The sequence below is a fragment of the Canis lupus genome, chromosome 22 (assembly GCF_003254725.2).
Source record: "Canis lupus dingo isolate Sandy chromosome 22, ASM325472v2, whole genome shotgun sequence".
Classification (NCBI taxonomy): Eukaryota; Metazoa; Chordata; class Mammalia; order Carnivora; family Canidae; genus Canis; species Canis lupus.
This window is the reverse complement of record NC_064264.1, coordinates 1,548,653-1,620,741: the sequence shown is the minus strand read 5'-3', so window position 1 is coordinate 1,620,741 and position 72,089 is coordinate 1,548,653. Positions and strand designations below refer to the sequence as shown.

Below are 72,089 nucleotides of genomic sequence, written 5' to 3'. Positions count from 1 at the left end.
AATCATAGTTAAAACCAGCAGTCTGGTAGGCACCAGAGAGGGTGGAATGAGGCTGAATTTCCTTCAAATCCCCATTCTCAGAGACTTACCATTATGGACCTATCTGGTGGTTCATTGGAAGGCCCCACTTGCAGGGCTGTTTTTATTTGGTCAAAGTTAGAGCTCATTTAATGTGAATAGTTGTTTCATTGGGAATGTTTGTTAAAAACAATGAGAAATGAATATTGAAATCTCAGCTGCCAGTGAAGCCGTGAATAACAGTTGAGTCAAACAATAGGCTAACCAAAATGGTTTAAAAGGAATATCTGAGGAACTAAATGTCCACAGGGGGCTTTGAAAGCCTGTGACATATTTCCAGGAATCTAAAAGATCACATTTACGTATGGGATTGTGTGAGCCCAAGCTGTGCACATACTCAGGAAAGACCTCTGAGCTCTGGCTAATCTTGAGGCTCTGCAAGAACAAAAAGTATAGGCTAAGGTGCAGTTGTAAACTGCCTGGGTGACTGTTGAAAGCATGCTTAAAAATGCATACAGAGTCCCATAGCAAAGACTGGGAAACTTACTGATTCCAAGGGAATCTTTAATTTATTTTTTTATTTTTATTTTTTAAAAATTTTATTTGAATCTTTAATTTATTAGCTGAACACCTAACTGAGCAGAGATTTCAGTGGCTACATGCCATAAAGAATGCAACCTTATGGAATTAGTTCAGAAAAGTCATTAGCCCATAGGCACACCCTCACTATCACCAATAACAACAAACCCTAGGGAAGATTGTACTCTGCAGTTGCCACATTATATTATTTAAAAATCTAGTTTTCAACAGAAAATTATGAGATATGCAAAGAAATAAGAAAGTATAGCTCATACACAGGAAAAAAAGTCAACAGAAACTGTCCCTGAGGAAGCCCTGATGTTGGACTTTCTAGAAAAAGTCTTTAAAATGCTATTTTAAATATGTTCAAGGAGCTAAAGGAACATATGAAAATGATATCCCACCAAATAGAAAATATAAAAAAGAGAAATTGTAAAAAAAAGATCCAAATAGAAGTTGTAAATTGAAATAGTATAGAATGATAAGTTGAAAGTTACAATAAACAAAATAAAAAATTCTTTAGAAGGGCTCAGCAGTAGATGTGAGTAAGTAGAGGAAGAATCAGAGAACTTGAAGGTATCATTCGAAATTATCTAGTCTGAGGAAAAAAGAAAAAAAAATGATGAAAATAAACAGAACCTCAGAAACCATGGGACACTATCAAAGTATCAACATATGTACATAATGGGAGCACCAGAAGAACAAAAGAGAGAGAAAGGGGCAGAAATAATAATATAAGAAATAATGGCTCCAAACTTTCCAATTTGAGGGAAAACAATAATCCACAAGTAATAATAATAATAATAAAAACCCTGAATGAACTCTGAATAAATATCTTTAAAAAAAGTTCTACATCTAGACAGATCATAATCAAACTGTCAAAAGCCAAAGACAAAATGTTAAAAGTTAATAAGTTTCATTGATTTTTCAAAGAACCAATTTTTGGTTTTGTTGATTTTATCATCTTTTTAGTCCCTATTTCCATTATTTCTACTCTAATCTTTAGTATGTCTTTCTTTCTGATTGTTTGGGTTTAGTTTGATAATTTTTTCTGGTTTCTTGAGGAATTTTTCTGGTTTCTTCTAATTAGGTTATTTTTGAGATCTTCTTTTTAAAAATAAGAATTTATAGCTATAAATTTTCCACTAAGCACTGCTTTAGCTGTGTCCATGTTTTGGTATGTTGTATAATCATTTTCATTCATTTCAAAGTATTTTCTAAGTTCCCTTCTGATTTTTGCTTTTACACAGTGGATAATGGTAATGTGTTGTTTAATTTCCACATAATATGTGTGAGTTTCACAATGGAATGCTGCATTCCATTATGGTTGGAGAACATACTTTGTATGATTCCAGTCCTCCTTTTGAATTTATTGAGACTTGTTTTATGGCTTGACCTATGGTCTGTCTTGGAGAATGTTCCATGTTCAATGGGGAAGAATGTGTATTCTGCTATTGTTTGGTAGGATATTCTATAGACGTGTTAGATCTACTTGGTTTATAGTTTTGTTCAAGTCTTCTTTTTCTTTACTGATCTTTTATCTAGTTCTTCCCCCAGTAGGGAGAGTATTGAAGCTTCTAACTATATTATTGGATTATCTAATTCTCCCTTCAATTCTGTCAGGTTTTGCTTTATGTATTTTGAGGCTCTATTATTAGATGCATATGTTTATAATTCTTATCTTTTCTTGATGTACTGAACTTTATATCATTACAAAGTGTTCTTTCTTAATCTTTGGCACATATTTTTGTCTTGAAGCCTATTTTATTTGATGCTAGCAAAGCCACTCTGGTTCTCTTGTTGAGTGTTTGCATGGTATGTCTCTTTCCATCTTTTTATTTGAACCTGTTTTATCTTTGAGTCTAGAGTATGTCTTATAGATGTCATATAGTTAAGTCCTTGTTTTTTATCCATTTGCTAATTTCTGCCTTTTAATTGGAGTGTTTATTTACATTTCATGGCTTACAAAGGTAAGGTTTAGCTATTTTTTTCTATATACAAATGTTATGCCTTCTTTGTTTCTCCATTCTTACGTACTGCCTTCTTTTGTGATGAGTAGATATTTTCTAATGTAGCATTTCCACTTCTTGTCTTTTCCTTTACTGTATTTCTATTTTCTTATTGATTTATCTAAGGATTACAATTAATATCTTAATTTATAGCAATTTTTGTACCTCAGGGAGGCTTATTCACATGTTATTCATGTGATTATTCAGAGATACAATAGGAGATATAGTATAGAACTTTTTATTGACATCAGAATAGTTATTCATATTATATGTAGTTTTGTTAATTGTTGCAAGTTTTACTTGCTACTTACCATATTAAAAAAAGAGAGAGCTAAAAGTATAAAACTCTTAGAAAAAAATAGGTGTAAATTTTTGTGACCTTGGATTAGATAATAGTCTTTTAGACATATCACCCAAAGCATAAGCAAACAAAGAAAACATAGGTAAATTGGATCTCACCAAAATAAAAAACTTTGAACTTCAAAAGACATTATCAAGAAAGTAAAAATAAGCTCTCATAATGGGGAAAAATATTCACAAATCATACATCTGATAAAAGTGTAGCCAGAATATATGAAGAACTATTACAATTTAACAATAAAAAGACAAATAACTCAATGAAAAATGGCAAAATATTTGAATAGACAGCTCTCTTTCCTTTTTTAATTTTATTTAATTTTATTTATTTTAAAAATTTATTTATTTATTTTTAAATTTTCTTAATTGGAGTTCAATTTGCCAACATATAGCATAACACCCAGTGCTCATCCTGCCAAGTGAATAGGCAGCTCTGTAAAGAGGTGTATAAATGGTCCATAAGCACATGAAAAGATGTTTAACATCAATTGACATTAGGAGAATGCCAATCAAAACTGCAGTCTGGTATCACCTAACACCCGATAGAATTTAAAATAAAAAAGGCAGACAACCACAAGTGTTGATGAAGATATGTAGAAGTTGGGAATGTACATGTTACAGCCACTTTGGAAAACAGTTTGGTAGTTCCTCAAAAATTTAAACGTGGAGTTCCTACATACAACCTAGTGATTCTGCTCCAAGGCATATGCCCAAGGGAATTGACATCACGTGTCCACATAAAAACTTGTGTATGGATGTTCATAACAGCATTATTTACAAGCTAAATGTGGACACAGCCCAAATGTCCATCAACTAATTAGCAGAGAAACAATATGTTGTATTTTTATACAATGAAATATTGTGTGGCTACAATCAGGAATTAAGTACTGATATATACTACGTGAATGAACTTTGAATAATTTACACTAAGTGAAAGAAGTCAGGCACCAGAGGCCATGTGTTGTATGTTCCCATTTTATGAAATGCCCAGAATAAGCAAATCCATACAGAAAGTAGATTAGTGGGGGCGCCGGCATGACTCAGTCGGTTAAGTGTCTGCCTTCAGCTCAGGTCATGATCCCGGGTCCTGGGATGAAGTAAATTAGTGGTTGGCAGGGGCTGGGCAGACAGGAACATAGGAAATGACTGCTAATGGATTTCTTTTTAGGGTGACGAAAATGTTCTGGAAATAGATAGTGGTGACAGTTGCACAGCGTTTTGAATGTGCTAAAGACCACTGAATTGTACTCCTTAAAAGGGTGAATTTTATGGTATGTGAATTATATCTCACTTTAAGAAAATGCCAGTTAAGAGAGTATGGAAAAATACCTGTTTAGTAATCCTCAGAGCTGTCAAGGTCACCAAAAACAAGCAAAGTCTGACCAACTATCACAACCCAGAAGAGTCTAAGGACACCTGACGGCTAAATGTAATTTAGTATCCTGGATGGGATTCTGGGTTCGTAAAAGAATTATAGGGAAAATCTGAGGAAATTTGAGGTAAGTATAGACTGTAGTTAATAACAATGTATCATTATTGTCTCATTAATTGAGAAAAATACACCATATAGTAGATGATACTAATGGGGGATACTGGTGTAGGGTATTTGAGAATTCATGGTACTATCTTCACAACAATCTAGAAGTGTTTTAAAATATGAAGTTCATTAAGAAAAAAAGTAACAGGGAAAAATGTAATTAAGAGCCTATTGGATTATTAGGCATGAATTCCCAGAGAGAAACGAATCCCTGAGACTCCTTCTAACTTTAGAAGCGTGATTTCCTGTGCAGTTTGGCCAGTTGAGTTTTGGGCTGTTTCACAGTCCCCTTCCCAGGCAGGCCAGGGTTAGCCCTCTGGCTGTGGGCTCAAGGGCGACAGGAAGCACTGAGTGAAAACTTCTGTCGGCCCAGAACACCCCTGTCGGGTGCATCCTCACCCACACTGTGCACAACTTCGGTTGTTCTTTGGAACTACTATCGTGTCACGTCAAAGCGATGCACTGCGTTTGTGGCAGGCATCGCCGAGGTGCTTATTTCGTCAGACGCCTGGGAGAGGCCAAGGCGAACACAGCGCAAAGCACACATTCGGCTACTAGCTGCACACGTGGTCAGTACAGTTGTGATGTGATGCTAAGCATGATGAAGAGCAGGGTGCTTTGAGAGGATCTCACCTCATTTGGCAACTGGGAAGGTTCTGGAAAGAGTGCACTTTTAAGCAGAGAGGAAGGACCAGTAGGAGTTCTTCAGGTGAAGAAGTGGGAGGGGCATTTGTGGCGGAGGGAGTGGCATTGGGAAGTGTCTGAAGGAATGGAAGGAAGGCCCTCGTGGCTCTGAGGTGCAGGGGCAGATGCTGGCAGGGGGGTGAAGGGGAATACTGGTGTGAGATTGTGCTGGAGAAGTATGAGGGGGTTATTAGAAAGTCATTGAAAGTTTTTAAGCCTGACGTGTTTTGGTCAGATTTGTTTTAAAAATCCAGGGCTCTGAGTGCAGTGTATGGATTTGGGGGGCAATGGCGGAGTAGGGGGGCCAGTCAGGAGAGTAATATTGAAGGCGAAGGTGACAGGGGCTTAGACAGGGTGAGTGTGACGAAGAGAAGTCAGTTGAGTTGACTGAAAGCTAGGAGGTGGAATCAACAGAAAAGTTCACGGAGTGATAACAATTTCTAGACACAGGTAACGTGAGTACACAGGTAGCTTTTACTATAAAAAAAAGAAATCAACACCAAGTACGTCTTAAGAGGCAAAAGACAAAACAACGACTGCACTAATGAACCCAAGGATAAGTTAAAACCAAGGCTCTGGTCTGAAAAATAATAGGTTAGATATCATGATAAAATGCCTGATTTTTGTTTTAAATCATAATTATTTCTGCAAAATAGCTACTATTTATCCCCCTAAAATTTTGGCTTGCTCTTTATCAAATTATATAAGGTCTGTCACCGAAGGTTAGTGCCTGTTTTCCACATTGCCCACGGCGGGACAGCAGCGGCGCGTCTTGGGACGTGAGGCCCAAGAGGGTGCCCAGTTGAGAGGAACTCTCCGAGGCCGGCCGGGCGCCGATGTCAGTGCCCGGTGGGATGGGTTCAGGACGCGGTCCCAGGGAGGGTGTTCAGTGGCCAGGCAGGCCAGGGGCAGGGGCAGCTGCGACTCTGTGGACGGACTCATGCCCTCCGCGTCTACAATCCCCACAGCTGCTGCCTGGCTGCGTTACAAGGGTGTCTCGGCCGAAGCCTTTGCTGTCTGAAATCCGGCCTGCGCACAAGCCTCAGACTATATTTTACAAGTTCATTTTCTAACACGCAGGCCCACTTTTATGGCATCTGGAGCATTTTGCTGAATGGCTTGGTGGTGCACTGCTGACCAGACAGCACATTTCCAGATTTAGATTATAAGAGAAAAACAGCAAGTGGTAAGTTCAGCTGCAGGTCAGTGGCTACTCGCACTGCAGTTCCCTGACTGCGCACGGGGTGCTTTGTCCCATGGGACCGGTACCGTGAAGCATGGAGATGGCCCTAGGTGCTTGCTTTTACAACTGTGGGCCACACTCACATTGGCGGTGTGCTGCTACCAGTGTAAACATTATTCTTAATATCAGAGAGCAAACTGGGGGGAGTGGCGAGAGCTGGCGTGCAAAAACTGGGATAACGTTGCCAGTGGACACTCTTCTTATTTTCTGGACATTCACGCGTGATGGGAGGTAGGTGCAGCTTATAAAAGACAGAGGTGATGAGAGACATTAGCCAATGTTTACTGATTTTACTTCAAACTGTGTGCATCCTACATGTTTTAGGTTCTTGCTGGAGTTGGGGACTTAACTTAGAGGGGACGTAAGGATGTTCATTGACGAACAGTCTTCTGAAAGAGTCAGGAGTTCATACATGATTCCACAAGGATCAGAGACTCCTGGAGCTTTGCAAATTATGATCGTATAACTTTTGTCCGATCTATCCAATCTGTCTAATTTAATTCTAAGAATGAGGGAGGATTAATTAAGATGGTCGTAGTATTAAATATATGAAACCTTGATTTTAAATGATGGCTGTCAGCAAATTTGCCATCACCGAGAATGAAAATTTAAAAACGTTTGTGCTGGAGATAGCAGACATTGCTTGGTCACCCACAGGCCCTTAATAATTATGTTTTACGCTACAGGATCTTACCCTGTCTGTCTGGACCTTGGTGGGCTCTTCCCTTCAGTCAGGGATGTCTCCAGCCTAGGTCGCTGGGGAGTCTCCCGCCTAGACTGACCAGTTACGTTGTCCCACAAAGATGCTATGGGCCCTTGAGAATCAGAAAACGGGAGACCAAAACCAAGGCCAGCCAGCTAAGAAGGTCATGTAATAGACTTAGGAGATGGCCATTTTGATCTGGCGTAGGCTGGAGGGACAAGGAGGCCAGATGGCAAAGAGAAAAGAATGAAACCCGTGGTGGAGGGAAGGATGTGGTTTAAAAGAGAAAGAGGAGAGTAACTGCCTAGGATCCTGATAGTTTCTGAGCCAGGCCTGGTCCCCTTGTCTTTAAATATCGTTTTTCCTTGAGGCAACCTGAACGAGGTTCAATCTTTACTACAAGAGAGGAATTACTCTCACCAGGGACACCTGCCTGTGTGGTTGGTGAGCAGTCAAAACTGGCAACAGGAGGGACAGCTTCAGCGGGGAATGAAGTTTGGCTATGAAATTTGGTTTCAAGTCAGAGGGAGTTTTAAGGATTGCGACGTCCTTGTTCAGTCCTTTCTGCCTTGGAGGCGGTATGGTGACTCCCATTTATCCGAGGCATACTTGCCTGGGTAGCAGTTTTGTCTCACCTTTGGTGAGATCACCTAAAAAGAAAATACTATAACCATGATGGCTTACCTTCGGCTTTCGCCAAACAAAACAACAACTGCACAACACCTACCTGAGTCCTCTGAGGTTGGATTGAGAAAAAGGAGGGGAGCTTGTGAAACCCGGCCAAGGCCCGTGCCCATGTGCCTGATGACTAAGATGGAACCCCATGTAGGAGTTGAGTCAGTAATAACATGCCTCTTGCTGCAGCTCAAGTTGCCTGCAAACCCCCACGCTTTTTAGCAAATATTATTTTGAATGTCAGAGTGCACAGAGCTGTTCTCTAGGGTTGGGCTAAATTTGACTCTGTGGGAGAATAAAACTAGAATTCCAAATGTGGTGATCCCAACAGAGTATGTGATGCAAGACCAATTTTCCACTTGTGTCGGGTGGGTTTGTTCAAATCTCACACAGAAATGAGAGATGCCAGACAGAGTGTTGACTTGCCCAAACATAAGGTAGTAATTTAGGTTTTATTTTAAATAGGCATTGGAGTCTGGGTAATCCAAAATTTTAATTTAGGAAGGAGCCTGGAGAATGGCAGAGGACAGGAGCTAGGTGGCCCTCTGATGTAGGGTGGGAGTGGAGGAGTGAGGCCCCATGGGCTTCGGTTCAGTTCTGGAAGAATTGCTTTGTGATAGACTAAAGGCAAACTCCAAGTCTGTGTCTTTACACGATGCTGAAGATGGATCTAAAGGAGATGCTGGTGTCGTGATTTGGAGCGGTCGTTCTATTCTTTAACGTGCAGATGACCGAGTAAACTCTAATGATTAAAGCTTTGTAAGCTGACCGTGGTGTTTAGACACTGACCCAGTTTCCGCAGTGACCTAATCAGGGTGGCCTGGGAGAAGCGGGGCTTGGAGAGCAGCTCGGAGGAAATAGGTCAAAAGGATTCCTGCCAGCTCTCGTCGGGCGGACACAATGGGCTTTTGCAGTCTTCAGACAAAACCCAGGGGTTGCACGAGGAGTTCTCTCCCAGAATGCCCCTCCAAGTGACTTGTTCTTGGTTCAAGTCCATGCCTGGCATGCTGGGCCATTCCCTTAGTCTGAGGAGGATGCACAGTGTGTTCGCTTAGCAACTGTGTAGTGAGCACAATACTCTATATTCCAGGCACCACGTGGGCGGCTGAGGACACAGCACGAGTGAGCCAGGATCCGGGATCTCTGTGCTCATGGAGCTGCCCTACAATGGAGAAAAATCAGAGTTCAGATTCAGACTCGGTTATTGGCTTGTTGAGTTACTCAACCTTGAATACACTAATCCCTGTGCGTCCCCAGGCTCCATGTCTATAAAGCAGGATGAGTACATCGTACTTGCTCATAAAGTTGTTTTGAGGATTAAATGAGGTAATATGTGTGAAGAGCTTACAGCAGCGGATGCCTTCTAGGGAGGACTCAGCAGTGGTGATTATACGTCAAGCGAACTTGAGCCGTAGTCCAAGGACGGGCAAGAGCAAGAAAACGGTCGAGCTTCTGGTTAGTTCGGAGCAAGTGTTTAGGTGAGGCCTCCTGCCAAATGTAGCTGTTGGGTGTGGAGTTCAACACTTGTGAAGAGCAAAGGGACCCAGAAACCTTTTTTTAAAGCGAACATTAGCCTTTGAAATGGAAGCCTAAGTGGAAATGTGTTAGAGAAATTGACTGTATTCTTTTGCTGTCACATTTATAGCCAGGAGATTCTGCTTGGAATTAGTGGGAAGTATGAATCAGCCCCCTACGGGGAGGAAGCGCCCCCATTTGCCCCAGTTGAAGACTTGCTATGTGAATCTACCCACGGGCGACCAGGCGTTTTGAAACATTGATAACACGCTTTGGCTTGTGCAGAGGAGAGTGATTTGGTGTCTCGATTTTTTGTATGACATCTTGAGAATTCTGTGACTTTTTTTTTTCTTTTCTTTTTTTTTTAAGTTTAGGCTCCATACCCAACGTGGGGCTTGAACTCATGGCCTTGAGATCAAAAGTCGCATGCTCTACTGACTAAGCCAGTCAGGAGCCCCAAGAATTCTAAGATTTTTAATATGCGTGTTAGTGTCGATCAGGCTGGTCTAGCTGATGTGTCACTCCACTACCTCCCAGCTTAATTTCTTTAACTGCTGGCAGAGGAAGCTCAAAGAGTGACCTCTGGTTAAATCAGTAGGACGCTAGGAAACATTTCTGCACAAGCAAATGCCCATTGGCTAGGGTACCTGCAATATTGTGCGGCAGGAGCAAAGCACCTACATCTTCCTTGCTTCAAGGTGATACTAATTCGTACCTGGAGTCGATTCTGATGGGCAATGTTAATTCTGTTACGTTGAGAGACATGACACTCTTTAAATAGCTGTTTGTTCATCTCAGATTCTTCCAGTTGTTGTGGTCTGAGCCTTTGAAATGTCCAAATATGGTTCTAGAGAAAATGGGTACATGTTCTTTCTTTTTGGAGCAAAGGCTTTTTGGAACAAGGGCCGTGTTACTGATGAAAATGTTATATTGGGTCTCATGGCAATTCATTTATTGCTTTCTTGACCCTGTGTCATCCCGGGAGTGTCAAAAACCACATGGTGCTTCTGAGCCCTACAATTTTTGCAGTTGAGTCTCTGATTTAGCTGACAGATGTTAAAACACAGACACGGCCAGATAATTCCCCAGTGACAACACAGATGCAAAAACTGAAAAGTGCAGTTATTCCAGCTTGGGGAGGGATTATATTGATGCTCCAAATTTCCCCTATTCATAGCTCTTACTTTTTTTTTTTTTTTTTTGGTAGTTTACTATGGCTTAGGTTAGAGGAAACTGAGTCTCTTGCCTTCTGCTTCATTCAATCTCCCATCACTACCCCTAAGAAAATGTGCAGACCTGGAGCTCAGGAGACCATGGAAATATTAGCAATAATAATGGGATCAAGTCTCTTTTATGGCCAAGCACAGCTTTAACTGAGCAACTTTTGGCTCCGAAGAGAGAGAGAGAGGGAAAAAAAAAAAGGCCTTAGATCTGGAGGGAACTTTCCTTGGTGCGCACCCAGTCATTTTATGGATTAGGAAATAATGAGGCCCACACTGACTTTGTCTGGGTCAGAGACGGGACTGGCCAAACTAGGACCAGAATCAGGTCTCCTCATCCTCAGTAGAGCCTTTCCCCATTGGGTCCTGACCTCTTAGGTGTCCTCTGCCTGTCTTCATTTCCACCTCAGATTTCTCCTTGGATTGGTGTTGGGGGCCAGGGGTGATGCACAGAGGGGGGTGGTATAGGGCTTCTGGCTCTGCCTTGCCTCGGGTGTGTCTCATCTCAGCCCATTTCCTTTTGGGAAATGCTAACCACAAGCATGGTTAAATTTTTTGACTATAGAGACGATTCATAATTGTGAACTGATAAATAAAGAAACTGAGGCTCAAAGAGGGGATGTAACTTGCTAAAGTTTCCATAGCAAGTCAGGAAATCAATCGATAAATATTTATTGAGCACCGAAGATGGGCCAGGCTGGTGGAACCTACACAGGATTTGACCAAGGTGAAGACGGTTGTGGTTCTGATGCTGGAAGAATTTGCATCCTGTATTAAGACATGCAGAAAACGGCCACAAATGGGAGGAACTTTATGGAAGGGATGTGCAGAGTCCTTTTGGATAACCTAACCTGGTCTTTCAGAACACTGGTGGAGAGTTGAAAGCTAGGGAAAGATGCCTTTGAGGTGACTTTCTTTCTTATCCTATTTGGATGTTTGGATTGACTTTAAAAAAGTCTCTTTCCTGTACAGCTGTCCTGGTGCTACTCAGATCCTTTCTGTCATCACCCTGTTATTTACCACACTGAGGCATCGGTTCAAAGTGTGGCCTCCCACAGGCCACCCTGGGAGACGCAGAGGTAGGGGTAGACTGGTTATTGGGGCTCGCAGGGGAACGGGGCCCGGTGTACCTCCAAGAGAGAACTGCTGCCTGCATGGCTTCTGGTCACCTCTGGAAAAAATACAAAACCCCAATAATAGATTTGTGACATTAACTAGTTGCCTGCGTCTGCCTGGGCTACAGACATGTATCCTGGCAGGATTGTGCCTTTGGACCTACAGACCTTTTTTCTCCATGTTTCATTTCTCAAATTCTGGAACTTTTCTATATGACAGCCATTTTTTCTTGCTGGAAGAGAGTGCACCATGCCTTTCTCTGAGCTGTGCTTCTCCACCCCTTTCTGCTCAAAGCTCTCCTCTTGCAGACCAACCCCACCCCTCCTCCAGTAGCCCCTGACGGCCCTTGCGTACCAGCTGCAACTGGTTTTGCATATGGCTATATATTCAAAACAATTTGTATTCCTGTCTCTTTTCGTTATGTGCATCCTTCCTTCTCCTCTGGATTACAAGTGTCCTGAGAAGAGGGCTTGGGGCTCCTGTTTCCTATAGGGCTTAGATCACCAAGAGTGAAGTTGGCTAAAGGCTGGGAAGATGGGTCCCTGCTACTTCAAAAGCAGATAGGAGAGCAGGAGCGGGGAGGATCCATGCCAGGAGTGCAGTGACAAAGGCAGTTGTCGGAGGCCAGACAGGAGTCTGAGACACTGATTTGCTATGTAATTTCGGACTGGGTTTTAGTTGCTTGTCTGTAAATGTGTGCAAGCGCGCAGTGTCTCCTCACTGCAGGGTCTAGCGGTGCAATGTCTGGGAGGGTGCCCTGGACAATACAAAGCACTAGGACTGTGTCATAACATTCTGCTCTCAGACCCTGCCAAGCATGTGGAGGACCAGGAAATGTCGCTCAGGCTTTCTTGTGTTCGGCCTGGATCCTGAACCAGGAGATTCCAATTCTAGTCCTCATCAGAGGGATGGACGGTGCTGAGCAACCCAGAAGACAGAGTCTATGTCGCTGCAAGAATTGGCAAGAAGGAGGCCCTCAAATGAGAACACAATGTCTTGAAAAAGTTTTAATTATTGATTTATAAATATAATAGTTGATACAGACATATATGAATGTGTGTGTGTACACGTGTGATACATAAAAACATTGATAATGATATATATGACAGGGCAATCCTATCAACTAGTCATTTTATGGATTAGGAAATAATGAGGCCCACAGTGACTTTGTCTGGGTCACAGACAAAGTTGGGCCCTACCCCAAACCCCACTGTGCATCACCCCTGGCCCCCAACACCAATCCAAGGAGGAATCTGAGGTGGAAATGAAGACAGGCAGAGGACACCTAAGAGGTCAGGACCCAATGGGGAAAGGCACTACGGGGATGAGGAGACCTGATTCTAGTCCTAGTTTGGCCAGTCCCATCTCTGACCCAGTAAGATGGGATCTTACTACACTCAGTTTAGGGTCTAAACCTTAAAATTATTTACAATTTTAATTATACTTGGAGAGTGAGCATAATAATCTCTTTAGTGCTCATGGAGTCTGAAGCCCTTAAACCAGTGATGTGGGAATCGAATCCACACCCTCCAGCCCAGAGTGCTGGGGTCATGCCTGCTACCCCTTCTGGTCTATTCCCACCTTCTCCTTGTTTTCTATGTTGGTGGAGATACATAAGTGTCTCAGCTCAAGCCAGTCTCAAGGCAGTCAGGGCAGAGTGAGGCTCTGTACACCGTCCACATCCAAGAAAGGGTGATGGCAGACTCAGAAGCCTTGGAAAGCGAGTGCTTGTCTGTTGGGGTGGAGGGTCCAAATCATACACAATGGTTTGTTTTTTGTTGAAAGCAGAATAAATTATCACCACTTTTTTATGGACATTTAAAAGGCCCAAAGGCAGAAATTCCACTTCTGGGTGTGTACCTCCAAAGAATTGAAAGCAGAGTCTCAAACAGATATTTGCACATCCACGTTCATGGTAGCATTATTCACAATAGCCAAGAGGTAGAAGCCATCCAAGTGCCATAGATGAATGAACGCATAAGCCAAATGTACCAGATTTTACGTATATTACACATATAATGGAATATTATTCAGCCTACAGCACGGATGAGTCTTGGGGACATTATGCCGAGTGAAATAAGTTAGTAACAAAAAGACAAATTCTGTATGATTCTTCTTATATGAGGTACATAGAATAGTCAAAATCAGGGACAGAAAGTAGAATGATGGTTTCCAGGGGCTGTGAGAGGGGAAAATGGGATGTGATTGTTTATTAGGTAGAGGATTTCAGATTTATAAGATGAAAATAATTTTGTAGATTGGTTGCATACAATGTAAATTGACTTAACACTGAACTGTACACATAAAAATACTTAAGATGGTAAATTTTAGGCTGTGTATATTTTACCACAATTAAAAAAAAAACACAACAAACTCTAATGCCTTGGCTGTACCACAGAAGGATTAAATTAGGGTCTCTGTGAGTAAACCTCAGGTATCCGTATTTTAAAAATTTCCCCAGAAATTTGTTTTTAAAGATTTTATTTATTTATTCATGAGAGACCCAGAGAGAGAGGCAGAGACACAGGCAGAGGGAGAAGCAGTCCCGATGTGGGACTCGATCCTGGGACCCTGGGGTCACACACTGAGCCCAAGGCAGACGCCCAACCACTGAGTCACCCAGGTGTCCCTCCCCAGAAATTTTTTTTTTTCCCAGAAATTTTTTTAACCAAAATGGAGAACCACTGGACTCAGGATAGGTAATCTCATCCTGAGGGCACTGCTGCAATCCAGGGGTGCAATGGAAAGGAATGGGGTCACAGCGAATAAGACCACGTGTGTGATGTGAAGGAGGAAATGTGAGTGTTCAGTGATAGATTATGTATGTGAAGAAGACCGAATGGATCAAAGAGGTTCCCAAGGTCTTAGACTACATTGTGGATTTGTGGAAAAACTGAATATTTATGGGGAGGTATCTGGGGATGATGATTTATTTGATGACTTGCTAGTGTACTTGGATAAAAATTTCTTAAGAGGCAGCTGGAAATTTTCATACTCTAAATAATTTGTTCATTTCTTCCATAGAAGCCAGAGTTTCATTTTTACATTAAAAATGAAGTTTTTATTAAAAAGAAGAAAAGACCAAAGGCAGAAACATTTGCTAAGGGATACTCTATTTTCAGGAACCCAAAATATATCTTTACTTAATCATATTACTATTATCTCAGGATGCCTTTTGGCACAACTGTGAAGTTGAAGAGCTTTCTCCGAGGCAGTCTTTCCCTTGCTATTCTGTTCTTTACTTCCAAATATTCCACATGGCTCCTCTTCCTCAGGACCCCGTTCAAGTGTGGGTGCCTGGTTCCTTCTGCCTTTCTGGAAAGCTTAGTGTAATCAAACCCACATTAAGGCAAAAGAGACTTCCCACAGTAGTCTTCCTAAGAGCATTTATATTTTTAAAACAAACTGACCCAAGACAACAATATTTAACAAATAAACAACAACAACAACAAAAAGAATAAAACTTGAACAATAATATTTCAGGAAGGAGAAATTCTGGATGAGACATTTTGATATCCTCAGATCTCTGGAAAGCACCTTAATAAAGAGTCCTGGTTAGCTGTTCAGAACGGGGTGAGTGAGTGGAGGATTCAGTGAATCACAGACACCCGGAGAGGGGGGTAGGGACTGGAGGAGGTTATGCGGTTTGGTCATACAGATCATGGGGAAAAACCAACGGGCATTCACTGTATCATCTTCCCATATCATACAATAGTGTTTTCTAAGCAGAACAGTCTTTGCTTTACCCCATGGTATTCAGTGGGTGGAGGATCCAAGGAAGGTCTCAAAAACTTTCGCCCAAAATGGGCTTTGAGACGCCTTCATCGCGGACTCAGCAATTGCATGCTCTGACGTCAAGCCGTTGCCAGGTTTATTTTTGGACACGTTAAGGTGGGAAGCTGAGGTTCCTTCTGGAAGGGAAGAGACGAAGGAAACAAGAATTAGACAAAGCTGCTGCACAAGCACAAAGAAGTGTTGAGCTTTTTCCTACCTTCCTAGCTCCGTGCCTGGTATACGTAGGTAGTGAAGAGGCACCTGTTGAATGAATAAAGGCAGAGTAGAAATAGTTTCCTTGTGGTTAATTTTATAGTTGTCGTTTTGCTGTGCTACGTGTGGGTGGCACGTTGGAGGAAAACCCAGAAGGCCTGGATTCCAGTTTGGTTTTGTCAGTCACTGGTTCTGTGACATTGGCCCAGATACCTTGACTCCTCTGAGCTTGTTTCCCACTTGTGAAGTGGGGACTGTGAAGCTGTCTTTTCCACTCCCCGTGGCTGTTTTGTTTGCATTCAGTGAAATAACTCTAAGGTGCTCTGCAAGCATAAGAGAACAATCATTTTGAAAGCACTTGGCTTTGTAGAAGGTTCTGTGAATTAATGTATGCCGATCAAAACATGGGTCTCAGTAGGTTAAAGACTGAAAGTAAAACTCATATACCTTAGGATGTGAAAATAAACCCAGCAACGTGTGTGACACTAATTTCCAGAAGTAGCATATTAATTTCAAGTAGGAAATTTGTAGAAAAGTGAAACAAAACTGAGATGTGAGAAAAAAAAAAAAGTTCAACAGTGTTGCCTCCGACTTGCTCCTGAAATCCCTAAATATCTTTATAATTCTGCCTAAGAAATTCATATTAGGGTGGGAACACATCAGTGTCTGGGCAGATACTGAGTTCCTGCCGGGTGCCGGGTTCTCGTGGGTACCAGGTATCAGGGTCGTGTTTCTGTTGCTGTGTTAGAGCAACCACTGGTCTCTTGGGCAGGTGGCTGCTGGTCTTTCAGGACCGTGTGTGTGTGTGTGTGTGTGTGTCTGTGCCTCACATCACGACACGTTACTCAGCTTGACACAGTACCGATCCAAGTAAGTACACTTACTTAGTTGATAAATACCTTTTTGATCTGATAACGACCTTAATGGGTATAAGGTCACCAGAAACTGTGTGTGTCCTTTCCTACATCGAATCCTGATCTCAGTGTGTTTCTGGGTAGTCATTAATGTAAATTTAATAATAGATGGATGAGTAAAGCATTAGTGACTGCATTCTCTTTGAAATAAAACTTGTTGTGGCAGAGAGGGTGAGCCCACCTCTTATTTGACTTTGGCTAAGGTGGATTATGCTTGGACATTTTATAGTGGTTTATAAAGCTTAGCTTCCTTATGCTATATTGGAGGATTTACTTGTTTGTTTATTTATTTATTTATTTATTTATTTAGTATATTTTTTATTGGAGTTCGATTTGCCAACATATAGTATAACACCCAGTGCTCAACCCGCCAAGTGCCCCCCTGACTGGGTGACGGGTGGTGAAGGAATTTTTATTTTATCTTTTTATTTTTTATTTTTTGGTGAAGGAATTTTTAGTATAAATTTGGTGATAGTGACGAAGCATCTTGCACTCTTTGATTGCATTCATTTTTTCCCCCCAAAATACAGCTAACGCTTCACCTACCATACTGAGAGTTAGAAAGGGCAAATGAGCACCTCTCTTTTAGAGATAAAACTGAAATATATTGCAAGAAACAGTGAGTAAATGCACTGTGGATGATACCCGTGTCATATATAGATATATATATATATATATCTGTTGCTTATGTACTTAAAAAAACTAAATAGGAAAATCTTACTCATCTCGGTAGAAAAACAGTGTGAAGACTACAACTTGGGGACGTCGTGATATTTTCTCTGTGTGCAGTTTGTCAAAAGGCAATTTATGTAAAGCTGGAGAAGGATACGGTTTGGCTGACTAAACTGTGGAGAGATACAAGTGATACGTGACGATAAGAATGCTTAGGGGAATTTTCGGGGCGCTCAAGTCAAGTGTATAGGGCTGCGTGGGTGTCAAGAGCAGACTTCTCCTGTATGTCTCTCTCTCTTTTTGCACAGTCTTCGAGACCGTGAAAGTCGCTGACTTTCTACACCCAGGCTGGAGGTGGTTGCTCGGCGGCCTGCCTGGCTGGGGAAGGCACCCTGTCTGCGGACCCGCTCCATCCTGGGCCGCCGCCTCTAGTTCTGATCTGGGAGAGAGGTGGGGACAGACGTCAGGAGGCGCTCCCTCCAGGGGGGTTTGAGGGATCAGAAGCTCGAGCCTCCGGGTCTTCACACAGATGCCCCCTCCTCGAGCAGCCTGTTCGAAGTCCCGACATGCGGGTGTGTGGCCGTGAACACAGGCCTGGAGGCCGCCAGATACGTTCGTGGGGCGAGTGGTTCTGAGGCCACTTCCAGTCTCTTTGGTAAAACGGGGCCACTGATCCTGATAAATGATCCGTAATCAGTAAAATGAATGATCAGTATTATTGAAACGATGCATCCTGATAATTAACCCGGGGCCACTGATACCACGTTGGTGGAAATCAAGCGAGGCAAAGCGAGTGCTTGATACATGCTCATTAGTGATGGTTGTTGCATTTTTTAAAAAGATTTTATTTATTTATTCATGATAGACAGAGAGAGAGAGAGAGAGGCAGAGACACAAGCAGAGGGAGAAGCAGGGTCCCTTCAGGGAGCCCGACGTGGGACTCGATTCTGGCACTCCAGGATGGCGCCCTGTGCCAAAGGCAGGCTAAACCGCTGAGCCACCCAGGGGTCCCCTGGTTGTTGCACTTGTCACTGTGTTTCTTTTTGCGAGGAAGAGGCTGTAACTTACTGTGGGTTTTTTTCTTTTTCTTTTCTCCTTTCCCAGCTGCACCCTGGTTGGTCACAGAGGTGAGGCTGAAGGAAGCCTCTGTCAATCGTTGCCAGAGAGGTCTTCTTGGGGGGCTCCACGAGAGAAACCTTCACCTTTCCGAAGCATGACGTCATCTGTTGATTTGTTTCCATGGTGTACGGGTGCGGGTGGCAGGGTGGGTGTCTTTTCTCCATAGGTGAGGAAACCCACACGCAAACAGGTGCAAGAACTCACAAGCTAGTGGTAGTACCGGGGTGAGAACCCACGTCTCAGCCTCGGAGGGCATCCCCCTTTCTGTTAACTGACATTCTCAGAATCAAATGATCTCCTTCCCAGGTTTGTGTTGGAGCCCAGATGCCTCCTCGTGAGCCTGCTCCTGGCATCCTGGAAACCAGAAGGGATGAGAGATACTTGCAGACTGGTTTCAGCTGGAGGTGGCTGGGGTTACAGCACTGAGACAGGTGAGTCTTCATTTCCTGGCCACTGATGGAGGTTTCTTCCCGAAGCTGAGCCGAGCGGCGTTGCACCCGGGGGCGGCCCGACTCCAGCCAGGAGTCCTCCCTGACACCATCCCCGCCCTGCACTTCAGGGTCAGCCCAGTGCCTGCACAGAAAGGCGTGAAGAGGAGATGCCAGGAATGTCGAGAAATATCAGGAAAGTGTGCTGCTGATGCCTTTCTATCACTTTCGTCTTCCTTCCCTCTTTCTTTTTTCCATTTTAATGATACAAAAATAATTCCAGAATTTCAGAGAGGGGCTCTGTAGATGTTAAGCCTTTCTGTTATGATTTTTAACTGCAAAGCCCTTGGGGGCATTGGATTTCCTAATGTTTTGGGTAGCTGCAAAATTTAATTTTAGGTAGAAAAGGGTTAACTGAGGGTCACTGTAATTCCCAAATCATCAGCTGCAAATCATCTAACCATATGTGAAAAATTCAATGACATTAAAGGTAATTCTCTGGGAAAGCAAAAAATAATATGCCGTTCTTTGGCCAGAAGGAAAGATTTGCAACATTTCTTTATGCATAGAAAATTCTCTAGTAGGTGAACTTGGATTCATGTTAGTCATCATGAGTTAATGTCAAGTATCTAGGATTTATTTATTACTTTAGCTCTTTTTTTTTTTTAAAATAAAGAAGAGTTAACGTCGTTTAGGTAGGACACAGATACACTAAGACCAATGCAGATAAACTCAAGACAAAAACCAGAAAGAAAAAGGAAAAAGGAGAGGTTGATAGAACAGTGAGGCCTCCTGACAGAGGAAAGCCTGATCAAGTGAATGTGGGTTCTGTCTGGTCAGTACTATGGTGCCTATTTCGTTCATTCACTTATTCACTTGTTTATTCATTAATTCACCCATTTCAGTGCAATGAGATGATTTGTCTTGTATGACCATGGCACTGTGTTCACAATAGTGAACAGGATCCAGAAGTTTTTTGTTTGTTTGTTTTGCCCTCATGGAGCTTGCAGTTTGCTTCAGAAGGCACGCAGACGAATTATTACAATATGCTAAGATCTACAGGATGCGCGGCGAGGTCTGGGAACATCCAGGAGTTCACCTTACCTGGATTGGAGGTAAGGCGGTTGTTATTATTGCTCCATAAAACATTTTAAACAACCCCACCTCTCCAGTGACGTGAGTAGCTTGTTATGGGATTTCAGGACTACTTTTCAAAACAAGAGTCTGATTTATTCACATATAACTTTAATTAAGCAAACCCAAATCGCCGAGGCCCTTTCTATGTGCCAAGCACTCCACCAGTCCTTACTTGGAAATCTACGGCGTGAAATAGGGTCTCTATTACTGGACATTTTCCTTAGTATGTGGTTTCCGTCCCGGTTCTGTGTCCCTTTGCTGTCTCTCCAGATGCCTTCGATGAGAGAGCACTGTGATAGAACCTGCAGGTGCGTGAGTTTACCCCCGCCTTGAATGATGTGGTAGGATGAGATAGTTACTTGGGGTATGAATATTGCCAGGCTCTTTGGAGAGCAGACTCAAGTTTTTCATGAGATTTGGAATGTAGAGGGGGGCAATAGTAAGCTGGAAATCTTTGTTTTGGAAAATATCATTGTATGATACATAGGGAGTATTTCTGCTGAACCGTCAAAGGAGTTCTGAATTTTATGACGCAGAGAATTCCTCTAAGGCAGAGGTGGGGGCTAGCGCGGGTGTGAATTGGGAATAAAGCCAAGTTCTCCTGCCACTTGGTGGCCGTATGAACGGGGATAGGTCACGTAATCTGCGGCTTCGTTTCTGCATCCAGAGCCTCAGGATGATCGTGTTTACCTTGTGGAGTCGTGACCAAGTCTGTACGCAGGCACCTGGCGTACTCAGCTCCGAGCCTGGCAGAGAGCACATGCTCAGCACGTCAGCTACTGTTTAAAAAAGATTTATTGACTTATTTTAGAGAGGGAGAGAGAGAGAGAACGGGACGGGGAGAGGGAGAGAACCTCTGGCACACTGCCCGCCCAGCACGGAGCCCGTGGCTGGGGCTCCATCTCCTGACCCCAAGGTCACGACCTGAGCCAGAATCTAGATACGGGATGCTTAACCAGCTGAGCCACCCTAGGCACCTGAACTGTTAGCTGGTTTTAATATCAGGGTAGAAAATGCAGAGTTTTGAGAGTTAAGAGAAAATATTTTAATATTCTATAGTATTTATTTGGAATCTACAAAAAGAGATGTCTTTTAAGAGGAAGGAAGACCAACAAGGACAAATGACCACAGCCTTTTGATTTTATTTATTTTTTATGTATGTATGTATGTATTTTTTTGGCCACAGCTTTTTTAATCTAAAGATTCAGGGGATCCCTGGGTGGCTCAGCAGTTTAGCGTCTGCTTTCAGCCCAAGGCATGATCCTGGGGACCTGGTATTGAGTCCCACATCCAGCTCCCCACATGGAGCCTGCTTTTCCCTCTGACACAGAGCCTGTGTCTCTGCCTCTCTCTGTGTGTCTCTCATGAATAAATAAATCTTAAAAAAAAGATTCCATGAATTCAATATGAATGGAGAATAAAGGTTATACAGCTAACATTTCCCTCATTCTTATAATCCTCATTATGTCAGAGAAGCCTAGGAATCTGCAGAGAAGTGATTTTTGAAAGAGGACTTACCAAAGTGTAGAGAAGCAGCGTACGCGATGGTTAAGGGCACAGACGCTGGAATCAGCTTGAACCCCATCTGCACGTGGTAGCTGTGTGACCTTGGGCAAATTACCTAACCTCTCTGTATTACAATTTTCTTATCAGTAAAAAAGAGGATAATGAGAGTATCTAGCTTATTGAGTTGTGAGATTAAATAAAATAATTGAAGTAACATGTCCTGAATGGTGATGGCCCACAGCTCTCAGTACAATTAGCTGTTTTTATCTTTTTTTTTAAAGATTTTATTTATTCAGAGAGAGAGAGAGAGAGAGAGAGAGAGAGAGAGAGAGGCAGAGACCCAGGCAGAAGGAGAAGCAGGCTCCATGCAGGGAGCCTGACGTGGGACTCGATCCTAGGTCTCCTGGATCATGCCCTGGGCTGAAGGCGGCGCTAAACCGCTGAGCTCCCCGGCTGCCCAGCTGTTATTTATTCTACTTGGATGTAAGCTCATTGACAACAGGTATTCTTTGCCTGTTTTCTTTTGTTGGCTCATGCATCCCTAGTACTTGAAAAGTGCCTGACCTGGCAGTTGCTCAAAACCTTCTTATTGAATGGAAAGATATATGCATACTCTGTTAATCAAGTAAGAGGATGAAAAAGCTGGGCCAAAATGTCGAGAATTATTGAAGCTAGGTGGTGAGCCCAGGGGAGTCTCTTAGATGATTCTCTCTCCTTTTGTGTATGATTGAAAAGTTTTATAATGAAAGTTAATAAGAAGACTAGGCTGATAGATTCACTGGAGATAACCAGACATTAAAAAAAAAAAAAGTTTGTATCCCTTTTTGTTACAGCTTCAAAGCGTAAAAAGACATTTTATATTACTCAACACTACTATTCTGCTCAAACTCCAAAGACACTTGTTTCTCTTTTAAGGACTCTGATGGCAAGCACAAATTTCAGTACAAACCAACAAAGCCGATCTGCCAGCCTGCACTATTTTTCCTTATTGTCAGCCTCTCATAAGCCCAAAGGGCTGTAAGGACCCGGGGTGGGGGGGACACGTTTGTCCATGCACTTCCCTCCGAGGTTACTCAGGTGGCTGTCAGCACTGTCCACTCCCCTCACCTCCCTCCCTCTAGGCCAGAGATCACGATGCCCACATCAGACTTCTCAGTGAATTTCTGAATGCTGACACAGTAGTTCCTCCACACCTTGCCTTGGCCTGGTTCACCTTCTGCCCCCCTTGGTTCTCGTCTTGATTCCCATTCTCATCTTGCACCACTCAGCTGCAGCAAACAGCCTCAGATTGCACACCTTCATCCTGACGTGGCTCCTTATGGGACATACATAGTCTTTGTGTGCTGCCCTGAGCTCCTCCTCACATGACAGCTTGGGCTTGGAGGGCTTCCCTTTGTAGGAATCCCATTCAGGACCCACGGTTGCTGGTCACTATGTTCCTCCTGGCCCCTGGTCCCTTGGGAAACACCATCTGATTAGCAGCTTAAAGAAATCACTTTATTTTATTATTTTTTTAAAAGGATTTTATGCATTTATTCATGAGAGACACAGAGAGAGAGAGGCAGAGACATAGGCAGAGGGAGAAGCAGGCTCCCTATGGGGAGCCCCATGTGGGACTCGATACCAGGACCCCAGGGTCACACCCTGAGCTGAAGGCAGACGCTCAAGCTCTGAGCCACCCAGGGGCCCCAAGAAACCATGTTAATACCACTAAGCTATGCTCTGTGAACCCCAGATTTGTGGATAAATGAACCATTGCTCCTAGGGGAAATATAGGGTTCGGTTCCTGCCAGCTTCTGCTCACAACGTTTTTTTGTCACTGATCGATACCTAACCTTATTTTCTGTGTGTTTCTATTTAGATGCCTTATTTAATATACAGTTGGCTCATTACCATTGAACTCACAGCCAGCAGCACTATAACTCATACCTGAAGGAAGCTCATCTCACACAGTTATGTTCTCTGTAAGGCACGTCACAGTCTCTTTGCATTTAGGGACACTAGGCAGCCCTTCGACACTATGCGTGGGCCCATTTTAAACAGAGAAATTACCAAACAAAAACCACCAAAATTTGGAAAACGTGACATGAAGTAAATGAAAAGGATACTTGTTTATGCTGTAACAGCTGAGACAAGAAGGCAGAGTGTTGCCTTCTTTCGTCCCCACTGGGAATGTGAACATCAGGTGATTCAGAAATTTCACCACTGCTCACGTTTGCCAATGGCTATGAAAAGGCCGTGTGTGTTGCTTTTGGAGTCACAAATAAATTCTACCAGATTGGGAAACTTGCAAATACAGAATGTGTGAATAATGAGGATTGATGACATATCTGTTAATCTTCCACAATACACCATTATGTTTAATAAAACGAAACATGCCATTTACTACCTACATGTTACAGAATATTATATATAGTTATGTAAAATCATGGTTCTTAATTCCATGTCTTTGATCCAGGCGATCTGAAATGAGAAAAAAGAAATAGATGACAAGATGAGCTATAAAATTTTAAAATATATGATCCCTTGAACTCTTAAACCTTTAGGCTATGGGTACTGTTCATATATTTATACACATTGTGTGCATAATGCTACGTCGGGTCATTTTTATCATGTGTATAGCTCATAATTTTAAAGTTTCCTTTATTGGTTTGGAAAAAGTTGAACTGAGGGAATTTTTAGTGATTACCTGAAGTAAGTTTATATCTAAAGAATATACTAAAATCTAAGAGGCATAGATATAACCTAAAGTATTAAAAATCATTTCCAAATTTATGTCTCTAATCATTTCAAAGGGCAAGGAATTTTCACATTTAAATGACGTGAGGGCAAAGTTGCCTTAATTTTAAGTCAAAAATTAGCCCTCCCAAGGGCAATGATCATGTAGAACACTTTATTAGGAGCTTTCACTGAGAAACAAAGGAGAATTTTGTCTTCCTGAAGTAGCAAATTGAGGGATAGGAATTGGATGTTTCAGAATGGAAAGGCATTCTTAGTTCTGTGCAGCAAGAGGTTTCCCAGATATACTTCTGCTTTCCTACTCTTGGGAATCTGCCCCTTGTCTCCCAGTGTCTTAAGGTACTTCTATAATTATCACCCGATCATCATGGGTACAGTAGGATGATGGAATTTGGGAGGCGATTGGATGTTTTCAATGCATGTCAATCACAAGAAGAGCACTTTTTAGGATCCCCTGGTGCTTGATGCAGTGGTAGAAAAAGCTTCCCAGGAAGACATATTAAAATAGCATATTATTTTCTCCCCAGTGATCCCAAACGTTCCCAAACACCACACCAACAAGGGAAATAGGCTGAGTGTCCATCCAGATGACAAGAATAGGGAGAGATGTCATAAAAGATGCCACAACCAGCTCAGACATGCAGTGGGCAGACTCGCCTCAGGCATGTAGCCCTTTAGCCTGTTGACTTTAATCCGGTCTGGGGATGTGTTACAGGAAGTACGGTCTAGCGGGATCAGTTGGAACCCTGTCCCTGACGTGCAACATTCCGCATGAACTTCTATTTCCCGCCAGGGGACGAGGAAGCGATTCATGAAACAGTTAAACTCAAGGTGTGTGGTTCTTAAAACATATATGGAATTGCAGAAACAAGGAATGCTGGGGCGAGGAGAAGGAAAAAAATGGAAATTAGACTGAGATTGGATATGAGAGTCAGATTCACTCCCAGCGGAGTCATTTGGCACATTGAAGATGTGAATCAGAGCACACGATTTCTCAATTGGGTGCCGGGCATGAAAACTGCTGGGAGCTGGACCATGGTTCCCCCAGTGATACATCTCTCAGCCCCCAGTGTGTGGTCAGACTCACCGCTCACAAATTCCACCAAAAATAGTCTTTCTTTTTCACACTTAAAAATTCGTTCCAAACAAGTGTTTCCTTTTAACATTCCCAGAGCAGATTGACTTTTTGAGCTTTGTGTTGCTTCCAACCCTGTCAATGTCAGAGGCCTCAAATTAATTCCAACATCTCATTGCTGTTTTCCCTTAAGAAGTCCTGATGGTATTGCACTCACTTTGGGTTCAATCTGTTTATGCTTATCGGAATGCCCATTGGAGCAGCATTTCTACCATTCTGTCCCATTTGTCTTGGTCCAGGGAATTCTTGTGATTAGCAGAGGTCTTGGTAGTCATCCCTATCACCTTTATGTCAACTCACTGGTTATGAAACAGTTACATCCAGTTAGAATAAGAAAGGAATCATGTAGGGAGAAGGGGGGGCATTGAATATTATTAGAGCCTTGAGGAATGAAGGCCACAGGGTGAAATCCATTGCATATTAAGTAGCTCGGCTTAATAAAAACCAAAGGAAACAGCAGCAAACTCTTACAGAAAGTTCTTTTGACCGGTCCTCAGCCCATTTCTTTCCTACTTCTGTAAGTGATACTTGGACAGACGTGTGCCTTCACACATGCCCAGACCCGATTCTGACCTGGTTTTACCCCTTGGCATCAGGCTCAAGGGCATCTTCATGCCTTCTTGTGTGAAGGCTCATAGCTGGTGCCCGATTCATGTCCTTTTTAGCAGCCAGTAAGAAGGAGACCTGGAGAAGGCCTTCCCTGACCACACAAAATGAGGCGGTGCCCACTCTCCCACATTCTCTTTTGTCACACTTCATTGCATCACTTCATTTTATTTCTCTGTCTAGCAGTTACTACTCTCTCTTGTGTATTCATTACTTGACTTGTTTATTTTTTGTCTCTCCCAATTACAGTGTAATTCTATGAAGGAAGAGACTCTGTCTTGTTCAGCACGATCCCTAGGGCCTAGAAATGTCCTTGGCACATCATGATTCCCCAGGAAGTATTTATTTACTCAGTGACTAAGAAATAATGAGAGAATAACTTTGCATCCTGTATTGTGAGTGTACATATAGCACCGAACAAAGTGCCAGGCATGCAGCAGGTATTCACAGTGATCCTCTTTTGCCCCACACTCACTTTAAAATGGGGTGGGGTCTTTTGGGTTTTCCACATAGGATATCATGTCCTCTGCAAAGAGTGAGAGTTTGACTTCTTCTTTCCTGATTCAGACACCTTTTTATTTCTTTTTGTTGTCTAATTGCTGAGCTATGTTGAGCAACACTGGTGAGTGTGGACCTCCCTGTCGTGTTCCTGACCTTAGCGGCTCAGTTGCACGCTAAGGGGTGATAGGATCACAGTCTCATTGATTCAACTGTTGACTGACTTATTCCTTTTATTTCTGGCTCAGCTTTGGCCTTTGGGCCAGGCCAGGAGGCTGCAGTGCAGCAAACACACCAGACTACTAGACGTGGGGATTTCGGGTTGCAGACTTGCTTTCACCTCTGACTCACTAGGTGAGCTGTGGGCAACTTATTTAACCTCTCTGACTCTGTCTTATTATCCAGAATGAAGAGGTTGGACAGATGATGCTTAAATCTCTTGTGGTTCTTGCACTTTTAAAACGTCGCCTCTTTACCTCTGTTCGAATGTGAGCACAGACCGCTGTCTTCATATGACAGTAAACATACATACAAAGTGTCCTGCAGCCCTTGGAGAAACACTGCTGCACAATTCACAGTGTGGCATCACGATGGACACACACCACTCTCTCCTCACCTCCGAGATTTCATAGAAGTTATCAGAACATTATGTTTTCTTGCCATGTACTTTAGGAGTCTCTGTACTCAAAGTAGATTTAGCAAGTCCCCCTGTATGTAGCATTTTTCAATTGAGGATATCAAGATTTATCTACAACTTGTCTTTAAGAGCTATTTTTTTTTCTCTAGAAATTCTCTATATTCTGCTGATTTATCCCCCTGTATGGGCTTTCTGGATGTAAATTTTTATTTATTTATATTTATTGAGGTATAAGTGATGTAGAATGTTATATTAATTTCAGGTGTACAGCATTGTGATTTGACATTTGTATATGTTGCGAAGTGGTCACCATAATTAGCCTAGTTACCACCCGTCACCTTGCACAGTTAATACAATATTACTGATTATATTCTCCACGCTGTACCTTACATCCCCATGACTTATTTATTTCATAGCAGGAAGCTTGTAGTACTTAACCTCCTTCACTCACTTTGCCCACCTCCAACTCCCCTCCCCTCTGGCAACCACCAAGATGTTCTCTGTACCTAGGACTCTAGGTTTTATTTTATTTGTTTTGTTTTTCAGATTTCACATACAAGGTAAATCACGTGATATTTGTCTTTCTCTGTGTGTCTTTTGCTTAGCATAATGCCCTTAAGGTCCATTCATGTTCCTGCAAATGGCAAGATTTCATTCTTTTTTATGACTGGCTAGTATTCCATTGTATACATATACCATCTCTTCTTTATTCATTCATCCACTGATGGATGCTCAGGTTCTTTCCTTATCTTGGCTGTTGTAAGTAATGCTACAGTGAGCGTAAGGTGCACACATTTCTTCAAATTAGTGTTTTCAGTTTCTTTGGATAAATACCCAGTAGTGGAATAAGTGGATCATATGGTAGCTCTATGTGTAATTTTTTGAGGAACCTCAATGCTGTTTTCCATAATGGCTGCATCAATTTACATTCCCATCAGCCGTATATAAGGTATCTCTTTTCTCATGTCTTTATCAACACTTGTTATTTCTTATCTTTTTGATGATTGCCATTTTGACAGGTGTAAGCTAGTAACTCGTGGTTTTGATTTGTACTTCTCTGATGATGAGTGATGTTGAGCATCTTTTCATGTGCGTGTTGGCCATCTGGATGTCTTCTTTGGAAAAAAATGTCTATTCAGATCTTCTAAGTTTTTAATTGAATTTTTTTGTTATTGAATCATATGATTTTTAAAAATATATTTTGGATATTAACCCTTTGTTGGATATATGATTTGCAAATATCTTATCCCATTCAGTAGGTTGCCTTTTCATTTTGTTGATAGTTTCTTTCACTGTGCAGAAATCTTGTGGTTTGATGTAGTCCAAATAGTTTATTTTTGCTTTTTTGTTTCTCTTGCTTTTGGAGTCAGATCTAAAAAAATCACCAAGACTGATGTCAAAGAGCTTCTTACATATGTTTTTTTTTCTAGGAGTTTTATGGTTACAATTCTTACATTCAGTCTTTAATTCATTTTGTTATTTTTTATATATGGTGTAAGATAGTGGTCTAGACTTATTCTTTGGCATATAGCTGTCCAGTTTTGCCAACACCATCTATTGAAGAGATTGTCCCTTTCCTATTGTATGTTCTTGCCCTTTTAGACATAAATTAATTGACCATATATGCATGCATTTCCTTCTGAGCTCTCAATTCTACCCCATTGATCTATGTGTCTGTTTTTGTGCCAGTACCATACAGTTTTGATGACTACAGCTCCGAAATCAATGACTATAGCCCTCTGAAATCAGGAAGTTGATACTTCTGGCTTTGTTCTTTCTTAAGTTTGTTTTTGGCCTTTTGGAGTCTTTTTGGTTCCAAGTGAATTTTAGAATTATTTGTTCTAGGTCCGTTAAAAATGTCATTAGAATTTTGATAGGGATTGCATTGAATCTGTAGATCGCTTTGGGTAGTATGGACATTTAGCAGTATTAATTCATCCACTCCATAAACATTGAATGTCTTTTCATTTATTTGTGTCTCCATCAATTTCTTTCATCAATATCTTATAATTTTCACAGTGCAGGTCTTTTTACTTCTTTAAACTATCTTATTCCTATATATTTTATTCTTTCTGATGTGATTGTAACTAGGATTGCTTTCTTGATTTCTCTTTCTGATAGCTTATTATTTAGTGTATAAAACCACAACAGATTCTTATATATTAATGCTATACCCTGCAAATTTACTGAACTTATTTGTTTAATCTTAACAGTTTGCCTATATATAGTGTATCATCTGCAAATAGTGACAGTTTTACTCCTTCCTTTCAAATTTGTATGATTTTTGTTTCTTGTTCTTTTCTGATCACTGTGGCTAGGACTTCCAATAGTATGTTGAATGCAAGTGGAAATGATGGGCATCCTTGTCTTGTTTTCTTTTGTCTCTAAGGTAGTTTTTGATTTCTTCTATGACTCGGTAGTTGTTAAGTAACATGTTGTTTAATTTCCATGTTTTTTTTAATTTCCCAGTTTTCTTCCTGTAATTAATTTCTAGTTTCATACCATGTGGTCAGAAAGGATGCTTGATATAATTTCTGTCTTCTTAAATTTATTCAGATTTGTTTTATGGCCAAACAGGCAATTGATCCTGGATAACATTCCATGTACACTTGAGAAAAATGTATTCGACTGGTTTTAGATGGAATAGTCTGTATATATCTGTTAGGTCCGCCTGGTCTAGTGTGTATTTTAGGGGCCAATATTCCCTTATTGATTTTCTGTTTGGATGATCTATCTGTTGATCTAAGTGAGGTATTAAAATTCCCAACTATTACTGAATTGCTGTCAATTTGTATCTTTTGTCTGTTAATATTTGCTTTATATTTTTTGGTGTTCCTATGCTGGGTGCTTATGTATTTATAAATCTGATATCTTCTTGCTGGATTGATCTTTTTATCATTATGTAGTGCTTCTCTTTGTCTTTTATTACAGTCTTTGTTTTAAGATATATTTTGTCTGGGATGCCTGGCTGGCTCAGTGGTTGAGCATCTGCCTTTGGCTCAGGGCATGATCCTGGAGTCCCAGGATCGAGTCCTGTATCAGGCTCCCTGCATGGAGCCTGCTTCTCCCTCTGCCTGTGTCTCTGCCTCTCTCTCTCTCTCTTTCTCTCTTTCTCTCTCTCTGTGTCTCTTATGAATAAGTAAAATATTAAAAAAATCTATTTTGTGTAATATGAATATAGCTATACCAGATTTCTTTTGGTTTCCATTTATATGGAATATCTTTTTCTATCCCTCCTCTATTTGGTCTGTATATGTCCTTGCTACTGAAAGAAGTCTCTTATAGATAGTATATAGATGAGTCTTGCTTTTTTAATCTTTTCAGCCACTATGTATCTTATGATTAGAGAATTTAGTCCTTATACATTTAGAGTCATCATTGCTAAGTTTGGACTTATTGCCATTTTGTTAATTGTTTTCTGGGTGTTTTTTTGTTAATTCTTCTCTGTTCTTTTCCTTTCTTTCCTTTCGTTTGATGATTTTCATTAGCATTGTGTTTAGATTTCTTTCTTATTTTTCTCCTGTGCATTCACTTTAGGTTTTTACTTTGTGGTTACCATGAGGTTCACATATATCATCTTATGCATTAACAGTTTAAGTTGATAGCAACTTAAATTTGAAAATATTCCAAAAGTCTACATTTTTACTTCCACCTCCCCACATTTTATGTTTTTAATGCCACCTTGTACGTATTTTATGTATTTTATCTAATTATTGTAATTTTACTTAATCTTACTACTTTTGTCTTTTACCTTTCTTAGTAGCTTTATAAGTGATTAATCCACTGTCTTCACTAAATATTTACCTTTTCAAGTGAGATTTTCATTTTTGTATGTTTTCTTGTTATTAATTAGTACCATTTCTTTTTAGCTTAAAGAAGTCCTTTTAATATTTCTTGTATGACTGGTTTAGTAGAGATGAACTCCTTTTAGCTTTTGGTTGCCTGAAAAGCTCTTTATTTCTCTCTCAAATCTGAATAATAGTCTTGCCAGGTAGAGTATTCTTGGTTAGAAATTTTATCTTTTCTGAACTCTGAATATGTTATGCCTCCCTTCTGGCTTGCAAAGTTTCTGCTGAGAAATCTACTGATAGCCTTATGGGATTTTCCTTGTATATAACAATTTATTTTTCTCTTGCTGTTTTTAAGATTCTCTTTGTGTTTAATTTTGACATTTTAATTATAGCATGTCCTGTTGTGACTCTCTTTGGGGTTCACTGTGTTTGGAATTCTCTGGGTTTCCTGAACCTGGACCTCTGTTTTCTAGGTTAGGGAAGTTTCCATTCATGATTTTCTCAAATAAGTTTTCTGCCACTTTCTCTCTCTCTTTTACTTTTGAGACCCCTATAATGCAAATATTATTTTGCTTGATCTTGTTTTAGAGATTTGTTATCTTCATTTTTTTAAAATTCATTTTTCTTTTAGCTACTTTGTCTGGGTGAGTTCCATTACTTTTTCTTCCAGCTCACTGAACTGTTCTTATGCTTCACCTAGTGTGCTGCTGAGCCCCTCTAGTGTGTTTTTTCAGTTCAGTCATTATATTTTCAACTCTGTGACTTCTGTTGGGTATTTTCTTATATTTTCTGTTTATTGAAGTTCTCACTGTTTGCTTATGCATTCTTCTCCCAAGTTCAGTGATCATTTTCATGACTGTTACTTTGAATTCTTTATCAGATAGATTACTTATCTTTATATCATTAAGGTATTTTTCTGAGATTTTAAAAATTCTTTTTTTTTTTTTTTTTTGGTTTTTGGAATCTATTTCTCATTTTGCTTGATTCTCTGTGTTTGTTTCTATATATTAGGTTAAACAGCTACTCCTCTTAGTCTTGGAGTGGCCTCTTGTAGGTGATGATCCTCTCATTCAACCTTACCATAGCTCTTGTTTGTCTCTTGAACATTTGTGATTGTCTAGTTATCTAATAACTTGATTCATTCTTGATATGACCCTGTTGTTGAGGGTAGACAAGACCTGTCAGTGATCCAAGGAGAGGAATCTCATTTAGCACCTAGTTTCAGGCCAATTGGACGTCAGACCCTCAGGCAATAACTTTTAAAGTATGCAAATATATATAGTCCAGTGGGGCTGCAATCACAATTCCTGCTGGTCTTCAGACCAGGAGATCTGGACCAGGAGATCTGTACCCTGGGTGACAGTTGCAAGAATCAGGGCTCTAGATGAATGTTTAAGCCTTTTACTTTTCTTTTGGTAAGTCTCATTGAGCTGCAGTGAGGCCAAAGGGGTATGCAAAGATTTTGTCTCCCTGCTTAAGTTCCCTAGGAGTGCCTCCTTAGCCTCTAGATATGTGGGAAACCTGAAGCCTGTCCCTCTGGCTGAAGCTCTAGTCTGAGTCAATAGGCCTTTTTCACAGGAACACTGGGTTGTATTTCAGTCTGCTATTTGTGCAGTGCTCTGGGTGTGATGGCCTGCCAAAAACTGTCTTTCCAATTGTTACAGTCCCTCGGAGCTCTGGAATGCTAGCCCTCTTGGCCACCAGGGCCAGGTGATTCAGGAGTGACCTTTGTGGGAATTGCCCGCACCCACTGGCTTTAGCAAGGCAGCTGGAGAGTGTAGAGGGTGGGACATGCTCACTGGCATTAGAAAGGCAGTAGGAAAATGTCTTGACTATGCATGTGGGCATCAACAGTGCAGTGAGAAAGTGCTTTGTTTGTGTATGTGTGCAGCTTTAGGCTGGGAGTGGGAGATGCCATGACTGTTCACACTCACCAGCCCTGCCAGGGGCTTGGGGAGTGTCACAACTGCCCATGCTTGGAGACTTTAGCTAAGGAGCAAGGGAACACCGTGACTGACTATCCTCCCCCACCTCAGCCAAGAAGTAGGGAAGTGTTGCAAATGCCCACACTCTTCAGCCTCAGTGAGCACTGTGACTGCTTGCAGAGAGTGCAGTAGGTATGACCTTCAGTGCCTCCATCTCTGGGGAGCATCTCAACTGTTCCCACCTGTTCAGCCAATGCTCTCAGATCAGCAAACAAATCTCGCTTACATATAATCTAGGCACTTCTCAAACTGCTGTTTTTCTGCTGGTTCTCTGGGTCAATCCTTTAAGAAGGGAATCTCAGTTTCTTATAGCAATTTGGGACTCCTAGACTTCAGCCCTGTTGGTTTTCCAAGCCAGATGTTCTGGGAGTTCATCTGTTTAGTGCAGATTCTAGTTGTGGGTGCCAGTGTGAGGCCTCAGCCCCTGTGTCTCCGGGAGAAGCACCTGTCTGGTGAGATCCCTCCCTATTGTGTGACACCATGCTGGGGATGGATTTTTTGGCAAGACCATGTCTCTGCCTCTCCTACCTATTTGGAGGTGGTCCTTTTATCTTTTGTTGTGGACAGCAGTTCACCTGGTTTTCAGATCTTTTTCAGAGGGACGTGATCCATATGTAGCTGTAGATGTGATGTGTCTATGGGAGGAGGGAAGGTAGGACATTCCTAGGCTGCCATCTTGGACTGCTTCATCAAATACTATTATTTTTAAAGAAGTGAAAGGATGAATGGGTTGAAATCATAAGAATAACCTACACTTTATATTCCGTCAGTGATATGCATCAGAAGTCCAGAGTTACAAAGTCTCTTGGTATCATTACATGCACTACAGAATGTCCTCATAAGCGCTAACTCATTACATGAATTAAGGTTATCACTTGTCAAAATGTTACCCCATAAATGACTGGGTCTGCTGACTATGGTTCCTGTGAATTCACTCTCCAATTGACTGCAGTTTGAATGTTTTCCTTCAGTTTTCTGAGTCTGCTTTTGCTTTAGAGTTGGTGCTGCCACCTAAACTCTAAATCTATAGTTACTTTAATTTTTATCTTACTTGATGGATCTCTGGAAGGTCTCCCTCTGCCCTATTACTATGTCCAAGCTTGTGTTCTTGTGCTGGATCATACATCTATGCTTTGTACATGCTCTTCTCTGCCTAGAGTGTTCCCAACCTCATTTGCCTACCAAACTCACGCTCGTTTTTGAAGATGTGGCTCATACATCTAATTCCTCTTTGAAACCTTTCCAACCCACTCTCCTGATTCTGGAAAGGACTGACTTCTCTCTTTCTTATACTAACATTATGCCAATATATAACAAGATCAGAGTATTCTTTATTACTTTACTTTGCATGTCTGTATTACTTACTGAGAATTCACTGTAGATAAAGATTTTTGTCATTTTAAGTTTTTATATTCTTAACCATAGTCTAAACATACTTTGGTAAATGTTGAATGAATGAATGAATGGAAAGACAGGATTTAATTTCTGATCCCAACACTAAAGTTTTAAACAGGTTTTGATCTATGTATATGAAATATTCTTTGAAATGGCTTTATGGGTAGTAATGGGATTGGAAGGAAATCCAGAGGATTCCATGAATCCCATGAAGGATGTCTATAGTTAACTATGGTATGAATCAAACTGTGGTTTAGTTTACATTAATTCATCCAATTAAGAGATGTTAATTAGATCAGCCTGCCAGCAAGGGGATTAGAACTAGTATTAAGATGACTGTTTTTTTTCTCCATCATAAAATGTAGCTTTCATAGTCTCTAGACACACTAATGAAGTGAAATTTGTGAAGCAGCCCATGGATTGATTGAATTGGCAAAACTTCAAATACATTTTTAAAAATATGGCTTTCATAACTTTTTACTACTTTATAATCTTTAATTGAAAAAATGCTATAATATAATTAAGGAAGACTTAAGAAAGAAATAAAACCACTGGTAAACCTGTCATGCTAAGTAACAGATTTTTTTTTTAAAGATTTGATTTGATTTTTTAAAATATTTATTTATTTATTTTAGAGAAAGAGAGACAGTGCAAGCAAGCACAGGGCAGGGAGGGGCAGAAGGAGGAGAGAGAAACCCCGAGCAGACTCTGCTGAGTGTAGCACCTGATGTGGGGCTTGATCCTATGACACTGAGATCATGACCTGGACTGAAATCAAGAGTCAGACGCTTAACTGACTAAGCCACCCGAGTGCCCCTTTTAAGATTTTATTTTTAAGTAATCTGTACACCCAACATGGAGTTCGAACTCACAGACCTGAGATCAAGAGTCATAGGCTCAACAGACTGAGCCAGCCAGGTGACCTCTGAGTAATGGATATTTTAATTGTTGCTTATTACCTTCATGTGCATTCATATTTTAATATAGTTGCAATCATGGGATTTTTCATTTTTCTACAGACTTCCCATATATGATCTTTTTTAAAAAAAATTTTTATTTATTCATGAGAGACACACATTGAGAGAGGCAGAGAGAGACACAGGCAGAGGGAGAAGCAGGCTCTATGGAGGAAACCCGATGCAGGTCTTGATCCCGGAACCTGGGATCACGCTCTTAGCTGAAGGCAGGTGCTCAGTTGCTGAGCCAGCCAGGGATCCCCCATATATGATCTTTTAAAATAGGTAGGGTAACTGAGTGATGGCCATTAAGGAGGGCACATGATGAGATGAGCACTTGGTGTTATACCATATATTGGCAAGTTGAATTTAAGTAAAATAAAAAAATTAAAATGGCTAAATAGCAATATTTACCAAAAGATATTTCACAAATGCAGGTTTCTTGGGATTTTTAAAAAAGATTTTATTTATTTATTCATGATAGACATAGAGAAAGAGAGAGAGGCAGAGACACAGGCAGAGGGAGAAGCAGCTCCATGCCGGGAGCCTGACGCGGGACTTGATCCCGGGACCCTGGGGTCATGCCCCGGGCCAAAGGCAGACACTGAACTGCCGAGCCACCCAGGGATCCCCTCTTGGGATTTTAACTTATATTACTTGGGGAAAATAAAACGTCTCTGAGGTCAGATCAGTTTGGAAAGTTGTGAAAGTGAATAAATTCCTTCACTGTAGGATTTCTCAAAGAAGAAATCTAGAGAAATCTTGCTTTAAGGTAAAGAATGAGAATATTACACATTTTTTTCAAATTAATTTAATGTGAAACTTAAAAAAATATACGACAAAACATCTGTTCCACAGTTAAGTGTTTAGAATGCACTTTGGAAATCAGTGATGGTTAGTCTGATGCTATAGCCTTATTTACTAACCTAATCCTCTACTTTTTGTCAACAGTTTTCAGTCACACTTGGGAAGAAGCCCAGGATCCTTACATGGCTGACAGATCTGTATGATCTGGCCCCCCATGGCCTACCTTCCACCATTCTTCCCCTTGCCTACTGAGCTTTTACCATTCTGGTTTCTTTCAGTTTCTTGACCTCACTAAGCTCTTGCCTATTTGTACACAGGGCTTTTACACGTGCTAATTTTTGACTTTTATAGAACATTTATAATATTTCCTTTCATTGAATTATTTCCTAATTTGCTTCCTATTTTCAGGAGATATAATTGGTAACCTAAAGAAATATAGTACTATCGGTTTCATCTTCTACCAACACTACGTTGCATGGCATTTCCTTGTCTTATCTTCCCATTTCACCATTATGGATGCTAGCCTAGACAACCCTGAAAGAGAAAGGCACATTATAGATCACAGGCCTGGTATCAGTAACTCTTAGTTATTTTATTTCCTTGATTGATAAGATGAATCATCAATCAGCTTTTTCCTTTCAGGGACTTTCAGAATATATATTTCATATTGTCATATATTGTAGCTCATGAGGATTTTGCTCAGTGTGACAAGGAAGTGGCAATTTGCTATCTCCCACACTTTTGAAGACCTATGGTGCTTTAAAGGAAGTGAAGGATGACTGTTGACCTAGTTAAAGGAGTCTCTCAAGAACACAAAGTAAGACCTGGGAGATATAGATATATATTCCTCTATATTTTGCTTGTAGTCAGTAATTTCATCAGTAAATAGGACAGAGCATCAAAGGAATGTTTATCAAAAGTGTAAGTGACCCCAAATTACAGAATGAGGTTTTGTTCTAATCTATGGGCAATGGCAGATTCCAAGCCCGGGCCACTGCACGACATCCGGCGGGGCTGTTTGTATAGGTGCTGTTTGGCTCTGGGGTAAATTGGGTCTCTGGAGTTCAACATGGTAGCCCTGGCAGAGAAGTTAAGAGATTTGCTAAAGGTCATTTTGTGGTCTCAGGCTGCCAGTCTTATATGTTTGATGATAAAATCAAGAATTAAACATTTTTGGCCAGGTTTGAGAGATAGTGAAACCAATGTAAAGTAAAAAAAGGGTAAACTTTCAGTTTAGATTTTGAAATCAATTGACTCAGTCCAAACTGGGGAAAATCTGACTTGAGGGTGTTTAAATTTCAAAAGCCTCAGAGAGGAGTTTGTTAACCATAAGCACTGTTAGGCAATCCAAAGGCTACAGCTGCAAAATGGCCTAGTTGAATTCTGGGCTGAAGAAATAGAGAGAGAGCATCCCAAGCCCCTGTATTGGTCAGAACATAACAGATATTGTGTTCCATTCTAGGAGCCATATTTTAAAAATGGATACTAATACATTTTTGATCGCTGAGATCAAGTGCATGGTACCTAGTAGCAACTCAGTGAATATTCAGTTAGGCTGTTGCTGAACTAACTACACTATATGTAAAGCACCTGGCACATAGCAGGTCTCAGAAATGTTTGGTTTTCCTTCTCTTTTCACAAGGAGGGAAATCAGAATGATATAGGTCTCGGAAAACACTCTAACTAAATAAACTTCCCAGAAATTTAGAATTTTGCGGGGAGGGGGTATCTGGGTAGCTTAGTCAGTTAAATGTCTGACCTTTGGTTTTCATTCAGGTCATGCTCTCAGGGTCATGAGGTCGAGTCCTGTGTTGGGCTCCACATTCAGAGGTGAGTCTGCTTGAGATTCTCTCTCTCTCTCTCACTCTCTGGCCCTCCCCCAATTCTCTCTTTCTCTCTCTCTCTCTCTCTCAAATAAATAAATCTTAAAAAAGAAGAAATTTGGAATTTTTCTGAATCTGAGTCTACAAAAGCCTAGAGCCTGATTCTTGCTTTTGTTGTCATTCTCTACAGACATGTGGGTTTGATATTATTAAGACACTACTGGAATTATAGAAATGCCAACCAGCGATATTTCCCTCCCTCTCTCTCTCTCCCTGCCTTTCTCTTTTCCTCTTTCCTTTCCTTTTTTCCCCCCATTTACTGAAGGCACCAACAATGTCCTAGACTCTGGGAATTAAAAAATTAATCATTTATGATTTATTTGAAGGGACTTAATGTGAAAGGAAGTAGAGAGACACGAAAACAAATAAGTTATGGTATAATGTGTGGTAGCAATAGAAGCACGTAGAGGGCACAGATATAGCAATTCAATTCAATATATACTGACTTTGAGGACCTTCTGTGTACCAGGTACTGTGTTAAGCCTGGGAGATACAACTGAAAACAAGACAGACCCATCTTTAGTAATTACATGTGTGTAAGTATTCTAGAGAAGGAAGCATAAGCTACCATGAGAGTTAATCAGGAGAAGAGAAGGGGTTCCCTGAAGAAGTGATGTTTGAGTGGAGGCTGAATGAAGTATAGGAGTTGGCCAGGCATGAAGCGAAGGGAAGAACAGTCCAGGCAAATGTCACAGATGAGCTGAATGTTGTTGGATTTTCCTTGGAATATGATACCTTTCACAACAGGTAATGTTCTTTGGCAAAAGTCAAGTGTGATGGTCATTTCAAGTTGCTCTCATGTTTGCTGGAAAAAGAAGTAACCCAAGAAGCACACACAACTAGCAAACTTGGAAAGTCCTGTTTGTTTTGGCAGCATTGGCCTTACTTACAGGCAGAACACAAGGTCTTGCCTGTTGTTGTAAATGGAAGCATTTGGAGCAGACCCTCCACCTGAAAATGAAGACTCATTTTTTAGAGTAGCAATTTCTTTCAAGGGCCTCTTGTAAAATTTATCTATTCTAAGAAGATATGACTTACAACACATTAGTGAGAATGAGTGCAAGAGATTACTTTTTATTTTTTTATTTTTTTTAAGGATTTTTTTTAAGATTTATTTATTCATGAGAAACAGAGAGAGAGAGAGAGAGAGAGAGAGAGAGAGAGAGGCAGAGACACAGGCAGAGGGAGAAGCAGGCTCCATGCAGGGAGCCCGACATGGGACTCGATCCTGGGTCTCCAGGATCACGCCCTGGGCTGAAGGTAGATGCTCAACCTCTGAGCCACCCAGGCATCCCAAGAGATTACTTTTTAAAGAAAGAGGAAAGAGGATGGTGTGGGAAGAGTGAACAGAAAAGAAAGAAAATGGAGACATTTCAGGGTGTTGTGAGTCTGCAGAAACAGGAGGCCTTAGAATGAACAGCAAAGTTTCTAGACAGCAACCATCGAGAGTTGACTTTGGGAGTCTCTGGGTGAAAAGAAAAAATGGAAGACTTAAACAATTTCCATGAATTTTCTGACTATAAGAATAGTCTATGAGGAAATAAGGGTGAAAGATCTGCTTGCAAAACCCACTCAGTGAGACTTTTCTGGCCACCCCCACCTAAATGGGATTAATCACCTTTTCCGCTGTGCTCTTTAGCTTCTTTGTATATAGCTCTATATTAGCAGATATTGCATACTGTGTTATATATTTACATGGCATCTTAAGGGGCCCTGGCCCAGTTGGGGACATCAGAGGAAGTTTCCTGAGGGAGTGACTTTGTTTTGTTTTTTATATATTTTTCAATTGGAGTTCGATTTGCCAACATATAGCATAACACCCAGTGCTCATCCGAGGGAGTGACTTTGAATTGAGATTTGAAAGTTGAACAGGCATTAGCTAAGAAAGGAGGGGAAACCTGAAGGAGTAACCTAGGTAAAGGTGCTGGGTGAGGATGGAGATGACTTGAGAGATAGATAAAATCAATAGGACTTTATTATTTCATTCAACAAATGTCACACGGTAGGCATCCCTCAGGCTCTGGAGATGTGATGGTGAGAGAGATTCCAACATTCAAGGGGCTTACATCGTAGTGGAAGGAGACAGATAACAAACACGAAACAGATCATTTGTTGATGGTGTCAGAAGGGCGAGGGACAAGAATGCCTTCTGGCCTCTAGGTTGGGCAACCTGATGGATGCTGGCCCCAAATCCAAGGTAGGGAATGCTAAAAGACTTGTCTAGGAAGAGCATGGGTTCAGCTGGGACATGGTATTTGAAGTGCCTTTGAGATGAACAAGTGGATGTCAAGTATTTGGTTGTATATGTGGGTTTGAGTTTCATTGTTGTCTGGGCCTGGGACAGACATTTTGCGGTCAGTAATGTACGGATGGATATTAAAGCCACAGGAGCGGATAGAACAGCCCTTGTGACCAAACAGAGCCATGCATTGTACAACTCAAGGGAGAGCCAGTTACCTGGAGTGTGATGGGTGTCGCATCTTCTGGACTTGTGCAGAGTGCTGGCTATGGATATGGGAAAGATGGCACAGGGAAGGAAAATACAGTAGAAGGAAAGTGAGCTTTTATTTAGTAATGCCAACATGTAAAGGCCAGGCCGAGAGGAAAGAGCGATGAAGGGAGAATGAGGAGGAAGAGCAAAGAGCTAGGAGGAAAACCAGGGGAGTGATGCCAGGGCAACTAAAGGAAGAGAGGACTTCGAGGGAGAAGTGGTCACCAGGGTCAACTGCTGCCGAGGAATCTAGTAAGACAAGGTCTGGACACATGGTCATCTCATCTTGGTGCCTTGGTGAAAGCTGCTTTGGTGGAGTAGTAAGCATGGAGTAATAAGGCTAACGGGAATGAGTTGAGGAGTGAGTGGGAGGTGAAGAAATGAAGACAACTGATGTGTCCTGTGATGTGACATTTGAAACGGTCCTCACCCAGCCATGCAGGATGAGCCCCAGGTTGGGTGGTTCAGCTCAGAGAGAGGTGGTAAGTGTAAGAACCCTATTTGGAGGTGTTGAGCTCAGTAGTGGTTAGGTTTCTGAGCAATAGGTTTTTTTCTTCCTCTTCCTCTACCATTTTATTGTCTGGAATATGACACTGATTAGAATGACAGTGTCTGAGGTGACGACAGGAGGGAGTTTTTGGAAAAGGGGCTGGAGTTCTCAGCACACACTGAGTTGATTCTACTGTTATATTTGAACAGGACTAATAAATTGGGAAAACATGGTACAGACCACACACAGGTTTTGGGAAGTCCTCCACTGATGTAAGGAGCATATCCCTCAAACCCTTTTGTTTAAATATACCCTGCTGTTCTCTCCCAGTCTATCCATTGCCCTTTAAGGGGTATCAATCTTCTGATCACTTGCCGCTTCTGACCTTTGTCAGGGCCTTCAATGGAAGCAACCTGTAAAACTAGTGTTCTACGGGTGAGCATTAGTTTGGCGGGGGAGAGTCTGGGAAGCTCAGTGGCTTTAGGACGCACCTGTTGGGAGCATTAGCTCCTCCTTTTGCTCTTGTTCTCAAAATCTCTGTGTATTTTTTCTGCTCTTCAGGAGTGTTGTCCAAGGACCTGCTCTCCGAATCTATAACATACAGCTGCCCTCCAGAATGCTCTTTAGAAAGGCCCTTAAGAGTTGGAATTCATGCAAGTTTAGAAAAGGGTCTTTCCAATCCATTTCCACAGTCATTTCCTAAGAAATTTAAAAATCTCTTATAGAAAAAAAATGACTTTGGGCAGCCTGGGTGGCCCAGCGGTTTAGCGCCACCTTCAACCCTGGGCCTGATCCTGGAGACCCGGGATCGAGTCCCACGTAGGGCGTGGAGCCTGCTCCTCCCTCTGCCTGTGTCTCTGCCTCTCTCTCTCCATGAGTCTCTCATGAATAAATAAAAAAAATCTTAAAAAAAAAGAAAAAAAGAAAAAAAGACTTTGCATTTCACGTAGGCTTGAGATAGCCTAGTGTCAAAATTCAGAGCATGAAGGAAATAGGCTCATCAGAGCACTTGCAAGCAGGGAGCCTGGCGTGATTAGCGCCTTCGTCTTGATACTTGTGTCTGTGTCCAACCTGACATGCTTTAACCTCGAGCAGCATAGCTTGCTCACTAAACATCACTCCCATTCACGTAAAACTTCCGTGCTCAGGAATTCACTACTAACTACATTGAAGCCATGTCAAAAGAGTGGACTCTTCTAATATAACTCTGAACATGCACAAAAAGTTGATAACCCGAAAAAATGGAGAATATATATAATGGTAATGTGAAACAAACAAACCAAAAATCCAAGTGAAGGAGGACATCATTCTGCTATTCAAAAGGAAAGTACGAGTCAACTGGATCTTAAATTTCACACACAGGTTCTCTGGAGGCAGCGCATCCCATCCAGCTAGCCCTCAGCGTGGAAATCCTCCAAATTTGCGTTTGGGGAAGGCAAGGGGCCGGGACTCCTTCTGACTCCTTGGGAGCAACTGGGAAGCTAAAGAGAGTGGGACAGGGCTCGTCTTGAGGAAGTCTATTGACAATGTGCCTACTAGAATAAAGGTTAACATATATTTATTTTTCAGTCTCTGAGTATTTCCATGTATTCTGGACTGCGTGTGTTTTCCTTTATTTTTGGAATGGAAGTCTCTCGAGAGTAAAGTGTTTTCCTTTCAAGGAAAGCACCCAAGTGACCGATGTGATGGGCTCTTACTCTTGTTCTCACTATTGCTCTGAGCACTTGCTCCCCCTGTATTCTCTCCTTGCATGGCCACATGTCACATGGCGTGGTCACACGGCAGGCGCTGTGGGCATTTCCAGGCGGGAAGGGTTAGTCTGGTGGGCCAGTGACACTCCAGCGCTCAGTCGGCTGAACCCAGAACGCGACAATCACAAGATGCTGCTGCTGTGCCACTTTGGGGACGACATGGCCATGGTGCCTCTGAACAATGCCACGGCCATTTGAAATCTCTCAAGCGCTGGTCTTGTCATCAAGGAATTTCTCCGACTTGTATGTCTGGAGCTACCACGAACTGTCAACTGTGAGTGGTGTCACGGGCCTACGTTGTTGGGTTGTTGGGAGGTTAAGGAAGCAAAGAGGGAAGGCCCATTCAATATTTTTAAAAGCTCTTTTTATAAAAGTGATTATAAAAGCCATACTGGCTTATTGCAGCAACTTGGAAAAGACCCATTTAATATTAAGAGAAAAATGTTTCTTTTATGGACACTGTGTTTTTTATGGTTTTCGTGTATTTTGGGGGACTTGATTTCATGTCAGTGTAGAACAAAGCATCTCACACCACTGCCCTCTGTGCTTTGCACCTCTGTTCCAGTTTTCTTTCCTTTCACAATGTGATAAACAAAACCACATGTTACTTGTGTGGTCAAGTCAAAGGAAAGAATATCTCACCAAAATAAAAGAATTACAAGTGAAATATAATAAACCCAGTCTTATTATGGTTTTTCTTTTCTAAGTTTTTCCTAGCAGGCCCGAAGTAGCCAATGTGAGCCAATGGTCATATCTCTAGCCATCTGTTCTCTTTGTGGGCTGCCCCCAAAGCTGGCACTTTCTCCACTGGAGAAAATTTATCCCAAACAACAGGATTTTTGATTTTCCAAGTTCCTTTTCAACTTCAGCTCGGCTTTATTGATGTTGAATATATTTATTCATTGTGTTTGCACTGGTGTTAAAACTGTCTGTGTGAATAGACTTGACCAGGTTATGAGTTTACATTATTCCTTCTCCACAACTTTTCAACAGCAATTTTCTTTTCCTAAATCCAGTTTATATAATGTTAGGTGTACCCAACAATTTTACCTCTCTTAAGACATGGTTAAATTTCTCCTGTCTTACAGAAACACACACACACACACACACACACACACACACACCACCACCACCACCACCTTAGAAGAACTCTTTGGCTAATGCCTTTCCTATTTCTTTCTTAGAATAGGAGAGAATAAAGGTCACTAGTATAAGAATACTTCCAGTATTTAAACCTGTCCCCATTCCTGAGCGGGATCCTGCTTTTTTGGGCCTGGTGGAAGGAAGGTGAACCATCTCCCAAGGGGCATCTGGGGGGCAATGTCTGGAAGAGCATTTGGGGAGAAGGATTTGGGAGCAATTCTAGTTTGTGAAGGAAATAGAGGGAGAAGGAAGGACGTGTTAAGAAGTGTCAATGGGATCTAATGTCCTTCATGGTGTTTGCATTATTTTGAAATCATTTTTGGTTACATGAATTGGGATTCAGCCAGAAGGACGGTGGTCTATAAGTCTCAGAGATATATATATCACCTCTGCCCTGGGTGTTTATTTTGCCCACATTGCATGGGGTAAATGCATGCTATGGTGCTGTGGGAGTGTGTTGGGTGCAGGGCTCACGTAGGTCATGCCTTCACCTTTGGTTCTCTAGTCTGTGTTTACCACCCACAGATCCCTCGAGCCTCACTCTGGAGTGTCCCCACTCTGGAATTCCATGGTGTTGTGCTAGTGCCATGGGAATAATACCGAGGCACACCCCCCAACCCTCCCAGCTATGTGCTGCAAATAACTTGAGCACTGTGCGCACGGAGGGAAGCCGTCTCCCCACTGTGTGTTCATGTGGCCTGAGTGGCCCAGCGCAAATGCAGCTTCTCCGCTTGAGGGGCTGGAACCAAGCTCTTGAAATGCTCTGATTAAAGAATCTAAGTAGGCATGATATTTTTTTTTTTCTAATTTGGATTTCATAGTTAAGTCCCAAACTGCGACCCAGGGTGGCTCCCAAAGAGAGGGCGCCCTGGTCATTCCTGTTCACCCTTCGCCATCACCATCGAGATTCTAGGGATCTGGTGATGCTGTTTGGGTTGGCAGTCTTCCACCTTCATGTGCTTGCCAGTTCCTCCTCTCTCCCTCTCCCGCGTCCATTTGGTCCAGCGTTCTTGATTAGCTGCTTAGAAGAGGAAATTGTAAGATTTCCATGGTGGCTTACAATATCTAGGTGATTAACATATATAGCACATAAATATACGTATACACCCTCCCGCATATTTTTTGGTGTATGGATTATGGAGGTGTCTCATATGTATTTATGTATATTCATATATATGTTGATATATTTGTATTTTGTATATCAAGGTGTTCCAATATATATTTTTTTCTTATAAATTAACTTTGTTTTCCACTTTCTTCTTTTTTTTTTTTTTTGGTTGCACTTCCTGAGAAACTTCTTGAATTTTAACTTCTAGCCCTTTAAATGAGCTTTTCATTTCTACTCTCACATTTTTATTTTCTAAAGCTTTCTGTTGTACTTTGAAAACATTAAAAATCAGATTTTTTTTTTTTTGTATTTATAAGTGCAGTATTTTCCCTTAACTCTTTGAGGCCATTACTGATAGATTTTCTTGAAGTTTCCTTTACCTGCATAGTCTGCTTCTTCTAGGGTGTTTTTTCTTTTTGTTTCTTTTGTTTCTGTCTTTCATGATAGAAGTTCTCCAATAGCTGGTATCCTTAATTGCCTGCTCATAGGCAGAAATGGAGTATCAGGAGCAGGTTGGAAACCCTTTTGTGTGTGTGTGTGTGTGTGTGTGTGTGTGTGTGTGTGTGTATGTGGGTGTGGTGTACTGGAGGGTGATCTGACTGCGCTGTTTGTGGGGGGATTTCTGAAGTTAATAATTAGAAATAATTTTTCTCTTGAGCTGGTTGGGGAAGGCTCTTCCAAACCCCTGTCAGGGGGTGTAAGCCTGACTGTTCGCCTGATGGGAGCTGAGTGAGAGAACAGCCTGGGAGTCTCAACATCTTCCTGTTTTTACTTCATCTTCCTGTTTTCAGTGTGGTACACACACCCTCAATGGCGCTGTTGTCTCCCAACCCAGAGACCTGTTTCTAGAGAATAAGCCTTTGTTAGTGAAGGGGAGGGTGGAGAGCTAAAGATTTTTGAAGAAATCTGTTTTAGCCTGTCCTCTTTCCTTATTTCTAGAGGTGCCCAAGCCTTTTGGAGGTTCTGAGGGATCAATTGGGGTTGCTCCTGGCTTTCCCTAAAGGCCAGAGTAGGATTCAGCTTTTTTTGTTTTGTGATGTCAATTTCCCTTTTTTTCATCAGCTTCTAGCTCCCAAAATATTTTTGCTGTTATCAACTCTCCCATCTTCACATTTATCCTTATGGGCTTATACCTTTAGGAAAATCTTTTTACTGTTATTTCACTGGGGTTTTGGGATGGAGCAGAATCTTGAGTATGAGTCTTGTCCATCATTTTTAACAGAAATCCTTTTATAGAGATTTTGTCTTTCTTCTCTCTTCTTTCTTTTCTTTTCTTTTCTTTCTTTTCTTTTCTTTTCTTTTCTTTTCTCTTTTCTTTTCTTTTCTTTCTTTCTTCTTTCTTTCTTTCTTTCTTTCTTTCTTTCTTTCTTCTTTCTTTCTTTCTCTTTCTTTTTTTTTCTTTTTCATAGACTGACACCATGCTGTGCCCTCTAAGACTGGGGCATTGATGTTGGGCCAAGCTCATGCAAATGTTTTCACCTCAGGGTGAATTATTTTCAACTAGTTTCTCACTCCAGTCTCTCAAGCCAATGCTTTCTAGTTGAGTTGCTCCACTTATTTTTCAGACATGACCCCAGAAGTCTGAATTCTAGCCATAGGCACAGCTTAGGCTCAAGCTGGAACCCTTTTTCCTTATCAAAGACTTCTCTCTTGCTGGAGGACTCAGAGTTGGGCTATTCAAATTGGTCATGGTGTTACACTGTTGGTTTGTTAATAGAAGTACATTTTTCTTTGTGGGGCATTAAAATCCTCGGTATGGGGCACTATACAGATATTATGTATTCTGGGACTCACTAGTAGGAACCTGGTCAGAGACAATCTGATTTTCTAGAATGTTTGTTTCAGAAGATACCTTGTTATGACAGGGGTATCATGCTAAATGATAAGTTATATACCGCAGCTATAAATTCAATTATTTTCTGATTTGTATTTCCAAAGAAACAAACATGTTGACGTGAACTTTTTTTTTGCCTTAGATAACTGGTATATAATACAGTATTAAGAAAATAAATAATATAAGATCTAGAGAGATCTATCTAAAAACTAAGATGCCAGTACTTATTGTCTACAGAAATCTTGTCCCTTTGTATGACATCAAGTTGCCAAAAAGATATTCATCTTAATGTTTTCACATGTACATCAAAAGAATATGAATGCTTCCAAGATGTTATTCTGTTTCGTTGAATTTCACAGCTTTGCATCCCAAGTCAGGAAGCTGTAGTGGAGCTGTGCTGATACACCAGTGCTGAATGCCAGGACACCCATATGCAGACACATATGCTGGACCAGGAGCCAGTGCTCTAGCACTCGGAGGTATCCCATCCCAGATATTTCAGAGCTGAGGTGGCCCATGCATGCCTTCCCTAAAGTTTTCCTCTGGCTATGATTTGAGACAAATCATTTTACAGTCTCAGGTTATAAGAGGATAGTTTGTGAAGTTGAGACTTGACACTTGATACGTTTCCAAAGCCAACAGCTGCAGTCTTTATTATCAGAGGAGTAAACCATGGGCTGTAGTCATTGTAGAGGGCCAGTTTTTTGGTCTGTCTGACATCTCTGTGGGTGCCATTCCTTCCCAGTTTTCAGGCCTTGAATTCTGATGGGATGCACTGCAACCTCTGTACCCAGAGGTGGGCATATGATCCAGGCTTGGGCCATCAAAATACTCCATCAACTGGACTGCTGTGATGGCTCCAGAGTGGACACCTGACTCCGCCTACCTGTCTGAGCCTGTGCTGGGGCTCTTGCTAGAACTATCAGGGATGAGGTGTTTCTTTGGTGGTTCATGGGCTATAAGGACAAGTCTAAGTCTAAAGCTGCCAGTGGCCCTGTTTGCTGCTTTCGGAGAGAAACAGTCTGAGAAAGGAGTCAACATAGAGGAAGCAGGGCTAAGAGATAGAGGGCAAGAGGCAGATTCCTGATGATATTACCTATACCTCAGTGATGGTTAAAACTAGGAATGCCCCTGCCTTTTCTAATTATGGGATTCTAATATGTACTCCTTTAAAAAGTGCTGGTTTAATTGGATTTTTATAACTATAATCGAAAGAGTCTTGACTAATATGGTTATATTGGTCTCTACCAACTATAATTTTTCTGCCAATCTGTTTACATTGGTCAGATCTCGGATGGTAATCAAGTCGAATTATTCAACTGGGCTATCTGTATTGAGGCATTTAACTTGATATTTGCTGAATCTCTGCTTTGTACTGTGTGGATAACTATGAACCAGCAATAATGAACTGATATCCTAGCTGCACATGATTCACTTTGACAAACTGTCTACCTCTCAGGGCTACAGTCCTCACCTGTAAAATGATGATGGAATTCATAGAGACCCTGCGGGAAGTACTTTACACGAGTCATTTATACAAGTCCCGATTATAGTTAACTGTAGTAACAAAAGGGATTTTACTTTCATTATAAGATGGCTGTTGACCTCTCAACTGATCAGGATATAGTGAGAATTTTCTCAAGCTTTAATGTGAAAATGATTTACCTAAATAGATTCTTCAGCATAAAATCTGAGAAAATCTGTTTTATTCTTTTGTGTGCTCAGGTTACAAATATGACTTATGTATGAAATGTTGATAGCTAGAATTCTAGGGTTTTGGCATGACAGTTCTTATTTAAAGAAAGCAGTTTTTAAAATAATGCCAACAAGAAATGGTATAATAAAACACATTGCTATTAAAATAAGTAAAAGAAAAAATAATTTTAAAAAAGAATAAAAAAATGGAAAAATAAGAAAAACCACATTGTTAATGAAAATATTAGGTCTCCCAAGAGCATGGACAGCAACAAACCAAATGTATTTCAAATATTAATTGCCTTGCCAGCTTCTCTTTCTGTATAATGTATACTAGAACTTTTCCTTGTCTACTTTAAGGTGGTCCTCTGTCCTATTCTTTTTTAGAAGTAGCTTTATTGAGATATAATTTACATACCATAAAATTTGCCCAGATATATATACAATTCAATGACTTCTACCCATTATTACACAGAAAATAAACTGTACTCAGTTTCTTTCCATCACTGCACTTATCAAAATTTGTAATTACCTATTTACTTGTTTATTGTTTATGCAACAGGATCCCAATTTTGTGAGAAAAAATAATGTGTGTATTGGAAAGACAAAGACCAGAAGAAATATAGGCTTATGATAAATTTTATTTTCTTCTTTGAATTTTTTTGGTGTGTGTTTTCTAGAGTTTCTACAATGAGTTTGGGTCCTTTTTTTTTTTATCAGAAAATAGAGGTCTCTTTAAAAATAGCCCTCAGTGCGACCATATAGGTGAATCTTTGCAATGTAACGGTTAGCTAAAAAGGAGTTCCAAAAGAGAGCAAACAACATGATGTAATTATTATGGTATCAGAACAACCAAAATAAAAATATGATTTTTGTGAACAAGTATAAATGCAATAAAACTACCCCCCCAAGAAAATGAAAATGAAAACAAAAAAACTGCCACCTGAAAGTTGAACATGGGTTCAACATTCAATTAGAATGACAATTATTTCAGATGGGTGAGGCCAGTGGGATGGGACAGGAGAGTCATATAGTTAGAGAGAAGATGTTGTTAAAAACCTAAATTTGGGGTCACCCGGGTGGCTCAGTCGGTGCCCTTGGCTCAGGTCATAATCCCAGGACTCTGGGATCGAGTCCTGCATTGGGCTTCCTGTTCAGTGGGTGGGTCTGTTTCTCCCTCTCCCTCTGTCCTTCCCCTGGCTTGCATGCACTCTTTCTCTCTCTCTCTCTCTCAAATAAATAAATAAAATCTCTATAAAAAAGAGAATCTAATTTTTGTTTGTTTTGTGGCCCTTACAATATTATTAGCATAAAGACAGAAAGGGTGTGTGGGGGGTACCTGGGAGGAGGAAGAGAAAGGGAAGGGATGGCTGGCTGGATAGATAGATGATAGGTAGTCGGAGACCGTATCTCCTTATTCAAGCACCTGTCTTTTTTCTTTTTTTTTAATTTTGTTTTTATTTATTCATGAGAGAGAGAGAGAGAGAGAGAGAGAGAGAGAGGCAGAGACACACAGGCAGAGGGAGAAGCAGTCTCCATGCAGGGAGCCTGACACGGGACTCAATTCTGGGACTCCAAGATCACACCCTGGGCCAAAGGCAGGTGCTAAACCCCTGAGCCACCCAGGGATTCCCTCAAGCACCTGTCTTGCATATTACAGCACTTTGCAAGTAAATCCTGTCACTAGGAAGTGCTGGGGTCGCCAGGGCCAGAGTCGCAGGCCCAGCACCAGCAACCCAATCTCTGTGTCCTCCTTCCTCTGCGAGGAGCCAGAACAGGAGTCCGGGTGGGAGCAGGCAGGGCTGACAGTCAGCTGGGACACAGCTGTGTGGCAGGCCAGCCCATGTCTGTGCTGTTGATTGGGTGCCTGTTCTGATTGGATGGGCCCCTGTCCTGGCTGTTCAGTATTTTTAGCATTTCCTTCTGTGGGGGCAAAGCTACCCAAGCTCATTCACCGACAGGCCCATCGACCACACTGACGTGCGGCAGCATGACCACAATCAACTTGTACTTGAGCTGATGATTACAAAGAGGGGGAGAAAAAGAGATAATTGCAAGGTTCAAAGAGACAGTACCTTTTTGTGTGGTCAATTAGAACTGTATGTGGAGTGAAGAATTCGAAGCCAGAAAGAGGCTCCACATCTCATGGTGCTCCCGATGTCTGCTCGGCTCTGTTTTCATAGTATTTCCTGACGTGAGATGTGTCATCACCTCTCGTCTCGGCTACTCATTTTAGACACATACTGTAGATGAGAAAGATTTCCGAAGAGAGGAAGTAGACAGATGACAAAAGGCTCTTTAATAAGCCTTTCCAAATATAGATTCAGGCATCTGGCGTGGTCCTCAGAGAGCTCCCCACTCCACGTGCCTCACTACACAGGCAGGACAGAGGCCCTGTGGGGCTCGGAGCTCTGCTGGTAGTGGCAGGTCACCCCCAGGACCTGGTCTCCACCTCCCATCCCGGCGGGCCTTCCACTGTGCCACACCGTGTAGAGCATTTGCATGTGAAGAAATCTTCCCAGTTAGTATTTATCTCATGAGTTTTACGCTGCCTGACCTCAAAAAAGAATCTCAAATAGCTTATAACGTCATGATACCCTAAAATGCAGAAGAAAAAGATAAAGAGGTTGGAAACCACGTAGAATTGGTCTCTGTGTTGGAGCCTGAGTCTCTGGAACATATGGGTATCCTAGCATCCGAGGAAAGTGAAGGCCTGGGAGTATCTTCATATATGTGCAAAAAGTGGTGAGAGCGTGCAGACACCCAGACATGGTAAAGGGCCACTTGACCCAATACAACTGAAAAGTTGTCTGAAAGTCAAAATAAATCCTGTTCTGTATTGGAAACGTGTCCTGGGTCTGCGGACTGGAAAGAAGTCTTGTTTAGCTTCTGGAGCCTGAGTGCTGTGGCTTCTGACAGGGCGCTCCTTGCTGTGCGGGGGGCCGCTTGGAAGGTGGAACCAAGCCCCCCCCACCATAGGCCGGGGCTGGTGGAACCGTCTCTACACCTCCCTTCGCCGCCATTTAAACTCACGGGCGAACCTGGAAGAGGACAGGAAGGGAGGAAGCTCGTAGCTGGAACTCACTGGATAAAACCACGTCACGTGCTGCCAAGAGGCGGGCCTGTAACGTTGGTTGTGAAGAGTCTCATCGAAGCGCCGCCCACTGTGGGACTGGCCTTTACGGTGTTTTCTCTCCTCTCGGGAGCCAGGCTCGCAGGAAGACGGTAGGCCGCACCAGGCTGGCTTTGTCCTCAGGTGGCCCTGGTGTCTTCTGCTCTGCATCCAGGGGTCACCGTGCCTCTTCCCTGGTGAGTAACCTTAAACCATTCCAGTAAATGTCCTTGACCTGCTGTGTTGGTAGCCGGCATTAGCTTCTTGTTGAATTTTCTAGGATCATGGTTGCACCCTAACAGTGATCTTAGGGCGTTTCGTTAAGTGATATGGGCATTTCAGGCAGTTTCAGGGTAAGAGAGAGGCACGTTGTGGGTAGGGGACTTTCAAGCCACACCAAGTAGTTGCTTGGCTTCCACTTTGCAGAAGAGTGTTCTCGGTGCACGCTGCTGCAGAGCGGCCCTTGTTAATCAGAACACAGGAGTTGCCTCTACTCCCCATCTGTGTTCTTTGATGACCGAAATCAGAGCTAATAAAATCTGTTTGGACACTTTCAGAGACCTCCAAGGTTTGGATGGTGTCAGGGTGTCAATGATTTCAGAGGCTGGAGCTGAGCGGGGGTCGGGAGGTAGCCGTGGCGCGGTATCATTATCTGGGTTAACACCAGGTGGGTTAAGTCCCCCCACCTGTTGCTCACAGCCGCCCAGACTCTGGGGAAGAGTCACATCTTGGATGGTTTGGTCTCCGGGCAGCCCCCACGTCCTGCCCGGTGGTTCTTGCAGAGTGTCTGAGGTGTGCTCCCTTAAGAGGCCCCGGACTTGCAGAAATTGTGTTTGCAGCCAGAGAATTTATAATTTGCTACATATGGCCAGTCTTTTTTAGCAGCTTTCCTTCTTTCTTTTGCATTTTCCCACACCCACTCCCACTTACTGTTGGCTGCCCTCCCAGTACCTTCTCCCCACCAGGGACTTATATTAATAGGCAGATTTCTGTAGGCAGAGAGAGAGAGAGAGACAGAGAGCGAGAGCCCCCAATGGCATTATTTGCCTCTTGTTCTCTTTTAATTATTATTATTTTTTACATTACTGATCCTTTACCCTTGGAGGTTAGACATTAAATAGAAGTCAAGGACATGGTCATTGGGCCAGGAAAGGAATCAGGGACCCCTGGCTGCTGGGGAGAGGAGAGGAGACAAGACAAGGCAGCGCGGGACAGGAGAGGGTTGCCTCCTGCAGAGGCGGGAAGGCCGGGGCCGGGGTGACAGGCCGCGTGGCAGGGACGGAGTCCCACGGAGCGTGCGTGGCATGCCAGCTCAGCCAGCGGCCGCCCGCCTGGTCACGGGCCTGGCATCCGACCCCCCTAGGCTTCACTTCTCTTTACCTTCTCTGTCGAATGAAACGGAAAGCTTATTCTGATAATCAAACGAGATGATGGATATGAAAGTACTTAGTGGTGCATAAAAGGCACTTTGTAAATATTATTTTCTTTTTTCCTTTCACTTTGAGGGAATGAGGGGAGAAAAAAACCCCAAAGACATGAAAATCTCCATGTTCTATTAATAACAACTCCCATTTTTTCTTTTCCATAATATTTTCATAATGCTTCAAACCATGTGGGTAATTGTTTCAACATTTAATTTTTCCACTGAATTATTTAATTACATTTATGACAGGCACATATTTATTTTGAGTATGTCAGTGGAACCATTCATTTATTCTAATGGATTTACAACATGGCCAGAATTTTTTTTTTTTTTTTTCACCATTCACTTTGCGGTGATAGAAAGCGGTGCGGCCTGCCATCGATTGATCTTGCGTCAATCATATTTTAATCAAAATGAATTCTGGAGGGATCCCTGGGTGGCGCAGCGGTTTGGCGCCTGCCTTTGGCCCAGGGCGCGATCCTGGAGACCCGGGATCGAATCCCACATCGGGCTCCCGGTGCGTGGAGCCTGTTCCTCCCTCTGCCTGTGTCTCTGCCGCGCGCTCTCTCTCTCTCTCTGTGACTATCATAAATAAATAAAAAATTAAAAAAAACAAAACAAAACAAAAAAAAAAAAATGAATTCTGGAAAAGTCTAGATAAGGATTCCCCCTAGAGGAAAGGTGTAAGGAGATCTTCTCCAAAAACTGTACCTAGGCCTGATAGCGCATCATCAGGATGATAGGACTCCCCCCTTCCTCCAGCGCTAGTGCTCGGGAAGCTTGCTCAGTTTACCCCTGGTGGGGGGCAGAGAAGTAGGGAGGGGAGGGCTTTCTCGAAAGGAAAGGGTCATTCTGCCCACGTGGAGACTGGTGCAGTCGTTTGGCTGCTTCCCCAAGCGTTGGCAGCCTGGCATCTGCGAAGCTGTCCGCCCCGGCGCCTCTGGCCTTCGGGGAGCTCTGGGCCCGGCAGCAGTGCTCCCGCCTGGCCGCTCCCGGCCTCTCCTGACGGTGCCTCCGGCTGGCCGCCCCGACGGGAGGCTGACTACCCGACTCCCCAGGTCGTCCTCTCGGGTTTTAAACACTCAGAATGACAGGACATAAAACACCTGCCTTTCTTCACTTTTATTTTCCTATCCGCTCAGGGCTCGGGAGTCTAGGTTGACCTCTCAACTGTAACGGGGTTGAAAGGAGCAGCGAAAGCCTCCTAACAGTTCTTTTTGCAATCTTTCCTTTTTTTTTTTTTAAATTTTTTTTTTTCATTTATTTATGATAGTCACACAGAGAGAGAGAGAGGCAGAGACATAGGCAGAGGGAGAAGCAGGCTCCATGCACCGGGAGCCTGACGTGGGATTCGATCCCGGGTCTCCAGGATCACGCCCTGGGCCAAAGGCAGGCGCTAAACCGCTGCGCCACCCAGGGATCCCCAATCTTTCCTTTTTAATTGTATTTATTTATTGGAGAGGGAGAGGGAAAGCATGAGTGGGGCCGGGGTGGGAGTGGGCAGAGGGCAGAGGGAGAAGCAGACTCCCTGTTGAACGGGGAGCCCAATACAGAACTCGATCCCAGGACCCTGAGATCATAACCTGAGCCAAAGGCAGATGCTTAACTGACTGAGTCACCCAGGTGACTCCTTATTAAATTTAATAATTTAAATTTATTTAATTTAAATATTAATATTAATATTTAAATTATATATTTTATCATAAAATTATAATATTTAAATAATATAATATATAATATTATAAAAATTATATTTAAAATTAATAATGAATATTAATTATTATTATTTAATAAGGCCCCTCCTTTTTAAATTAAAAAATTTTTCATTTATTTATCGATGGGGAGGGGCAGCAACTGGGGTGTGAGATTTGGTCATGAGCAACAGCTGCGAAAGGAGATGCTAAGCACGGGTAGTTGCAGGTGAAAAATACTTTCACACTTAGTGTCTTCCACCTAATGGTTTAAAGGTGGAAAAAAAATTTTCCAACTGCTGAAAGATATTACAAAATAAGGACAGGCTGATAGATCTTGTATTAAAAAAAAATCTCATTCTGGGAAAAGCTTTACCCTTCTCATTCTTAGTCACAGTTAAGACATGGCAAGTAATTTTTTTATTTTTTTATTTTATTTTTTATGTATTTTTTATTTTTTTCAAGTAACTTTTTTAATTAGTGTGTCCAGTGGAACAAATTTCTCCATGAAAAATTTACAAAAGCTCCAGAATAAACATCTGGAGAGCTGTATGGGCCTTCACTTGAGCTAATAAGGATGCAGTGCAGATGACCATGTTCACAGCTTAGAAATGGACTGTTTGCGTTAGCATGAGGTGGGCTGACCTTAAAAGTGTAATAGCCACCATTTATCTCCCTTTCTGCTGACTTTACTTCAGAAGACTTCCATGCTTGAAATTTGAGGAGGTCATTTCAATGGCATTCCCTTTTTTTTTTTTGATAGTCATTAATGCTTTGTCACAAATACATGATTTCAAATGGCTTGTCACATTCTTTATATGTCTTATGCACAAGATGTTTCTTTTATGGGAGTATTAACGAAAATCAAGGGTAAATGTGATGCTATTTATAGAAATTTGCTTTTTTCCTCAATGACTTTTTGAGTCCTACTTCTACATGTTTTATTCACTCTCAAGTTGGGTAAGACAATGAGGAAAGAAAAAGTGGCTTCTGAGTTCTTGAAGACCAAACGTGTCACCTTGTGGAAGGGCGTTCTTCCCATTTAAGTTAGGAAGGACTTTGTCAGCAAAGGCCCAGGACACCTTCGTCTGCCCTCCGGGACCTTTCTGAGGCTCTGTTGGGAGGCTGCATCTGGAAGTAGGCCTGAGGACACTCAGTCAGCCACTCACTGGGTCTTGGTCAGACACCTGGCTTCCCTAAGCCTCCAGGGCCAACTCCTAGAGTATCAATGGTGACACCAATGAGGAGACCGCACCTAAATTGCAAAGTGGCCTTCTCAGGTCATGCATCTACTAATCTGAGAGCTTAGGGAAAGAACAACATAAGAAGCAAGCGTGCGGGCAGTTTTCATCAGGCCAAAGCTTCCAGATGTCTTCCCAGTTAGCCCGAGCTATCAAAGTGGTTAGGACTGCTAAAACAATTTACATGGGAGTTTTTTTGAAGAGCAAAAATTCAAAACAATGCCGAAGGCAGCCCAGTGAGCCTAGTGGTTCTCTCAACGAATTGTAAAACATTGTAAGCTGTCAGTGCAGACGTGTAAAACAAAGTGCTGCTTTTTTTTTTTTTTAATTATATTTGGCTCTTAAAAAGCATGATTTTCCTGGGGGAGGGTTGGGAGAGAGGGTTAAAATGTTGTTTTACTTTGTTTCAGTGGGAGAGTAGAGAAGAACTGTTGACCAAGATGCCTAAGGATGGAAGCAAAGGATGGAAGCAAAGCACAGGTAAGGACAGTAAAGGTGCAATTGCCTTGATGGAACGGGACACTCAGAAGAATGACGGCTTGGCCCGGTGGAGGGAACATACATATATTTTATTTTATTTTATTTATTTATTTTTTTCATATATTTTAATCTTTGTATGACTTTCATCTATATATAGGCTATTTCCAAAAGCGATTTGAGGTGGTTTGTTTTTATCCAGGACAGCTTGGATTAGGGTAAGACATGGATGCCCAAGAAGGGTCACAGTCTGATGCTGTTCTCTTCTGCCCTGAGACTAGATGTTGGGCTACGTGATGACTTCAGGCCTGAGGTGGTGACAGGAGTCAGGATGAGGAGGAGATGGTACCAGCTGCTGGTGCTAATGTACTCACTTGTCCCATAGAGTTGGGGTGTGTGTGTGTGTGTGTTAAGCATAAGATGGGGTGGCTGATGGTAACTGTCTCCGTACGTTCTCCTGGGGCTTTCGATGGCCATTGCTGAGAGTGGCTCACCTTTGTTCTTCCTCCCTGTGGAACATCCCTACCTCCTGTTTATCACTGTCTTGCCTGGTTAAAATGTGGGCTCCACTGAATGGGATTGGTCTTTTTTTTTTTTTTTCTTTTTTAAAGTCTAATCTGTTTTCAAATTTTTTTTTAAATTTTTATTTATTTTATGATAGTCAGAGAGAGAGAGAGAGAGAGAGAGAGAGAGAGAGGGAGGCAGAGACACAGGCAGAGGGAGAAGCAGGCTCCATGTACCGAGAGCCCGATGTGGGATTCAATCCCGGGGCTCCAGGATCACGCCCTGGGCCAAAGGCAGGCGCCAAACCGCTGCGCCACCCAGGGATCCCAATGGGATTGGTCTTAATGTTCATCTGCGTAAGATTTTACCTGTATTTGCCTCTATGTGTGTGTGTTTGGAGGCACACGCACACACGTTTGCATTTGTATCTAGTAGTTTGCTCTGTGTTCTACGCTTCTCGGAGAAGTTGCTGACCCTTTCCTAGCTTAAACTTAGCAGGGAGATAAAATGGGCCCTTGCCCTCTGTGGGTTTAGACAAGGTATGGGACCAAACAGATGTTGTTTTCTCTCCTAGAACTTGCCAGCAACCTTCTCTCATTAGGAAGTGGTGTAAAGTCAGGAGACCTTTTCTTTCCTTACATTGCCAATAAAGGGAGACAAAACGAATCTACTAACACTAATTTATCTACTCTGTTGCATTCAATAGAGATCGTTGAAGATCTTATACCATAATCCAAAGGAATAATTCTTATCATGGAAAAGTTAGGCTAAGTGGAGAGGCTTTCGGAATGCTTCACATCACCTATAGTGGTGATCACCTGCTGGCTCCAAGAAGCTGGTATGACTTTTTGGAGAAAATGGTTGTCATGTTGTATTTACGTTGTCTGTGAGACATTCAGATGAGAATGTGAGGGGATAACTAAAAGTGCAGTTTTGGAACTTAGGAGCTAGGAGAGGGCCAGAGGTGGGAAATTTGGGAGTCATTGCTCTGTGGGTAGCACTAGAAGTTGTAGACATGAAGAATCACAGAAGTGGGATGGCCTGCACTAATGTGTGGCTACCCTCTTAGTGACCTAGTGATCGATCTTGCTAGACTGATAACACATATACAAGAACCGATTGCACGATACTGCAAGTTTAAGGAACAAATTATTTTAAGATTTGTGTGGAATCAGAAAAGACCCTGAATAGCCAGGGGAATTTTAAAAAAGAAAACCATATCTGGGGGCATCACAATGCCAGATTTCAGGTTGTACTACAAAGCTGTGGTCATCAAGACAGGGTGGTACTGGCACAAAAACAGACACACAGATCAATGGAACAGAATAGAGAACCCAGAAGTGGACCCTCAACTTTATGGTCAACTAATATTCGATAAAAGAGGAAAGACTATCCATTGGAAGAAAGACAGTCCCTTCAATAGATGGTGCTGGGAAAACTGGACATCCACATGCAGAAGAATGAAACTAGACCACTCTCTTGCACCAGACACAAAGATAAACTCAAAATGGATGAAAGATCTAAATGTGAGACAAGATTCCATCAAAATCCTAGAGGAGAACACAGGCAACACCCTTTTTGACCTTGGCCACAGCAACTTCTTGCAAGATACATCCACGAAGGCAAGAGAAACAAAAGCAAAAATGAACTATTGGGACTTCATCAAGGTAAGAAGCTTTTGCACAGCAAAGGATACAGTCAACAAAACTCAAAGACAACCTACAGAATGGGAGAAGATATTTGCAAATGACGTATCAGATAAAGGGCTAGTTTCCAAGATCTATAAAGAACTTCTTAAACTCAACACCAAAGAAACAAACAATCCAATCATGAAATGGGCAAAAGACATGAACAGAAATCTCACAGAGGAAGACCTAGACATGGCCAACAAGCACATGAGAAAATGCTCTGCATCACTTGCCATCAGGGAAATACAAATCAAAACCACAATGAGATCCCACCTCACACCAGTGAGAATGGAGAAAACTAACAAGGCAGGAAACCACAAATGTTGGAGAGGATGCGGAGAAAAGGGAACCCCCCTGCACTGCTGGTGGGAATGTGACCTGGTGCAGCCACTCTGGAAAACTGTGTGGAGGTTCCTCAAAGGGTTAAAAATAGACCTGCCCTACGACCTAGCAATTGCACTGCTGGGGATTTACCCCAAAGATTCAGATGCAATGAAACGCCGGGACACCTGCACCCCGATATTTATAGCAGCAATGGCCACAATAGCCAAACTGTGGAAGGAGCCTCGGTGTCCATCGAAAGATGAATGGATAAAGAAGATGTGGTCTATGTATACAATGGAATATTCCTCAGCCATTAGAAACGACAAATACCCACCATTTGCTTCGACGTGGATGGAACTGGAGGGGATTATGCTGAGTGAAGTGAGTCAATCGGAGAAGGACAAACATTGTATGTTCTCATTCATTTGGGGAATATAAATAATAGTGAAAGGGAATATTAGGGAAGGGAGAAGAAATGTGTGGGAAATATCAGAAAGGGAGACAGAACACAAAGACTCCTAACTCTGGGAAACGAACTAAGGGTGGTGGAAGGGGAGGAGGGCGGGAGGTGGGGGTGAATGGGTGACGGGCACTGAGGGGGGCACTTGACAGGATGAGCACTGGGTGTTACTCTGTATGTTGGCAAATTGAAGACCAATAAAAAAAAAGGGCCAAATTTAGTGGGAAGTTAGGCAATCTGCTTAATTGTTGTTGAAAATGAATTTATCAGACTCTTTTAAAAAGTATTTTATTTATTTATTCATGAGAGACACACAGAGAGAGGCAGAGACCCAGGCCGAGGGAGAAGCAGGCTCCCTGCGGGGAGCCCGATGTGGGACTCGATCTCAGGACCTGGGGTCACGCCCTGAGCCCAAGGCAGACGCTCAACCGCGGAGCCACCCGGGTGCCCAGACTGTCTCTTTTGTCCAAAGATGGAGGTTAATAGAACGCAGCCTACCAAGGATTTACTAACTGTAAAGACCTCTGTTCCATGCCAACAGAGAAAAACCACAGATAAATTAGATCGGTTCTTACTTCCAAGAAGCGAGGGAGGCAGATGTGTCAGCGCCTGACTGTAATGTGAGGGTGAATGGAATAGGGGCTTTGATGGTTGAACGCTGTGGTGGGAACTTAATTTTAAAGTGGAGTTTGAGGCAAATCTCACAGCAGAAGGGGAAGGGTGAGTGGGATTCCACTAGGTAAAGAAGTGAGGGAGAGGCCCTCGGAGAGATGATGTGCGTCGTGGCCAGCGAGAGGCACCATAGGCTGAAGCGGGCTACACCTGCCGGCCACCTTGTTAGCGTCTACACCTCAGGGCCTCCACGAGAGGACGAGGGGACGAGGGCCTCTTCCTAACCAGCAGTGAACTGCGCCCTCCCACTAGAACTTCCCAGTGACATTTCCAAGCAAGGAAAACGGGTACTTCACAGCTCCTCATACGCGGGAAAGGGAACGCGGGCCGAACAGTGCGCCTCCCACGGCTTTCCTACTGAAATACGGCTGGCGTCGCTTTCAGAGCACCCAGGGAATTTTAGCAAGATACAGTCTATTTAAAAGATAAAAAACATCGGGACGCCTGGGTGGCTCAGTGGTTGAGCGTCCGCCTTCGGCCCAGGGTGTGGGTCCCGGGATCGAGTCCTGCATTGGGCTCCCCGCTGGGAGCCTGCTTCTCCCTCTGCCTGTCTCTGGGTTTCTTTCATGAATGAATGAATGAATGAATGAACGAACAAATAAATAATCGATCTTTTAAAAAAAGAAAAGATAAAAAACATTGCTTTCAGTAGCTCAAAAAGAATAAAACAATAACAGACCAAAGCCTACTAATTTGGTGGGAATTTATTCTGGTGGAGATAGTGCCTGGAGTCCATACCCATTTGGTTTCCTCTTTTCTTTCTTTTTTCTTCTCTTCTTTTTTCTTTTCTTTTTTTCTTTTTTCTTTTTTTCTTTTCTTCTCTTCTCTTCTCTTTCTTTTCTTTTCTTTTCTTTCCTTTTCTTTTCTTTTCTTTTCTTTTCTTTTCTTTCCTTCCTTCCTTCCTTCCTTCCTTCCTTCCTTCCTTCCTTCCTTCCTTCCTTCCTTCCTTCCTTCCTTCCTTCCTTCCCTTCTTACATTTTTATTAGATTTATTTATTTATTTGAGACAGATAGAGTGCAAGTGGGGGAAAGGGGCAGAGGGAGAGGGAGAGAGAAACTCAAGGAGACTCCATACTGAGCACTGACCCTGACTCAAGGCTCAATCCCAGGACCTTGAGATCAGACCTGAGCTGAAACCAAGAGTCAGATCCTTCACTGACTGCACCACCTAGGTGCCCCATTTGGTTTTTAAAAGGAGAAAAAGCAAAAATGAAAGAAGAGGGGACTACTTTTCTCACATTTAAGTCTTTCCCTGGCATGCACCATGTTGTCAGTGTATTTACGAAGCCTTTGTATTTGAAGAATTTTGCAGGGTGGATGTGAAGTTTAGTCTTTCCTTCATGTGTTTATTGTGTGAGACTTATTTTTAAAATATTTTCCCAATCTTCTGTATCGCATTTAGTATCACATTTAGTTTGCATCACATTTCATTTAGTACATGGACTGCACTGGGATTACACCTCAGATTCCTTTTCATGCTCTCTTCCCAAAAGTTAAGTGCTAATCCGTTTGTTAACAAAATAAAAGAAGCATCCAGGGTATGAAGTAAATTTAAGTAGACTATACTTTCCTCTCTGAAGCCTTCCTTGATGTCTCTGACAGCTTCCTCCATTTTATGACTTCTATACTGTCGTAGTTGATTTGAGCTGCTGTAACAAAAATAGCCCAGATTAGGTGGTTTATAAACAATGGAAATATATTTATCATAGTTCTGGAGTCAGAAGCCCAAGATCAGGGTGCCCAGGGTGAGGGCCCAGGTCACAGACATTATATCTTCATATATGGAAGGGGTGAGCATGCTCTCTGAGGTCTCTTTCTATTAGGGCCCGAATTCCAGTCATGAGGATACCCCATGACCTATTCACCTCCCAAAGGGCCCACCTCCTAATACCATTACCTTTGATATTAGATTTTCAACATGGGGGTGGAGTTTTGGGGGGGACACACAAACAATCATATTATACCATGTACTTTGTAGTTATAACTGTTTCATATTATGATGGGTAATAAGAATTCAATTTTATTGACTGTTGTCTCCTCCTTTGGACTGTGGGTGATTAGAGGGCAAGGACTGTCTTGTTAAGTAGTTCCTGCACCCAACTTGGTGCCAGGCACATGGTATGAGCTCCATAAATGCTTTTCAAACTGAATATATGAGTATTATAGAAATTATTATATCCTAAAAATCCTCTTTGAATTCTCCGGAGCCATTTTTATATATATTGGCCAAACTGCTGGAGAAAATTTGTGAAGACAAATTATGTTCCTGAGCACATTCTACTCCTAGATAAGGCAATGCCAATACGGCTTGGAGGAGCCATAAGACAGTGGGTGTTATTAATGATCTAGGTATAACTGGGTCCTAGCTGACTTTGCACTGCAAGTCTTGTAGTGGTGGCCAGGTTTTGTTTTATTTTGTTGTTCTTGTTTGTCTTTTTAACCTCTCCAAGTGTTGTTTTTCCATCTTTAAAATCATATTATTGGACCAATCAGCATTACAAACTGCTTGGGGGTATGATCACTGAATACAAAGTGGGATTATTATATCCTGTGAGTCCAGCTTTTGTGAATTTATTTATTAATGAAGCCTAAGGTTACCCACCTCCCTCAATCTCTTTTTTAAAAAAATTATTTATTTATTCATGAGAGACACAGAGAGAGAGGCAGAGACACAGGAAGAGGGAGAATCAGGCTCCCTGCAGGGACCCCGACACGGGACTCGATCCCGGGACCCCGGGGTCACTCTCTGAGCCGAAGGGAGACTCTCAACCACTGAGCCACCCAGGTGCCTTGATATATTTGAATTTTAGTTCTGTATTTTATTTATTTTATTTTATTTTTTAGTTCTGTATTTTAACATATTAGTTATCCTGTTCATTGTCAGGTCATTGGTAGATCTGAAAAGTGTACTTCCTAATTTCCATATAAATTATTAACTGAAAATATTAATTATAACAAATTTAAGGATAGAGCTCTGTGCTACTCTGTTGGAGATTTTCTTCCAGGTTGATAACAACTGATTAATTAGCACTCTGGCTATTCTTGTTTATAACTAGCTATAAATCTGTCCTTCCCAACTAACTAGTATTCAATATATGCTCACAAATATTCAAATTCCTGTCTGACCCTAAAATATTGGAGGACTCACTAAGTTGAGATGTTTTTAATTTGTACTACCTGAAAGTCCAAAACAAATTTAAATGTGAATTTCCCCCATAGGAGCAACCAAGACTCCTGAGGGGGTCCTAGGACCCGTCTCTGCCCCCAGTATAGGTTCTACAAGGTTAAAGCTGCTTGGTCAGAAGAGACCTTAAAATTGGTATATGTAGGCCCTCAAAAAGCTCAGCTATCTGGTTCTTTCTTGTGATCTTAGAGTAAACTTGGCTTTAGGGTAAACTAAAAAGTGGACCAAAATTACCTTATTGCAGTTTGGGGGAACTTTCCCTTCTCCCGTGACACCTCTTGCTACTGGGGGTTGGTTTGGTCTTCCTGGTTTCTCCCAGCTTCTTCTCCTTTATCACTCACCAGCTGGGACACACCCTGTTCTCTGAGCTTGCTCCTTCCTATCGGGACGGTCATTCTTTGGTGACCATTGCCTGCTGCAAGGTAATGGAATGGAGGTATTTGCAATGTATACACATACACACACTCATGCGTGCATGAGAGTGATAAACCAGGGGACTCTTGGTCTTCTGGTTACATAGCCTCTGAGAGCTGTCTTTCTGACTAGTGTCAGTGCTACCCTCCTTGACTCGTTTTACTGTTGTGGATGAAGAAAGAGCAGGGCATGTGACCTGTGCAGTTGCTCAGGGATGTTGCATTCAGAAGAGCCCTGCATTTGTTTGAATTCTCTGTTGTTGCCATCTTTAAATTACTAATTCTTTTTGGATGGGTTACACTGCATTTGCACTGGGCAACACAAATGATGTAATACGTCCTGAGAAAGAGTTAAGCATTCTGCTGTATGCTGTGCCTATGCCCTGTAGCTGGGGAATCTCTCTATATGCCAGCAATTGCTAGAAGAGTCCACTTTACACTTATTTTCTAGCTGCATATATACAATAAATTATCTTTTAAAGCTATTAATGAGTGGTCTTTAAGAAAATTGTTTCACCCAAGCATTTATCGGATGGAACTATTTATTTTACTATGCTGAGGTCTCAGTGGTCTCCAGTCCTGATTTTAGTTCATATTAATGTCTATGTGTTCTCTAATTCTAAAAAATTCCAACCAGGACAAATCTATAATTGGACGAGGAGAGATGCAGGATATATTTGAGATTCAGCATAGATTCATTCAGTACCTAATAGACGCTAACTCTGTTCTAGAGGTGGGAGATAGAGCAAAGATTATGACAGCATCCCTGATTTCATACAGACTACATTCTCGTGATGGAGACAGACAATAAGCTGATGAATGAATAAATAAACTAGTAAACACACAAATAGGTGAGATAATCTCGGTAAAGGCAGAAGGTTAAATAGGGTCATGTGGTAGAGTTATTGGAGGTGGCTTTAGTTTGATGGTCTGACAGGTCTCTCTGTTCAGAGGAGGTGACGTCTGAATTGAGACCTAAGTTATTTACTCGGTAAATTTAAAGTTTTTGGTAAGGTTTAAAATGTTAGCTGTGATTTAAGCATTGTCCACTGTTTTAGTCAATCATGAAATGTATTTAATAGATGTTCACAGAACGATGGTGGTAGTTCTTAATGAAAACATACATGCTTCCCGAAGGCATCAGGCCCGAACTCGGTGGTTGAGGTCACTGGTTTCTACTCCAGGGCATTTCCAAGTTCTACTTCACTCTCTCATCAAGTCGATTAGTCTTGTTTATGTGCCACATAATGTGTGGGACACTTTACCAGGAGTCATTTGTAGTTTTAGAGGAAGCAGAAGCTACAGAACCTACCCTTCCAATTTACTGAAGAAGACTGGGCAAAATCAAGGAAAGGTAAATAAGACTGCAAACTACAGAAACACAGACATTATCAATGACAGCTGCACATGCCCAGGAGCCAAACAGGATACTAGAGCACTGGAGCCCGATGGGAGCAATCTCCATGTGCATGGATTTTTCCTAGTTTTAAGTGAACCTCTAATTCCTCTATTTTAGAACCCCATTCTTTTCCTTTCTTGAGGTTCTTTTTGAGAAGATAGTCAGAATAGACATTTTTTACAAAGAAGATATCCAAATGGCCAACAGGTAAATGAAAAAGTGCTCGATATCACTAATTGTTAGGGAAGTGCACATCGAAAGCACAGTGAGATATCACGTCACATCTGTTAGAATGGGCATCATCAAAAAGATAAGAGGCAGTGCACTCGGGTGGCTCAGCTGGTAAAGCATCTGCCTTCAGCTCAGGTCATGACCTCAGGGTCCTGGTATCGAGCCCCACATTGGGCTCCCTGCTCAGCGAGGAGTCTGCTTCTCCCTCTCACTCTTTCTCTATGCTCTCTCTCTGTCTCAAATAAATAGATGAAATCTTAAAAAAAATGATAAGAGGCAAAAAATGCTGGCAAAGATGTGAAGAAAATGGAACCTTGTACACTGTTGGTGGGAGTGTAATTTGGTGTAGCCACTATGGAAGTTCCTCAAAAACTTAAAAAAAAGAACTACCATATGATCCAGTAATTCTACTTCTGGGTATTTATCTGAAGGAAACAAAATCACTATCTCAAGAAGATATCTGACTCATTGCAGCACTATTTAGAATAGCAAAGACATGGATGCCTAAGTATGCATCAACAGATGAGTGGATAAAGAAAATATGATATATATGTATATATAATGGAACACTGTTCAATCATACAAAAAAAAAAAAAAGGAAATCCTGCCATTTGTGACAACATGGACAGACCTTGAGGGCATGATGATAAATGGAATTAGTCAGATGAGAATTTAATGGAATAAGTGGAATATAAAACAAATAAACTTACAGAAAAAGAGATCAGAGTTATGGTTTATAGAGAAAGGAGATGGGGAGAGGGGGAATTGGAGGAAGATAACTAAAAGGTATGTACTTCCAGTTATAAGATAAATAAGCACTGGAGAGGAAATGCACAACATAATGACTAAGGTTAACACTGATATGTGGCATATTTGAAAGTTGCTAACAGTAGATCTTAAAAATTCTCATCACAAGAAAAACTTCTTTTCTTCTTGTAACTATATGAGGAAAAAAATATTAACTGAAAGTATTGTAATCATTTCATAATATGTATATTAAATTATATAATACCCCTTAAACATGTCCAGAGGTGTATATCAATTATATCTTAACAAAACTAGAAAAAAAAGAAGGTCAGAAACCAGGTAATGTGTACATGTTGGAGGGTTGAGGGCATGGGGAAGCACTGGTCACTTTTTTTAAATCACTTAATTGATTATTATTCATGACCCCTGTGATTATTTAATTATATCCCAAACTGAACTCATGATTTTGCCTCAGTGCTCCTCCTCTGACTTCAACATTTATGTTCCTTCCTCTATCAAATACTATTGGTCAACTCCTATATTTTTATTTATTTTTTTTTAAATATTTTATTTATTTATTCATGAAAACACACACACACACACACACACACACACACACAGAGGCAGAGACACAGGCAGAGGGAGAAGCAGGCTCAAGGCAGGAAGCCCGACGTGGGCCTCGATCCCGGGTCTCCAGGATCATGCTGTGGGCTGAAGGCGGCACTAAATCGCTGAGCCACCTGGGCTGCCCAACTCCTATATTTTTAAAACCACTTTTACTTTTCTCTCTTTTGAACTTTCCAGTAGTCTTGTAATTAACTCTTTGTATTATATTCCATTTGTCTGACACAGCTGGAGTAGTTTCTGTTTTCTTGATTATATGATCGTTGTATCTGTTTTTTTTTCCTTCGTTCATCAATTTAAGACATTTTCTCTTGTCTCCTCCCTGTAAGTGGGAGCTTAAGCCACTTCACAGCATCCATTTATCCTCTTTTTCAAATTTGATACTCACTACTTAAAAATTTTCAATGTTTTTTATGTACCTATAAACCTCAAACCTTGTACAATCAACTGTAGAGATGATCTCTTGACTCCTCACTATGGTAGATGGGGATATTTATATTCTTAGGCTTCCTTCTAGCTATTTTATATTATCCCACCTCCCATCTTCTGACCATTGAACCTTTATTTTTATATTATTAAGGCTGTTAGCATTTACATTTTGTTCTATGGCAATATTTAAATCTTATATAGTCGATTGATTATAAAGATTTAAAGCTATTTTATTGTTATGCATAGAAATAATATGTTGCCATTTCACAACCCCAAATTTTCTTTCCTAAGATTGTATTTCCACAGTCTAAGGTTATATTTATTTCTCCTTTGTCTGACATCATAAACTCTTGACCCTTCAACAGACATTATTCCCTCTGCAGAGGTCAAAAGGATAAATGGGTTTTCTTTTCTTATAATTCATTAATGATTCAAAATTATTTGGTGGTTTGGTATTTTAGTTTTCTTTATATTTGTACTATGATTTTTTTCAAGACCATTTTTTTCCCTTGGAGTTTCTAAATGTTAATTCATTATTGGGATAGGAAACTTTTCTCCTTTTTCCAAGTATCATGCTCTTTTTGATTCTGTCCATTGCTTGAAATCTATACAGTTTTTCTTGAAGATATTTTTCATGGAATGTACTGATACCTTGCTCCAATTGGGCCTGCTGCTAGGCCAAACACAACTGTCATCCATATAATTTCTTTCTGTTACTTGGTTGAGTTCCAGCCTTTTTTTTTTTTTTTTTTTGATTTCCAGTTTTTGTATTTTGCTTTCACCTTCCTGGAGCAAATCCTCAAGTAACTTTCTCATAAAAATTGCATACGAGGTAAATATTCTGTGTATTTCCTGTCTGAAATTGGCATGGTGATATAGCTAGGCATTGCTATTTTTTCCATTAGTTCTGTTAAATGTGTTAGGTGGTTTTTCCTCTGGGTATCTTCTAAACAGGGAAGGCTGCCCGAGGTTTGCATATGAAGGTGGAGCATGTGGACTGGTAGGCCTTACTTTAGAGTGAGTTGATATGGAGGCAGCCCTTAAACAAAGAGAGGCCTTCACATTTCAGAATGAGAAGAGTTTTCATCTGGGCTTTTATCTCCCAAACAGCCCTAATTCTTCCCAAGAAGTTGACTTAACTTCTTTAGAGAAGATTTCCTCTAGTTGTTAATTGTTTTGCCTATGAGATGGAGAGAGAGAGAGAGAGAGAGAGAGAGACCAGAGAGAGACAGAGACGCAGAGAGAGAAAGAGAAAGCCAGAGCCATACTTTCAATGAACATCATTGTTGTCCGTGTCACAAATTACTGACAAGGTCAACGCTGGGGTCCAGCTTTCCCGTGAAGTCAGGTGTATGCGTCTTCCCTTAGATTGCAGGTTTCCTTTTGTGCCTGAAAGAACTCATGAGAAATTTCTCCACCTTAAGTGAAAGATATGTTTATGATGAAAAATGAACATTAGCCAAAGTATTTCAATAGATAGATACTTGGACTTTGTTGGATAAACGTAGTAGCAAAATTTTAGGTCTTTCCTTAGCTCCATGTTGTTAAACCTTCATGTGGAAAATAATAGTTTGGCGACTAGAGATAAAAAGGAGGAAGAAACATCTGCCTTTATTTGGTGGCCACATTACCAAATAAAGTAATAGTTTTTTTCTTGCTTGGCCAGATTCAATTCTGATACAAGCTTTGGTAAGTCTTATGAAGCATTTGCAAATTGTCGCAAAACTCCAGCCTTCCAAACTGCTGGAATTTTTTTTCCTGTAGCTTTTTTTTTTTTATGGTTTTGTGACAGAATTATAAGGAAGTAGATGTTACTCTTTGCTTTTGAAAAAAGAAATAGTTCACATGTGTGCACTTTTTAGAAACTTAGTGTGGAATATTACACTGTATGTTAACTAACTGGAGTTCAAATAAAGATTTAAAAAAGAAAAAAGAAGAAACTTAGTGTGGAGAACCTGACTGGGATACTTTGCACCTACCTAACTCTTAAGAATGTGAACTAAATTAAATGGGAGGATGCACCTGTTTTATAATAGGTACTGGAAAATGCACTTTCTATCACCAATAGTGCATATTCAAGGATGGAAACAGGAGGATAAAAGAGTTATAGTGTGTACGGTGAACAGGAGATTTTCATTCTGAATAAATAAGATCGAGCAGACCAGTTTTATCTATGTTGTTGCAGATGCATGACCTCTCAGAGACTTACAGAAGTGATCTTTAAGTTGTATGACACCATCATTTTGGTCTAAAAGAATGATCAGTGGGAGAACAATCATCTCTGATAGTAACCTGGATTTTAGGTTTCTCCTTCCCCACCAGTCCATAGCAATGTGGACATTTTGGGGAAAAAAATTAAGAGAAAGAAAGAAAGTAAAAGAAAGAAAGAAAAGCTTTCCCACATTTATTTCTTCAAGGACAGGTTTCTATCCATGTCTTTCTGCTTATTAGGACAAGGATTATGAGTGGCAGTTTCCAGATGTATTTCTAAAAAAGGATGAATGAGAAGGAGCTGTGTTTGGTTGACCCTTCCATTCCTGGGAGCAGTTGAGTTAGTGGAAGTAGAGAGGGAAGTGGATCATGGGAAGACCGACGTGGGCGTTTGCCCTTCTCATCCCTGTGTTGGCATGTGCTCGTGCTTAGGTGTTTAATGTTAGGTATGCTTAACCTGGGTTTCGGTCAGTGTGGAGTTTAGAAATAAACCTTCAACAGTGCATGTGGATAAAACATCATCCTTTAAGTGAATTTTCTTATGTATTAATTTTAAGTTTACTCTCTTTGGCATTGTAGCTGAATGGCTCTACTTAAAACATAGATCTAACCTTGTTACCTCCCGGATTATGATCCTGTTGTGGCTGGTCCCCAAGCTTCTAAGTAATAGTATATGAGCCCTTTGTGCGATGCCTTCTCTCGGCCTCCCCAGCCTCATTTCCTGCCCCTCCCTGCTTTGCACTTGACATTTTATACTCTAGTGAACCCAGCACTACATCTCCCCACGAGATTCCCTTCTCTTTGGAATGCCCTTCCTGTTTTCCTTTTCTTGGATGACTCTTCCTGAATAAACCATCATTCTCTCCAAAGAGTCTTCCCTTGAATGAGGTGGGACTGAGGGCTTCTCTAGATTCTGTGGCTGCTGTCTTACTACTGAATATATATTAGCACTTCTGCTCAGGTGTCATTTAACCTTTTAGTCTAGAAGCATCTTATAGGAGGAGACTATGCCTTATTTGTTTTTGCATGTATCAAGTGCAGTGCCAAACATACAATAGGTGCTTAGCAAGTGTTTACCAGCAACTTCTGAATATTAGACATTCATCTCAACTAATATTTCAGTTACTTCCTACTTAGTGGTAAGATTGAACTGAAAAACCACAAGAAAGTTTCACGATGATAAGTGGTAAATAGCAGTTATATCAGGAAGTGACTGATAGATTATTATTTTTCTGTCAATGGTAGGGTCACAGTATTTTTAATGAGTTTATTTTTATTTTATTATTTTTTGGGGGGGTGGAGGAAGGGCAGGGGGGAGAGAGAGAGAAAATCGTGAGCAGGCTTCACATCTGGTATGAAGCCCCAAGCGTGGCTCGATCCAGGGCTCAGTCTCACAACCCTGAGATCACCACCTGAGCTGAAATCAAGAGTCAGACACTTAACCAACTGAGCCACCCAGCGCCCCTTTTTAATAAGTTTAGATAAATCCACCACACACGTGAAGTATATGTGTACATACAGCATGTGCAGGAGGGATCACAGATACTACTTAGTCTTAAGGGCTATAAGAATTGGGAAAGGCCCTTGATGTCTTCCAGGCCAATTATCTGTGGCACAAGAATACTTTTTATAATATTTTTGATAAATAGACATGTAATTTATATCTAAACACCCCCTGTAATGGCCTGTCTTCTCTCATTAGACCATTTTTTGGACCATAAAATTTTCGGAAAGCTCTTTGTACTAACTCAAACCTACCTTTCCTATAACTTCTATCTACTGGTCCTAATTCTTCCTCTTAAAGAAGAAGAAGATACAATAAAGCCAGTCTCTCTTCTTCCTTAAATCTTGAAGATATTGGTGAGGCATCAAGTGTCCTGTAAGACCCCCTCTTGAGGTGAAATTTCCTTCCATTTGACAGTTGTTCTTCAGCTTTCCTGGGTTTGTTCCCCTCACTATGCCAGGCCCTCTACTCTGCTTTTCTTTAGTTTGTCTGGATGGGAGCCTATAGTCCAGGTTCTGCTATCAGCACAAATTTGAGCAGAACTCTGACAAATGTTAAACTGAACGCTGTACTTCGGTTCCTGAAGATTGAGGTTGTGTTACCTTCTCAGTTAACTATGCTTTGGAGCTTGTAATCAAATGAATTCTTAACACTGTCCCCCTCATATCATTGCTGAGCCTTTCTGTGATCCGGTGATGTTGCCTAGGTCTTCAGAACAACACCACACAAGAAACTTTGAAATCAAGAAACATTGACCAACTGTTGATAATGTGTGTAGACCAAACACAGGATGAGGCAGTGCCTGTGCCTGAAGACATGAAAAGTACTTTCTCAGTGTTTTCATTTTATTTACTTGTTTTTCCTGCGACAAGTCATCCAACCATTTAAAAACTAAAATTTCCAGAATTTAGTTTTTCAAACAGTATTGCTCTTTAAATCAATGCCCTTGTAAAATTATATGCTTAGTCTAATGATGCTTTCTTTTTTAAGTTATTGGGACGATACAAATTTTTTGAGTGCCTACTATGAGCTTAGTGCTCAAATACTTTTTAAAACTTCTACCTTTGAATTGTTTTTAAAGTCAGCAAATGAAAAACAGGAAAATCATTCTATATTCTATCACATTTTTTTTTTTTTTGATCCCAAGCTTCTAGTACAGTGGACTTGGTGCTATATGACCTTTAGCTATTTCCAAAAATCAAATTTGTCCAACCAGGGCAGTTAACAAATGTCTTCACACAGGCCCCAGGAACAGGTTGTCTTCTGGGATGGCCACAAAGCTTCACCAAGGCCTTACTTGTGCCTCCCTAACAACAGGACTCCTAGAAATTCTGTCAGGAGTTCCCAGCTCCTGTCAAAAAAAAATGTATTTTCTCCTCTAAGAGCAATTGCC

At 41.5% G+C, this 72,089-nt stretch overlaps 1 long non-coding RNA gene across 2 annotated transcripts; it reads left to right on the top strand.

The window, feature by feature from the left end:
- The first annotated feature begins 17,039 nt into the window (after positions 1-17,039).
- Positions 17,040-42,393, top strand: LOC112678934 (uncharacterized). 2 transcript variants are annotated; one of them, XR_003148006.3, is made up of 7 exons: positions 17,040-18,493; positions 18,655-18,779; positions 18,908-19,891; positions 23,281-23,383; positions 24,874-24,989; positions 37,745-37,798; positions 42,195-42,393. It is a non-coding gene; the product is annotated as an uncharacterized LOC112678934 (long non-coding RNA). The 2 variants fall into 2 exon arrangements; XR_007405010.1 differs by lacking the exon at positions 23,281-23,383.
- The last annotated feature ends 29,696 nt before the right edge of the window (positions 42,394-72,089 follow it).